This window comes from Pseudophryne corroboree, chromosome 2 (assembly GCF_028390025.1).
Source record: "Pseudophryne corroboree isolate aPseCor3 chromosome 2, aPseCor3.hap2, whole genome shotgun sequence".
Lineage (NCBI taxonomy): Eukaryota > Metazoa > Chordata > Amphibia > Anura > Myobatrachidae > Pseudophryne > Pseudophryne corroboree.
This window is the reverse complement of record NC_086445.1, coordinates 580392989-580453936: the sequence shown is the minus strand read 5'-3', so window position 1 is coordinate 580453936 and position 60948 is coordinate 580392989. Positions and strand designations below refer to the sequence as shown.

The 60948-nt window shown below is 44.1% G+C and overlaps 1 protein-coding gene across 6 annotated transcripts; it reads right to left on the bottom strand.

The window, feature by feature from the left end:
- Nucleotides 1-836: 836 nt before the first annotated feature.
- Nucleotides 837-28126, bottom strand: LOC135036815 (uncharacterized). Of its 6 annotated transcripts, none has more exons than XR_010231498.1 (4): nt 27163-27385; nt 17020-17719; nt 13631-14168; nt 837-1688 (listed from the first exon to the last, which is right to left on the bottom strand). XR_010231498.1 is itself a non-coding variant. In XM_063954489.1 (4 exons), exons 3-4 carry the CDS (start codon nt 13957-13959, stop codon nt 923-925), a joined length of 933 nt encoding a protein of 310 aa, XP_063810559.1. In that variant the 5' UTR covers nt 13960-14168; nt 17020-17719; nt 27163-27345; the 3' UTR covers nt 837-922. The 6 variants fall into 6 exon arrangements, 5 of the variants coding, with proteins under 5 accessions (XP_063810559.1, XP_063810554.1, XP_063810560.1 ...); XM_063954489.1 differs by having other exon boundaries at nt 13793-14168; nt 27163-27345; XM_063954484.1 differs by lacking the exons at nt 13631-14168; nt 27163-27385 and adding an exon at nt 27999-28126.
- Nucleotides 28127-60948: the final 32822 nt, after the last annotated feature.

The window sequence follows — 60948 nt, the reverse complement described above, 5'->3', positions numbered from 1 at the left end:
GCTACCTTTTTGGACAGACGGGATAAAGACTTGTCCACAGAGGGGGGTTGACTCCCACATTTTCCTGTCCCCTGAGGGAAATAGATAAGTCAGCAGAATTCTCTTGTAAAGCAAAAACTGTCAGGATTTTCCTAAGCCTTTTAAAAAAAGAGTATTCAGTTCATTAGAGGGAGGGAACGTTACCTCAGGTTTCCTACACTTATACATGCAGACCCTCGTATCAGGAACTTCAGGGTCCTCCTTTATTGCCACAATCATGTACTGAATATTCTTAGCCAGTTTAGGATTCAATCTGGCATCATTATAGTCGACACAGGAATCAGTATCCGTGTCGGTATCTGTGTCTAACTCGGTATCTGTGTCTACTAACTGGGCAAATGAACGCGTCTGTGCCCCCCAAGGGGTTTGTAAGCTGTGGTGGGTCACCAGGGTCCGGTGATCCTGTGGTCAGGGCCCTGGATGCTGTCCTCAGGAAGCCATGGCGGGGCCTGCCTGTAGCTCCTACTGTGCAGACAGACAGCAGCAGCTTGCAATCTGCCTGTTGCAGCCTTGATAGAAGCAATTAAAAATTAAAGTATAAAAAGGGGCTGGAGCACAGGAAACATCCAGCTCACTCAAACCACTAATCTAAAATGGTCTTGGAGGAGTATAGAGGGAGAGGAGCGAGCTAAACTTATTTAAAGAAATTTTAAGTGTCAGGATATATTTATCCACCTGTCTATACCCCAGTGTACTGTATGTACTCCAGTGTCCTCTAGAGGATCAAGGTGAAAAAATATTGCGTGCCTTTGATAAAGCAGGTTTTTAGTAAATGAATAAAAGTGCAAATAAAGTGCTTCCAGAGATTGAATTTATTTTAATGTTGTAACAGTATCATGTTTAACAAATAAAGTTCTTAATTTTTTTTTAAAAATCATTATCTTTATACAATTATATTTAGACGTTCAAGAAAATCACAGGTGTTCTTAAAATGTTCAACTCCGTGGTTAAAATCATTTGTTGTGGGATCAAATTGTAGACAAAGGTTTGTCATCTCATCTACATCCAATATAATGGTATTGTCTGGTACAACAACATTATTATTTGTTTCTATTGTGGCTGTAGAGCCATAGTTATCTATGCCATACTCATCGATGTTTACTTCTGTGTCAAACATTGGATTATGAAGCATTCCAGCTGTCCATAACTGCATTGGGGAATGGTATCTTTCAGTGCTCATAAGGTGATTATTCCATTGTGCAACAAATTCTGTTACTGCATGATTAATTCTTCTCAGATATACATAATGCAAAGCAAAGAGATGGCACTCATTGTTAGTATTTAGTATTCCTCTATGCTCCATCCATAAAAATAAATCTTTAAAGTAGTAGATGACAACTCTGTTTAATTCTGCCCATAAGCGTTCTATCCGTTGATTGTGAACACTCTGGCCAGTTATGAAGCTACCCCTATTAGGTCCTCTTGAGTTAATCATGTAACGTGCTATGTTAATATTTTCAACACCCATGTCTCCTCTTACTCGTAATGGTAATCCAAACCTTGATACACCTTTTTGAAATAATTGCAGTGTTGTTGATGCATTATTGTTTGTAGCAGTTTTAAGATAAATTATATTTCTGCTGAACCCATCTATGCAACCATGGAACACAAATCTCCAAGAGATTAGCTTGTGGTTACTGTCAATATGCCTGAAAGAAAGGAAAAAAAATAATGGTTATTATGATGACCTTGTTTTCAACAAAATCACATATTGCTACTCAAAATTATACAACTGTCTAATTTAAGTTTATGCGTTTCTTAAGAAATGAGGGGCTTTTAATAATTGTGAGCACCTACTAACACAAAGGTGATACTGTAACTAGGTTAAATATTGTGGAACAATTAACCAAAGGATACATCCTTAAGTATATACCGTTAAGAACAATGCTCTCATTCTTATCTAGTTGCAAAACAGCTGCAGCAGGCACATCAGTCTCTTTTTTCAAAATGTGCATACCTCAGAGCTGCAATGCGCATGCACAGTGCATGAATTATGATAACAGTCGCAAACACCATTTAGACAGTGTTCGTGGTGGTAAATTGGAGTGATTGGGTGAACACATGAGTCATGGATGTTCAGAATGCATTTTCTGGTCATGCATAAATGATCAGCTATTAATTACCTTGCTACTGGAGAGATCGCTGCATTCGGGGAGAGAAGCATAGCCTGCATGTCTACAGAGGCACTATATCTTTGTGACGCACCCATATGAAACTATGGTACTGATTTATCAGTATTTGTATGCCAGCTAGGAGGCAGCAGTGGGCAGATCTATGCTCAGATTGCTGTTCACATTGTCAAAGTCAAAAATATTACATAGAGAGACCATATAAACTGCACACATATAAGTCGCTATACTTGCAAATATGCGCAGCGAGCACAGCAATATATGGAAACACACGCATTTGCTCGGACATGGCACAGAGATGGATTCGGCACTTGTTTCATACAGTACATGGTTATAATAATGAACAGCACCAGACATCATGGAGATTTAGAATTGGCTAATGAATTAATGTCATGGATGTGTATCATTCGAACCGAACCAGATAAACACATCATGTTTGGTATTGAAGCAAGCAGAATCAGGTGTGGTTTAGTTTGAGACCTATTGTGTTGTCGTGGGACATTGCAGCGGATAGATATGATTATATGTATAAAAGTTAAGATCAGCTTTGTTGGGAACAATGGATGATCAACTAAGTTTTCAGGGCTGAACCTGATTAGCATATACAAAGAGAACAGTGATTCAATACAAAAGCTAGAGAGACCCCTCCCCCAGGGACTGGTCAAACAGGAAGGTAGTTTTTCAGTGTTGCTTGTTTTGCCTCAGAGAGCAGATGTGATGTGGCTGGACTCAGAACAGAGCTCTCAGAAGCATGGCTGGATCCTCGCCATCGAAACAAAGGCTAAGTATCATAAAATCAATATCTCATGGCTGATTGGCATAGAGTAGTTTTAAATGTGTGGTTTGAGGTGGGGTAGTTGTGGAAAGATGGGTAAGCATAGAGTGGTTGGTTTGGTGAAACAAATGGCTTGGGGATGGTGAGGCTTGCGCAGCCGTGTGATTGTAACTTGTTTGTGTTGGTGCCCTGTGGAATCTGTGATGATTGTTGGGTGTTAGTGTTGGTGCCCTGTGGAATCTGTGATGATTGTTGGGTGTTAGTGTTGGTGCCCTGTGGAATCTGTGATGGTAGCTGGGATCTTGTTAATCATAAATACCACCATGCAGTACTTTTGAATATGTGCTGGTAGCAATGGCAGGCTGATACTTGTGAGTACCTGGTGGTCTGGTCTTGTGATAACTCATATGCTCTGGTTATAGAGATACTGTGTTTGCTTGAAATTGTGAAAGGTGTTTTAGATGGTTTGGAATTGTAAAATCAGAACATATGCATTGTTTTGAGGCTTGGACATTTTGGAATAAAATGGAGTCTTGTGTTTTCTGCTATGTGATTGTGGTGCCATGTGTTTGGACCTGCAAATCTAAAATGGCTGCCGCTGGATGTCTTCCCCTCCCCCTTTCAGGCATGTGGTGTGGTCTTTGGAATCAAGTGGAGGTTTCTCAAAATGGAGTCTAGCTTCCATCCCATGCTGTATTCAGCATTGACTAACTGCGCAGCGATTGTCTCTCACATGTGTAGTTTTATCTGCAACCATGTTGTCTCTTATTTAATGTTATCATGAGCCATTTCTCTCTATCTCTCTCTTCTTCTCTTCCCCTTCCATTTTCCCATAAATAGTAATTGTATTGTATTGTATTTCTTGTGTAGTTATCTGGTTAGGAAGTCTTTGTTATATTGTAGTGTATCATTTGTACTGTTATCCCCTTTTACAAGTATATTAGATATAATACAGTTAATAGGCCTTGGAACCTAAACCAGCATCTGTGTATTTTCTATAGTGATAAGTGTTCATTTGAGCGTCGGTGACGCTCATGCAGCTTTGTAGATAGTCAGGTTACACAAGGTTGCACTTACACCCTGTACTCACATTAAGGTATTCAGTGTATTTCATTGGTATAAGGTTTTAACATAAAGGTATAGTGTTGTAAGCGTCTGCATCGCTGGTGACCTCCTCGTGGTCTCGAGCGTATGCTACGCTACAGCGAATCATTCCCCTAGACATAACCAATAACGTGTCCTGTGATCACTGGGCCGTGAGCGAACGTGACGCTTGAGCGTCTCGCCTACGGCTGAGCGATCGCTACGCAGATAGCGTACCATTACGGTACTTCTTGAGCAAACAGCATACAGTGTTCTTAGCTTCATAAAGGGTTGTTTATACGACAAGGAATTTAGCATTGTCAATTGCGGGCTCGTCCTATACTTCTCATATCTGCACTAGGTAGATCAGCAGACATTATCCCTCCAGCAAAGGGTGGGAGGTTGTCTCACAGTGCTGACGGGATAAGCGTCTGCTTCGCTTAGATAAAGAGTGCTGAAGGAACCCGGTAACCGGAGGTAAGAACAGTACGCTATTGTCTTTGAAAATCTGGTTTTTATTTCAATTTGGTGCCAACTACACACTCAGGCCTAGAATAACTTTAGGAGTTTTGAATGATGACTTTCTTTGTGACAAGAGGCCGCATGGTCTGTCCACCATTTTGTGTGACCCTCATGGAGGTGGAAGGGGGAGGAGCAGCGGCCATTTTGGGAAGGTCAAAAAAAAAAAAAAAAATTTTTTCTGAGCGGCTGGTTTTCAGTTGACTCAGGAAACAATCAGCCATCCACTGTCAAAAAGAAATCATCATTTAATGAGTTTTTTTTTAATGCATTTATTTAATCTATATCATAGTCAATCATAAGTAATAGTGATTGGTACTTATATGTAATATCTATATGCGTGTGCTTACATCAATGTATGTTATTAGATTAAATTTAGAATTGCATTTTCATCTGTGTAAGTTTCACATCTCACCTTCCTGTTTGCCATTTGCATTGATAACGTGCTGAGAAAAAACAAGCACACAGCATAGAAGATACTGTGTGGTGTTTGGTAAGCGTTTATATAGTGAAATATCGCTTATAGTAAGGCGATACAGAAGCCACAAGACAATAGCACACATTTGTTCAGTTTCCAAAATTTAGTTTAAATACCTTACTTTACTGTAACGCCTCTGGGGAGAGCTATCAGACTACGGGAAATGATTTTTCTGATCAGAAAACTATAAGAATGATAGTGGGTTGAAAACGGTATGAGTGTATTGAATCCCGCTTTGTGGACTTTGTGATCTATGTGATAAAACGGTATTGAATTCCGCTTTGTGGACTTTGTGAACTTTGTGATCTATGTGGAACGTGATGAGCACGATCTGAGTGAAAACGTGCAACAGAGTGTGATAAAGTTTTCGTTGTATTACGCTCTGGCTGTTTTGGAGCACAGTAGGGAGACTCCAATGATCCTACCATTTATGGGCAACAAGTGTCTATAAGTGGTACGATTGGACCGCACGGTTGTATGTGTGACCAATAACGCAACGTGATATGAGGTCGTATATCCATGCGTAAATCATGCCCTCATACGTGTTGTAGGGAGCACATGCAAGCGTGATTTGTGTAAAGAAAAAGGAAGGGAATTTTCTCAGGAAAATCTCTAGAGATAGGGCCTGCAACGGCTACACGTGTCTGCTAGAAGGCGGACCGGAGATACCCGGAGCAGAAGAAGTTCAGTGGAAGAGCTTTAAGGATTTCCAACGAAGTTCTGTGTTTGGTGCATTTTAGGAAGTTTTTCTGTGTTAAAAAGGTCCACAATGGCAGCCAAGTGCACAACACAGAGACGGTCGGAGGTCAGGATTCAGACTCCAGAGGCTTGCAGACCCCGAGGGTCTGCTCGGTTAGTAATGTGGGGGAAATATGGTCCCCACACTGAGACCTTTTGTGATGAATGGACACGAATGACTGCGGGGGATAAGGCACCATTTCCCGGGATAGGTAGTTTTGACTTAGAGGTGTTGCATAATTTAAGGCAAAGGATCAGTCTCATAAAATCCTGGAAACAACGAGTTAAACATGATGATTGTTTGCAGTTATGGCAACAGGAAAGTGAAATGCAAAGAAATGTAACTTACATATCTAACTTTCATCTTGAGAGGAGAGACATGGCATTGAAGAGGATTATGGTTGCAGAGAAATGGCACAATGTTGTACGATAAAAATGCACTTAGTAACTGTATTAAGAATGAAAGTGTTAAATGTAATAATGTTTATGAAAATGAAAGTGTAAAAATTACAAATGTTAACCTGTGCAAGTCGCACCCCATGTTAAACTTCCCTCAGGATTACCAACAAGAAAGTGAGCCCAGAACGATGTCGGCACCTCTTAAAGAAGCCATCCTACAAGACATCCAGGTGGACGCGACCAAATTGGTAAAGGCAATAATCAAACCCCCTAACGGAGGGTCAGGTGAGGTCGTGTCCACAGGTACGTACAATGTTTTATATCACGCACAAACAAATGTACCCCATATTGTAAGACCAAAACAAGGTGATGTAATTGAGTTTAGTCCTGTCAGGGTGATCACAGTCCCCAATGGGAAGACTGACGATCAGGGAATCATTCCCGTCAAGGACAGTGCAATGCGCCATCCCTGGTCCCGGACAGAATTGAGATCAATCATGTCTGATTACCCAGATCCTAGGAAAGATCTAACTGTATGATCAAAGATTCACAGAAGGCATATCAACTCCCTAGACAACGACATAATCATGGTATCCAAGGAACCAGGTAGGTACAGGGAAAGCGGTTGAGGGTGATGAGCATCCAAACGTTTGAGGAGGCATCAAATCAACCAAAACCCCAGGCCATTGGCACATGGAGGAACTTAAGGAGTTGTGATCTGTGCAAAAGAGAACTGCAATAACCCACATAAAGTTAGACCCCCTAGACATGAAAATGAGCAAAAGTTATGACACACCAAATTACAAGCAGGGATCATATAGGAAGAATTTTGGGCCACACCCATAATATATAGTTAGGAAAGGTGATTATTAGGAATGGAGGCAAGCCTGAGGTAACGGTTAATAAATTGGGAGGTCATTCACTGAAGACACAGGAATGACCAGGTTAAACGTTGTAAATGTATTTGTGAAAAATGTTTTTTCTTTCTCTCTCTATCCCCATCTCTGACGATTATTGGTAAGAATTCAAACATTGCATATTCGCTTGGTCCTTGCAGAAGTCTACCAAACCCCAGCATGACCTATCCACCACAATGTATTCTGGCCAGATACAGACAGTGGAATAATGCAAGTGCTGGTGGGGAGGGACTGCTCAAGGAAACCATTAGACACGTAGATACGACAGCCTAATAAGTCTGACAATGTTTTTCTAATGCTAACAATGTTTTCTTAATGTTGACAATGTTTAAAAATGTTTTGTTTCTCTTTTCTCATTGGTGGTTATTGTCGAGTTATGTAATGTATATATGCACATGAATTGTTCTCTATCTCTTTTGTTTTTTTGTTGTCTCTCTCTTCCCACTCATGTTTCCATGGTTTAAAGATGGTATGTCACACATCAGTTAGACAAATGGTAATGCAAGATTTTTGCTCCTTACAGAAAGATCGTCGGTTAGGAAGGAATATTGCATCACCAGAATGATCGTTTTTGAAGACTGAGAGACAACACCTTTGAGAGGACAGCAGAACAAGAAGAACAACAAGACGAGAGAACTTATTATCGTAACGAGTTCTCTCCCCCTCAAACTAATTTTTTTGTACCCCATTACAAATTTCTTCTTTTCTCCTCCTGTAAGATGGACTTGCCCCAAGAGACTGTGATATGGATTTTCCCGTTGACCATGATGTTGACCAGAGCAGTCTGTTTCGGTGAGAGTATCAGTGAGGTCGAGAAAGAGTCCAGAAAGGTCCTGATGACTGAGACGGAGGTGTAAATTTCCAATAGCAACACAAGCACCGAGCAAAGGCGAGTACCGGAAACGATCTAACAGCCATGTTATTTGTAAACACTGTTAGCTGAAGAAAACTGTATCTGTAGGCTTTGTAACAATGTCATTGAAGATGGGTTTATAAAGAAATGCCAATCTAGTTTTAATATCCATATGGACCGGCATCCATTGAGTGACTATCACTCTCTAGTGGGTAACGTGTTGAACCAAACAGATTGTTGGGTATGCTCTCAAGTACCTCAGGGTCATAGTAAATCAGGGCTAGTACCATTTCCTTTAACGGTAGGGGAGGTACTTGAGCTAAAGGGTGGGAGACCGGTGGACCGGAGGTTTAACATCTCCAGCCCTCCTAGTTTGAAGCTCCACCAATACCATGTGGATAGGTCCCTCATATGTTTTAACATCTCCAATCCCAGAAAACCGGGAAATTGGGAAGTGTCATGGAGCAACCTTACCATGACCTTTTCACACAGAGCAGATAGAATGCCTACAGATACAGAGCTCGTACGCCACATAGCCAGTAGAGGAAAATCTTTCCGGTATCGATATACCTTAGGGAATAGGATTACTAGAGTTGGAGAGGTATCACCAGGATACTGTGCACATATCGTACAAACCGATACGTGCATTAAGCAGTTGGAAGAATTAGGGTCAGGAGATTTCACCTGGAAGGTTTGTAACATGGTCATGTCCTTCTCCGTCCCTTATGTTCTCCCCGATGATGCATATTTCATATGCGGGAGAAAGGCGTACAAATGGCTTGCCCCAAACTCTGAAGGATTGTGTTATATTGGAAAAGTATTGCCTGAAGTGATGACTGTTACACATGACAAAATGAAGGACATACACCGTGGTGCCCAAGCTCCTTATACTCACACTCATTACGAGCACCGAGTTAAAAGACAACTGTCAGAAAGGTTAGAGCATCCGGCCTCTGATCTTATCCATGAATCCACCGGGATTCAGGTTCTGGTAGCGTTAGATTTCACTCGTACCGCTCGGGGAGTGATGAATTATAGATACATTTCCGCACTCGCCAATTTGTTAGATAATATCACTGAAATGTATGATGACACGTTTAGATACACTGGAAGAGAACTTCAAGCTTATAAAACAGAACTAGTTCAGCATAGGATGGTTCTTAATTATCTTACAGCAGTAACAGGCGGATATTGTGTTACATTGGCAACACAGTACGGCATAAAGTGTTGCACGTATATCACAAATAGCACCGAGGATCCGGTAGAGGTCATAGACCAAAAGATGGACGATATTCTCCAATTGAAGTGGGAATTTCGTCGAAAACACAATCTCACCCTTGCTGCTGTAGGTAATGAGCTGACTGGTTGGGTGTCATGGTTGAACCCGCGAAATTGGTTCTCCGGTTTGGGAGACTGGGCTCAAGGAGTCATAATGGATGTTGGAAAGTTTCTACTATGTATCTTGGGTGTCATTATATCGATTGGATTGATATTTAGATGCGGGCAGGCTTTAATGAGGTGCAAACAAAGTACAAAAGTGATGAGCTTGAGGAGTGAGGAAACTGTAATTAACCTGGATTTGATTTATGACCCAATGATAGAAACCAGAATGTGATGAAAATGCGATTATACGGTCCGTTTCTTTCACCTGTTTTTCTGCTTTTCTCCCAGATACAAAGACCCCCTTGGACGAGGAAGCTGACGAAACGAGATGTATACAGACAACGGATGGACCAAAGAAGAAGATTTGACAACTTTAAATATGGACACTTGATGAACTTTGCCATGGATCCCCAGTTTCCCTAGTATTTTTAAACTCACGCTAGCCCAACATTTTTGTAAATCTGATGGCTCAGACAAAGCTTGTTGCTCATGCCTAAGGAGCAATACAGCGCAAAGAAGACGACTCTCAACAGATACCGAAAACAACTTCGACGACAGATGTACATTTCCCTGACATAGAATATCATTGCATTTTCCATAAGTGTTCTTTATCTTCATCTCTACAACCCTCAGGTAATGACACACATAGACGATAGGGAATACAGGCACAGATATCAGCAACCACATACCTCCCCCATTCATGTATCATCAACTAAAATGTGCGCCCCCATTTTGTTACAACCACAGCCGAAATGAGCTCGGTAAAGTTTGACAGCCCATCCACAGACCCTTAGTACGGGATAAGAAGGAATTCAAATGTATACTTCGCAATACCTCGAAGCTTGATGTACAACACGTACGGCACGATGATACATGACCCCCCAAACATGGATTCATACACACATGCTTCTGCTTTCTCACTAGGTCATACCCTCTTCACATCTTCTCCTCTCTCCTCCCTTACCCAACCATGGAAATGTATTAACCCCTGACATATATTTTTCTCTTTTTGAAATGTTTTAGGAAGTGGCAGTTATTGGTGACTGCCAAAGGGTGGACTGTCAAAGTCAAAAATATTACATAGAGAGACCATATAAACTGCACACATATAAGTCGCTATACTTGCAAATATGCGCAGCGAGCACAGCAATATATGGAAACACACGCATTTGCTCGGACATGGCACAGAGATGGATTCGGCACTTGTTTCATACAGTACATGGTTATAATAATGAACAGCACCAGACATCATGGAGATTTAGAATTGGCTAATGAATTAATGTCATGGATGTGTATCATTCGAACCGAACCAGATAAACACATCATGTTTGGTATTGAAGCAAGCAGAATCAGGTGTGGTTTAGTTTGAGACCTATTGTGTTGTCGTGGGACATTGCAGCGGATAGATATGATTATATGTATAAAAGTTAAGATCAGCTTTGTTGGGAACAATGGATGATCAACTAAGTTTTCAGGGCTGAACCTGATTAGCATATACAAAGAGAACAGTGATTCAATACAAAAGCTAGAGAGACCCCTCCCCCAGGGACTGGTCAAACAGGAAGGTAGTTTTTCAGTGTTGCTTGTTTTGCCTCAGAGAGCAGATGTGATGTGGCTGGACTCAGAACAGAGCTCTCAGAAGCATGGCTGGATCCTCGCCATCGAAACAAAGGCTAAGTATCATAAAATCAATATCTCATGGCTGATTGGCATAGAGTAGTTTTAAATGTGTGGTTTGAGGTGGGGTAGTTGTGGAAAGATGGGTAAGCATAGAGTGGTTGGTTTGGTGAAACAAATGGCTTGGGGATGGTGAGGCTTGCGCAGCCGTGTGATTGTAACTTGTTTGTGTTGGTGCCCTGTGGAATCTGTGATGATTGTTGGGTGTTAGTGTTGGTGCCCTGTGGAATCTGTGATGATTGTTGGGTGTTAGTGTTGGTGCCCTGTGGAATCTGTGATGGTAGCTGGGATCTTGTTAATCATAAATACCACCATGCAGTACTTTTGAATATGTGCTGGTAGCAATGGCAGGCTGATACTTGTGAGTACCTGGTGGTCTGGTCTTGTGATAACTCATATGCTCTGGTTATAGAGATACTGTGTTTGCTTGAAATTGTGAAAGGTGTTTTAGATGGTTTGGAATTGTAAAATCAGAACATATGCATTGTTTTGAGGCTTGGACATTTTGGAATAAAATGGAGTCTTGTGTTTTCTGCTATGTGATTGTGGTGCCATGTGTTTGGACCTGCAAATCTAAAATGGCTGCCGCTGGATGTCTTCCCCTCCCCCTTTCAGGCATGTGGTGTGGTCTTTGGAATCAAGTGGAGGTTTCTCAAAATGGAGTCTAGCTTCCATCCCATGCTGTATTCAGCATTGACTAACTGCGCAGCGATTGTCTCTCACATGTGTAGTTTTATCTGCAACCATGTTGTCTCTTATTTAATGTTATCATGAGCCATTTCTCTCTATCTCTCTCTTCTTCTCTTCCCCTTCCATTTTCCCATAAATAGTAATTGTATTGTATTGTATTTCTTGTGTAGTTATCTGGTTAGGAAGTCTTTGTTATATTGTAGTGTATCATTTGTACTGTTATCCCCTTTTACAAGTATATTAGATATAATACAGTTAATAGGCCTTGGAACCTAAACCAGCATCTGTGTATTTTCTATAGTGATAAGTGTTCATTTGAGCGTCGGTGACGCTCATGCAGCTTTGTAGATAGTCAGGTTACACAAGGTTGCACTTACACCCTGTACTCACATTAAGGTATTCAGTGTATTTCATTGGTATAAGGTTTTAACATAAAGGTATAGTGTTGTAAGCGTCTGCATCGCTGGTGACCTCCTCGTGGTCTCGAGCGTATGCTACGCTACAGCGAATCATTCCCCTAGACATAACCAATAACGTGTCCTGTGATCACTGGGCCGTGAGCGAACGTGACGCTTGAGCGTCTCGCCTACGGCTGAGCGATCGCTACGCAGATAGCGTACCATTACGGTACTTCTTGAGCAAACAGCGTACAGTGTTCTTAGCTTCATAAAGGGTTGTTTATACGACAAGGAATTTAGCATTGTCAACATTTGCAAGTACAGGTTGAGTATCCCATATCCATATATTCCGAAATACGGAATATTCCGAAATACGGACTTTTTTTGAGTGAGAGTGAGATAGTGAAATCTTTGTTTTTTGATGACTCAATGTACACAAACTTTAATACACAAAGTTATTAATAATATTGTATTAAATGACCTTCAGGCTGTGTATACAAGGTGTATATGAAACATATGTGAATTGTGTGTATGTAGACACACTTTGTTTAATGCACAAAGTTATAAAAAATATTGGCAAAAATGACCTTCAGGCTGTGTGTATAAGGTGTATATGTAACATAAATGCATTCTGTGCTTAGATTTAGGTCCCATCACCATGATATCTCATTATGGTATGCAATTATTCCAACATACGGAAAAATCCAATATCCAAAATACCTCTGGTCCCAAGCATTTTGGATAAGGGATACTCAACCTGTATATGCATATATTGGAAAAAGCTAAAGGATAGAAACAGCAATCACATCTGAATGAGGTACAATGTGTCAACTATACCAGATTTGGAGAGGTTTTTTTTTCTACCATCTGAAGTTATTATCAATAGCAAACCCTGACAGACTACAGTTAATATACAAACCAACTAATGCTTTATTTGTCGAGTACAAAAGAAAAGTTTACATTACATGGGTGGGATATATAATATATTTTTAGTTTAGTAATCCCTTTTTATATCAATAAAATAATACTAGTAGTAGAATTACTATTCACACCATTACATTGTGTACAGTAGACCAAAAAAATAAAATGATAAAAAAAAAAATAGGTTCTGGTTTATTGGATTATTAAGCCTAAATGAAAGTGCACACAGCTGATTACAATGGATTATATACAATATCCTGGCCATCAGGATGCCGGCAGTAAATATCCTGACACTGGCATCCCGACGGGCTCAGCAAGTATGCTACCCCCCTATACCTCCTGCAGCCTAACACTATCCTCCCCCATAGTGCCTTACCCTAAACCCCAGCAGCTTAAACCTAACCCTCCTCCCTTAATTCCTAACCCTAACCTCCCACCTTCCGCAGCCTAACACTCCTCTCCCACAGACTAACCCTAACCTCACCCCCTAGTTCCTAACCTTACCTCCACACAGCCTAAACCTAACCCTACCCCTTAGTGCCTAACCCTTACCACCTCAACCCGCAACCTAACACTAACCTCCCCCAGTAAGTGCCTAAACACTCCCCCTTACCCTCGGCTACATACTCACCTCCTCTGGCATCCAGAGATTTGGATCCTGATGGGATTCCGGCGCTGGTGTCCTGATCCTGTTCAGGATTTAGGTGTTGGTGTCCCTAGCGGGTATAATATTCTGTGATCCTGACGGGAAGGATCGAGCCCTGGGAGCGCGATTGCAACAACATGTTCTTACCACAAATGATTTGGACCTGGTACACTATAAACTCTACGCTGAATAGCCCGTCTTTTACGAACAGCTCGGCCAACAGGATCCAGAAGTTGCAGCCTCCTTCTAATTTTCCACCTCTGTACTCTGTGCTCGGCTTCTGAGACTACCTTGAATATAACTTTCTCCAGCATTTGGTGTGGAATTTAGAAAACTCAAGATATGCTGATCAAGTTCATCATCACATATATCACTGAATCTGTTGTCAGAAGATGTAGGCAAGTTTAGTTCTTGTCGTCTTCTGTACAAAGTTGAAACACTGATGTTTAAGCAAGTTGCTATTCGAATCCACGAAAAGCCTAGTTCCCACAAATATTGTATCTGTTCTCTAGAAACAATGAACCTTAAAAAAAAAAAAAAACATTAATAAATACTGTTGTGAGATCTTGAAGAATTTGTGAATGTGTTTCACAGGCCGAAACCCTCACATTTTTTTTTTTAAAGTAGTCATTCACTTTTTGAAAATGTATCATATCATTATCTACCTATCAGCTTTAATAAACACTTGTCTGTTTCATAACACCCTTGAGTGAATGACTCAGACTCTGTACATTTGCATAAACATCTCTTGTGCGATTTTGCACAGAACTTGCTCATAAAACAATATTCACATTTGTAACATTTTGACATTTACATCTGGAGAGGCAATTACGGTGTTAAAAAGGGTACTTGGACACGAGCAGTAAGGGCTTATTCTTGTACTAGTGTTTCCGAATCTTGAATATAAGGCATATATGGCCAAAAATCGGCATAATTTACAGATGGTATGTGTCAGGTTCAAGTTTCAGATAATGATCACTTGTACCGGTGAATGCCCACATTAACCAGCAGTTATTTCCTTTGTCACATATTCCAAAAAAAAGTTTTGTAATAGACACAATTTTGTTATAATTGCACAAGAGATGTGCACATAACCTATCTTTAGTATATGTATCGAAATATGCATTCATTTACCTATGCCTTTTTAAAGACTAGATAAATATCTTAAAGGGTCTACTACGGTAAGCGAACACTCTGGATACCGGCGCCAGGATCCTGGCAACAGGGTGAGCACAAAAGAGTCCCTTGCAGGCTCACTGCGCTCGCCGTGCTATTTATATCAAATGCCTCCCATCTTAAGACCGCTTCTGTTAACACTTTAAAAAGCTTTTTATCTTCAGAAACAAAATAAAATTATGTAAAGGTTGGAGTGCACCTGGCACAGTAGATGACTGCCCCCCTGTCATATTTGAAAAAGGAAAGGCACGTGTTAAAAATGGGGTGTGGTCTTGTGTGAAAAGGGCATGGCCCCACAAGAGCACAACCAATTCAAATTATGCCAGACAGTAGAATTGCCCCTTAAGGGCCCTACACACTGGTCGATACCAGTGAAAGATATGAACGATCTAGTTCATTAATTAACGAAATACCACTCATATTTTTCAGTGTGGAGGCACCAACAATGAACGATGTGCGGCCCCGCGCTCGTTCATCGTTAGTGCTCTGTCGCTTGTGCATGCAGGCCAATATGGACGCTCGTCTATATTTGCATGCACTGCTATAGAGCCGGGTGACGGGGGGAGTGAAGAAAATTCACTCCACCCGTCACCTCTCCCCCACCCACCTCCAGGTCGCCCGTCTGCCGTATTGGCGGCGGGTCGACCAGTCTGTAGCGCCCTTTACTCACATTACAATACATAGTTGTGTCCTTTAGTCACAATACACCACACACTAGAGACCCTTATTAACATTATGCTTCACAATAGTTCCCCTTGCACACATTATGCCAGAGTAGTGGCCCTTACACAGTGGGCGCACTAGCTAGTGCCAGAGATGTCACATCCTTTACATCATAGTTAATTTTGACAAGTATTTTCAATTTAGTTTTTGTCTTAGTCATTTACTTAAAAAATGAATAAATTTAAAGTAAAATCACATTTTAGTATTGGTTTTTGTTTCGTTTTAGTCAAGATTTAATCAGTACATCTTTGTTTTCATTTTAGTCCTGAAATTAACGGTCAACAAATGTGCATTTTTATACAGGTTGAGTATCCCATATCCAAATATTCCGAAATACGGAATATTCCGAAATACGGACTTTTTTGAGTGAGAGTAAGATAGTGAAACCTTTGTTTTATGATGGCTCAATGTGCACAAACTTTGTTTAATACACAGTCATTAAAAATATTGTATTAAATGACCTTCAGGCTGTGTGTATAAGGTGTATATGAAACCTAAATTAATTGTGTGAATGTACACACACTTTGTTTAATGCACAAAGCTATAAAAAATATTGGCTAAAATTACCTTCAGGCTGTGTGTATAAGGTGTATATGTAACATAAATGCATTCTGTACTTAGACTTGGGTCCCACCACCATGATCTCTCATTGTGGTATGTAATTATTACAAAATACGGAAAAATCCGATATCCAAAATACCTCTGGTCCCAAGCATTTTGGATAAGGGAGACTCAACCTGTAATACAAGATTCTAAATGCCAAAAACCTAACTTTTTAGAAAAATAACCATAACTTGTAACACATCATAACATATGGGAATGTTTACAATATATGTAGCTACAATCACACACTTTTATGCAGGTGCAAGAGACTACTGCAAATGTAATTGTGTTATTGTGAAAATGACACAGAAAAAACAGAAAAATGGACTAAACTTAACACTTATTCAAATAACAATAGACCTTGCCTGAAAAGCATACAATCCATGGTTGCATTGCCAATCACTTATGAATAGAAAATAGTCGAGGTGTCATCACAAAATAGATAATAATTAATCATATTATTCTGTTAAAACAAAGCTAAAAGTTGATATTTGGCAAATTTATGACCTGGAGCAGAATGTGAAAACATACTGACAGAACTTCATAAAATACAGTAAAATAACTCGCCAGGAACACAGAGTATGGAAGGGTCCCACCCATTGGCACCTGTTCAGTATAATCCTGACAGTAAAAATTCCAATGGATCACGGTCACTATTATTACCCTAGCACTATCTCACCGCTCCCACAGCCTAACCCTAACTGTCCATTTCAGCTACCTAACTATAACCATCCCCTTCTGCAGCCTAATGCTGGGTACACACTGGCAGTGGGCTGGTAGCACAAACTTAAAGTGATATTTTCAGCTTGATATTTCTTATTATAGAGCATTTTTACAATCAAGAAGAATACGTTGATGAAAATGAAACTTACCTTGGCCTACCTACACCGACACTTAGAAGGGGAGCAGAATATCCAGGTGTTTGATTACAGTCAAATAAATGATTGATCCTGGTTTGGATATCCTCAATTAACAAAACTGTATGCTGAGATATGTCTTCTAGCATTGGAAGTAAAGTACTGTTTCCGCTAATAAAATGGTGACATGCAATGAGCATTGCAATTAAAACTTCTAAATGGCTTTCAAGTTTTCTATGTAGATGTTCCAAAAAATTTATATCCACTGAAAAAATAGCCCTTTCTGCAATAGTACAGCTTGACTTTAGTGAAAGAAAATATTCTTGAATATCTTCCACTGCCTCGATTAATATGAAATTAACACATAAACAGAGGAAAATACAAAAAGAGTAACTCATGGTTAATGGTTGCAATTGAATATATATTTAGTTGATATATAGTTAAAAAAAAAAATAATAATATTGGAATTATCTTGTCCTTCAAATTATTTGGAGATTTGCAAAACTGTATCAGAAGTCTCTCAAATTCCCTCGCTGGGCCACCATAATCTACAGCTCCTTCTGCATTCCCAAAGGAATCAGTCAAGTCAGTCAAGAGGACAGAAACGAGATTGTTTTCAGCCGTAATCCACGACACGCTCCTTCACAGACTAGTCCGTGTTTAACTTAGAACTGCTTTCAGTATAAATCTGTACTGCCAGATTTCACAGAACACCCTTTAAAGTCAAAAACAAAAATAAATCAAAATTTAGTTTCAAATAACTTTTAAAAATAAGGGCAAGTACAAATATTTATATATTTAGCATTCATGATTACCAATCCAAGCACTCACACACAGATTTTGATTTAATTGATGTCAAATAATATCCACACACATGCACATACAGATGCATGAGCACACATTGCGTCAAATATGAAGCTGGGCACCTCTGCATATACACTATATGGACACTGTATCCCAATACATATGGAGCAGGTACTTAATTTCCAAATAGAACAGCTCCCACTCTTCTTGGAAGGCTTTCCACAAGATTTTGGAGCGTTTCGATGGGAATTTGGGCCTATTCATTCTGTAGAGCATTTATGAGGTCAGGCACTGATGTTGGACGAGAAGGCCTGGCTCACAAGCTCCGGTCCAGTTCATCCCAAAGGTGCTCGATGGGGTTGCGGTCAGGGCTCTGTGCGGCCAGTCATGTTCTTCCACACAGAACTCATCAAACCGTGTCTTTGTACCCCAGTGCATAACGCAAGGACTATAGTCATCTTGGAATAGTAAAGGGCCTTCCCCAAACTGTTGCCACTAAGTTGGAAGCATAGCCCTGTCCAAACTGTCTTGGTATGCTAAAGCATTAAGATTGACCTTCACTGGAGAAAAGGAGCCTAGTCCAAACCCTGAAAAACAGCCCCATAGCATTATCCCTCCTCCACCTTCACAGTTTACACAACGTAGTCAGGCAGGTACCATTCTCCCGGCATCTGCCAAACCCAGACTCGCACTCCTGACTGCCAAACAGAGAAGCGTGATTCACCATCACTCCACAGAACACATTTCCACTGCTCACCATTCATGTATTGTGGGAAGACCAATATTGCTATATTGTTGCTCCCAGGAGGGGAGTCATTACAAATTTTTGAATGAAACAGACGCCCCTTGATAAACTACAACTTATGCCAACTGTCTCGGATGGTAAAGACTAATCCTGAAATTGGGAGAACTCTACACCAAAGCATAATTTTATGCAGAAAAATCTACTAACCCTCTCCCACTACTTACCTAAACATAAGCCTTTCCCCCACAACCTAACCCTAAGACATCCCCTACTGACTAAACTTTACCCCTCCTTCCCCTCCGATAGCCTATTCCCAAGCCTCCCCAGCATAATTACGTTTGGTATGCCAACAGACAGGTTTCAGGCATTGTGAGAGGAGTCAGGATTCCGGCATGGGTCTTCTCACCAGTATCGGGTGATAAAGCTGATTATTTACCTTATAACATTCACTATATGTGGGTAAGAGACTCAGTACGCAATTGGCGTATGGGGTACCGTAAGGGTACGCACTTAGCGTAGCAGACGCTTAGCCGTGGTCGAGACGCACGAGCGGCACGCTCACTCACAGCTTTACGCTTGGTATCGAACACGCTATAGGCGGCCGACTACCGTAATGCTATGCTACTAGCGTAGCGGACGCTGTGACCGCGAGGGGAACACGAGCGGCGCAGACGCTCACGGGATGACACTCAGTAAACCTTGTATGCAACACACTGAAAGATTGAGTTTATACTGTAAACCTTACTACTGAAATACTGTAGCGATATAATGCTGCTTAACCTTGTTAATATAAAAGCTGCTTGAGCGATTGAGACGCTCCGAATACCCTCAGCAATGTAATAAACACACAATTCCTTGCTAAGGCTCCTAAACCTTTACTAACGAGATTTAGTTATATCAAAAGGGGAAACACAGTTAACATTTCATACACTACAGGCTAACATTAATATCTAACAGAATAACTACACATGAATATACAATAGCGGCACAATCGCAAACACAAATACATAGACTAAAGGGCCCTACTCATTTGGCGATTCGCCGCCGAGGTGCCCGACGGCCGATACGGCCGACGAGCAACCCGGCGGCGGGGGGGCAGTGACGGGGGGAGTGAAGTTTCTTCACTCCCCCCGTCACCCGGCTGCATTGAAGTGCAGGCTAATATGGACGAGATCGTCCATATTGGCCTGCATGCACAGCCGACGGGAGATCAGCGATGAACGAGCGCGGGGACGCGCATCGTTCATCGCTGTAGTCTCCACACTGAAAGATATGAACGAGTTCTCGTTCATTTATGAACGAGATCGTTCATATCTTTCATTATATCGGCCAGTGTGTAGGGCCTATAAGAATGAATGGCTAACATTACATGGGTAACAAAGTGGCCACAGAGAAACATACCATACGGGGAACACTCGCCAGCGCAACCGGATCCAGTCCTCCAATTATCAGAGATAAATGTTGATGAGAGAGAGTACTGGCCGGTCTGGGGACAGTGGCCTTTATATACACAACATACAGTACACTACAAAGGGCCCTACAATCGCATTGTTCATTGACACAAGAATGTCTCTCTGCACTGTAACAAAAGGTCATAGGTGGATTTGAACAGGTGGGCTGTGACTATTACAAACAGCTCAGGTGGGAGGGAATCTCAGGATTCCCGCCGCATGCATGAACCGCAAATATAGTAAATGTCCAGAAACTACTAATAGACATAACTATACGCAGGAGCGATTAATCTTTACCTAACCAACACCGGATTGTTACTAATAAAATACTCTTCGGTTAGGTACCAGACACCACTGTTCAACCTTTGTATCATGAAAAGAAGGATTCCCAAGTCCATGAACCAGTCATATTAAACAAACTTACAGTTATTATTAAGGGGAACATTACCTATAAAACATACTATTTAGATTTATTATGTAACGATTGAGTCGCCCGCTAGACGCACAAACTCTACCGTAAATGCACATACCACACGCTCGAGTGCATGGCCGTGGAGGTGCCATCACGCAACTGCGAATATGCGCACGCACGGGAGAGAATGTGCATGTGCAGCGGGCAAGCGCATGGGGTGAATATATGGCAACGTGTAGCATGATATTTTTCCGACTGACACGCGATTCCAGGCGCCGGCATCCCAAAAGCCAGGAAGCCAACTACATCCCGTATTAAGGATTACATGCAGGGTCAGGGACACAGAAAGAAGCCTGTATGTGCTTTGAGAGCTGCTGGGTATTGTACGCATGTGTGGTCTTGCTGAACACACATTCACAATTGATCATACATGCACAGCACCCATTTTAGTGGGTTGAGTTGCTGGTGGCCGGGATACCGGCTGTCAGGATCCCGGCACAAGGTTATATTCAGCCACTATGGGGTTCGTGACCCCCAGGAGAGGGAATAGTCCTTGCTTGACAGTATTCCAGCATCGGCATACTGACCGCCAGGATCCCAACAGCCGGCATATTGACTACATTGCATCCTCATACGGACTACCCTTTTCCGCTAGGATCCGGCGTTCAACCGCCATGCCGTCAAACGCAGCCACGGTAAGTCTTGGAACAGACAGGGTCCCTGTTGCAACAGGTCTTGTCTTAGAGGAAGCGGCCACGGATCTTCTGTGAGCATTTCCTGCAGATCCGGATACCAGGTCCTTCGTGGCCAATGAAGATTGTTCTCACTCCTCTTTCTTACCATTCTCAACACCTTGGGTATGAGGGGGAAGAGGAGGAAATACATAGTCCGACTGGAAAAACTACTGCCTGATGGTCTCTTGACCTGGCGCAATACCTCTGTAGCTTTTTGTTGAGGCGAGACGCCATCATGTCTATCTGGGGTAGTACCCACCGACTCGCAATCTGTGCGAAAACTTCCCGATGAAGTCCCAACTCTCCTGGATGTAGGTCGTGTCTGCTGAGGAAGTCTGCTTCCAAGTTGTCCACTCCCGGAATAAACACTGCTGAAAGTACGCTTACATGATTCTCCACCCAGCGAAGAATTCTGGTGGCTTCCGCCATTGCCACTCTGCTCCTTGTGCCGCCTGCCTTGGCGGTTTACATGAGCTACTGCGGTCACGTTGTCTGACTGGATCAGAACTGGCTTGTCGCAAAGTAAGGTCTCCGCTTGACGTAGGGCGTTGTATATGGCCCTTAGTTCCAGAATGTTGATGTGAAGACAAGTCTCTTGACTTGACCAAAGACCTTGGAAATTTCTTCCCTGTGCGACTGCTCCCCAACCTCGGAGGCTCGCATCCGTGGTCACCAGGATCCAGTCCTGAATGCCGAATCTGCGGCCCTCTAGAAGGTGAACACTCTGCAGCCACCACATAAGAGATACTTTGGCTCTGGGGGACAGGGTGATCAACTGATGAATTTGTAGATGTGACCAGGACCATTTGTCCAGTAGGTCCCATTGGAAGGTCCTCGCATGGAACCTGCCAAAGGGGATGGCCTCGTATGATGCCACCATCTTTCCCAGGACTCGAGTGCATTGATGCACTGATACCTGTTTTGGTTTCAATAGGTTCTTGACCAGAGTCATGAGTTCCTGGGCCTTTTCTATTGGAAGATAAACCTTTTTCTGGTCTGTATACAGAATCATGCCCAAGAAAGTCAGATGAGTCGTAGGAACCAACTGCGACTTCGGGATATTGAGAATCCAGCAGTGTTGATTCAGCACCTTCAGTGAAAGTGATACGCTGTTCAGTAACTGCTCTCTTGATCTCGCTTTTATGAGGAGATCGTCCAAGTACGGGATAATTGGGGTCAGGGACTCAGGTTCGACAGCAAAAAGGTCGACATACCTTAGGTCGGCACCAATTAGTCGACACACCTTAGGTCGACATGGACAAAAGGTCGACATGGACAAAGGGTCTACATGAGTATTTTATGTTTTTTTGGTGTCGTCTTCTTCGTAGAATGACCGGGAACACCAATTAGTGTACCGCGTCTCCTCGCATGGATCACTTCACTCGCCATGCTTCGGGCATGGTACCTTCGCTCCGCTACCGCGTCACTCAGCACAGATACCCGGGATTGAAAAAATGGCCCGGGATTGGCTTCCCTAGGCGTCAGCTATCGGCGAAGACTCACATTTCTTTCTATCTTCCTCTGGGAAGGGAAAAGCAACCAAGACCCTCTTAGGGATATGGAATTTTTTTTCAGGATTTTCCAAGGCTTTTTCAAAGATAGCATTTCATTTCTTAGATGCTGGGAAGGGGAGAGGGGCCTTTTTACTGTCCGGGAAAAAGGGCTCCTCAACGTGCTCAGGATTTGTGTCAGAAATGTGCAACACATCCTGTACGGCTTCAATCATCAACTGCACCCCCTTTGCAAGTGATGCCGCCCCCCTCGAAAAACATCCCCGTCACCGTCCGCAGTGTCAGAATCGGTGTCCGTGTCATCCTACATAATCTTGGCAAGTGCACGTTTGTGAGAATGTACTTGCAGGGACCCTGAGGAAGCAGTATCTGACCATACAACCATAGAGTATTGCTGTACCCGAGTGGCCTGCTCAGATCTAGCAACCCTTTCAGAAATCTGAGATATAGTCCCCCTAAGAGAGGCTAACCACTCTGGTTCTCTAGCTGGGATCTGCGCTACAACAGTGCAATCCTGGTTACATGGGATGGGATCTTCCTGAGAAGATAAATCCTCTGCAGCAAATGAAACAGAGTCTCTAGACATGTTTGCTAATACACACCAATCACACCACATACACACAGAGTACTGGGCAGACAGAGTTTCCCCACAAGAATGGCAGAGAGACACAGAGATTGGAGACAACCCATACACAGCGCTATTACAGGTATAAGGAGACCCTAAACCTGAGCTGACTGTCCCTTAATAGGCAACACAGTCTTTCACAGCCTCCCCTCCCTTCTACAATACCCTGGTACCGTACAGATAGCTGGAGTTGCACTTGAGGGAATGATCTTCCACTTGCATCCAATTGCAGGCAGGAAAATGGCGCTGAAACGCTGCTGGGTCCGCTCTGAGGATGGCGCCATCTTCCCGCTCTTCAAGATTATACTGGCCTGAGGATTTTAGGTGCTGGCTGAAATCCGCAGACCCCGACAGGCAGAATTGGTCAGTGTAGTGTCAGGCGCTGGCTCAGGGCGCCCCTCACAGCGCCGCACTGAAGTACTGCTGAGCCGTCCGGGAGCGCAGTTAATACTGCGCTCCTACCCTGAAGCCGCCATCTTCACACCGACTCCCTGCTATTTAGGGGGGACGGTGACTCACTCGTCACACTTCAGCTCTGCAAGGGGGTGGCGGCCTGCTGCTGGGGTGAGCGTTCCCCTGCGACGGGGAGCAATCTATCCCCTCTGGAGCTCAATGTCCAGTCAGCGGAGACAGTGGCTCAGACCCCGCAGGGCAGACACTGCTCCCCCCCTTAGTCCCCTCCTGCAGGCAGGCTGTTGCCAACAGCCTTCTGTAGAAAAAAAAAAACCTCTATAAAATCACTTTACTAGAAAAGCTCTGTATAGCTTCCCTAGCTGTGACCGGCTCCTCCGGGCACATTTTCAAAACTGAGTCTGGTAGGAGGGGCATAGAGGGAGGAGCCAGCACACACTATTAAACTCTTAAAGTGCCAATGGCTCCTGGTGGACCAGTTTATACCCCATGGTACTAATATGGACCCAAGCATCCTGTAGGACGTAAGAGAAAATATAAAAACATTTCATACATCAGGCCTAGGCTCCAACTGGTGGATTTCTCAAGTCAGGTCTCCCTTTAGTCTCAGGACACATGCAGAACACAAATCCTGCTGGCCTGGGAACCAAATGTTGGGACAAACATTTGACGGACACTTTATAGCTTGTACTGTCCAGGACTGGACACTTTATAGCTTGTACTGTCCAGGACTGCGCTGGCTGGATCACCCTCTCCCACTGCCCATGTCAGTTGCTGCCAGTTTAGTCTTGCAAATGCCTGAGCTCTCACTAGCCCATGGCTCACAGTGAACATGATCGGTGATGGTGGCTCCAGCTGCAAGATTCCCTTTAAACAGAATACACCAACCACTGGTGTCTCCCTAATGTTTCCACAGCTCCAGCTGTCCTAGATAATCCCAAGGTTAGGGCTCTTGCTGTGAACCGCAATAAGGGCTGTAGAGAGCCACACCAGGCAGCGGTAATGGAATAAGTGCATGGATCCACATTTGCTTTAAAAAAAAAAAAAAAAAACTGCAGCGCTGTGAAACAGTTAAGACCTACACAGGGGGGTGCCTATCAAATCCAGGGGGGCATGGGGGGGGGCAACTGATTCCCACCTTTTTGCGTCGGGAAGTGGGTTCCTCTTTGGCCGGCAATCCTCTTTCCAGTGATATTTAGGAAGATTGGGCATGTGCGCTTTCAATGTGCAGTGCCATCTTCCGACAGGCCGGGACAGAGTACATGCACTCCTGTGCATGACATGGGCACACACTAATCTCTGCTGGGTATGAGACTGAATCTGCTAATTTGTCACACCCCCCCCCCCCCCCCACCCATCCCCGCTCCTGTGCTGTTGACATTGACAGCATTTCAAGCAGCAACAGCATACATACAGTAAGTCAGTGGCACTGCATAGCGTCTGGTGGCACCAGGGACGTTTCTAGGGGCCTGCCCTCAACCGCTGCAGTAGACGCGTTTGAGCACCCGCCCTCCCTCCCTCCTGGCTTCCGGTATCAGTTTCCTCTCCTCACACAGGTAGGTACTCCGATAACCCCCCTGCGTGCACCACTGCATGTTACATTCCAAATCAAATATCCTCCTCTCCCATACTATCCCTCAGTATATGCAGATCCCCATATTAAGTTACAGTATGGTACACACAGCCTCCCCTCTACCACACTACTCCTCAGTACACACATCCCCCCTCTCCCACATCATTCCTCAGTATACACACACAGCCCACCCCCTCCCTATTCCTCTGCACACACAAAGCCCCACGTCTCCTCTGCACACACACAGCCTCGCCCCTCCCTATTCCTCTGTACACACACAGCCCCCCCTCCCTATTCCTCTGTACACACACAGCCCCCCCCCCATTCCTCTGTACACACACAGCCCCCCCCATTCCTCTGTACACACACACAGCCCGCCTCCCTATTCCTCTGTACACACACAGCCCCCCTCCCTATTCCTCTGTACACACACAGCCCTCCCTCCCTATCCCTCTGTACACACACAGCCCTCCCTCCCTATCCCTCTGTACACACACAGCCCTCCCTCCCTATCCCTCTGTACACACACAGCCCTCCCTCCCTATCCCTCTGTACACACACAGCCCTCCATCCCTATCCCTCTGTACACACACAGCCCTCCCTCCCTATCCCTCTGTACACACACAGCCCTCCCTCCCTATCCCTCTGTACACACACAGCCCTCCCTCCCTATTCCTCTGTACACACACAGCCCTCCCTCCCTATTCCTCTGTACACACACAGCCCTCCCTCCCTATTCCTCTGTACACACACAGCCCTCCCTCCCTATTCCTCTGTACACACACACACACAGCCCTCCCTCCCTATTCCTCTGTACACACACACACACACACACACACACACACACACACACACACAGCCCTCCCTCCCTATTCCTCTGTACACACACACACACACAGCCCTCCCTCCCTATTCCTCTGTACACACACACACACACAGCCCTCCCTCCCTATTCCTCTGTACACACACACACAGCCCTCCCTCCCTCCCTATTCCTCTGTACACACACACACAGCCCTCCCTCCCTATTCCTCTGTACACACACACACAGCCCTCCCTCCCTATTCCTCTGTACACACACACACAGCCCTCCCTCCCTATTCCTCTGTACACACACACACAGCCCTCCCTCCCTATTCCTCTGTACACACACACAGCCTCCCTCCCTATTCCTCTGTACACACACACACAGCCCCCCTCCCTATTCCTCTGCACACACACAGCCCCCCCACTATTCCTCTGCACACACACACACAGCACCCCCACTATTCCTCTGCACACACAGCCCCCCTCCCTATTACTCTGCACACACACACACAGCCCCCCTCCCTATTCCTCTGCACACACACACACAGCCCTCCCTCCCTATTCCTCTGCACACACACACACAGCCCTCCCTCCCTATTCCTCTGTACACACACACACAGCCCTCCCTCCCTATTCCTCTGTACACACACAGCCACCCCTCCCTATTCCTCTGTACACACACAGCCCCCCTCCCATTCCTCTGTACACACACAGCCCCCCTCCCTATTCCTCTATACACATACAGCCCCCCCCCCATTTCTCTGTACACACACACAGCACCCCTCCCTATTCCTCTATACACACACAGCCCACCCCCCCCCGTTTCTCTGTACACACACACAGCACCCCTCCCTATTCCTCTATACACACACACAGCCCACCATACCTAATCCTCTGTACACACACAGCCCCCCCCCATTCCTCTGTACACACAGCCCCCCCCATTCCTCTGTACACACACAGCCCCCCCCCATTCCTCTGTACACACACAGCCCCCCCCCCCCCTATTCCTCTGTACACACACAGCCCCCCCCCCCTCCCTCCCTCGTTATTCCAATCCTCAGTACACTTCCTCCCTATTGTACCTGGCTTTCCTGTTTGTTTCTTACAGAGGGAGCCAGCACACACCACGTGGAGCCAGCCAGTGACTCAGGCGATGGGCACTTGAGCAGGCAGAGGAGGACAGGGCTTTTACCTCACAGCAGCTCACTCTATGATCGGCTGGCTCAGTCTGGGGCCAGACACTGAATGTTAAGCAGAGCCAGCACGAGTGTTCTGCCTTAGTTCAGGGGCGGGACACAGACAGCTGCACCACAACTTATCCTGCCTTCCACATGAGCAAGGTCTAAACGCTGCCAGACACTCTCAGGAGGATCACTAGTCACCACTCACCTCACTTGCAGCTGCTGCGCTTTGTGTATGCTGTTGCAACATCACATGGCGCGCAGAAATCGTTATCGCGCCAAGACACTGGGGCAGGTTAACCACTTCCTCTACCAGACCATAGCCTGATCTACAATGAGGGGGCGTGGCAAGGGGCGGAGCTTCCAACGGCCGCTATTACTGCAGACCGCTATGCTATCCCACTGCTGAAACTAAGGCAGCTTCTGTACCTCGGCTGATGGCCAGTCTGCCCTGCGGATGTCTCCCCAACCCATGAGTGCTGGCACTGGAAGCTTGTCACTCATGCATACAGCTTCCCCCTCCCCTATACTCAGTGTCTGTCCTCCTGTGAGTGCTGCACATTACATTTTCCCACACTCTGCCCTGCAAACCACAACTATTAGCTGAGCTGATCTGCAAATGCTTAGCTGCTCATTGTGTGTCATGTGTCTGCACCCCTGGTCTCCCCCTCAGCCCCTCTTCGGGTAGTGTTTGTCACCAGACATTCCCCCCTGCACACACCCCAATGGTACAGTACCTAGAAAGGGGTCAGGCAGCCTGAGGCAGGAGATGAGCTGCTCTGCAATGTGCCTCAGTAACACTTCTCTGCTGCTGACAATGCCACCTAGAGAGAGATCCACTTCACAGCTCTTCCACACTATACTGATCCTCCTCCCAGCCAGCACCACTGCTTATATAGGAGAGCTGTGATTGGCTGGCTGCATCATGTGCTTTTCTCAGTGTATGTCATATCCCCACATCTCACCATAGTCCATAGCCATCTCAGTGTATGTCATATCCCCATCTCACCATATGTCATATCCATCTCACCATATGTTATATCCATCTCACCATATGTCATATCCATCTCACCATATGTCATATCCATCTCACCATATGTCATATCCATCTCACCATATGTCATATCCATCTCACCATATGTTATATCCATCTCACCATATGTCATATCCATCTCACCATATGTTATATCCATCTCAGCATAATCCATAGCCATCTCACCATATGTCATAGCCATCTCACCATATGTCATATCCATCTCACCATATGTCATATCCATCTCACCATATGTCATATCCATCTCACCATATGTTATATCCATCTCACCATATGTCATATCCATCTCAGCACAATCCATAGCCATCTCACCATATGTCATATCCATCTCACCATATGTCCTATCCATCTCACCATATGTCATATCCATCTCACCATATGTTATATCCATCTCAGCACAATCCATAGCCATCTCACCATGTCATATCCATTTCACCATATGTCATATCCATCTCACCATATGTCATATCCATCTCACTATATGTCATATCCATCTCACCATATGTCATATCCATCTCACCATATGTTATATCCATCTCACCATATGTCATATCCATCTCACCATATGTCATATCCATCTCACCATATGTCATATCCATCTCACCATATGTTATATCCATCTCAGCATAATCCATAGCCATCTCACCATATGTCATATCCATCTCAGCATATGTCATAGCCATCTCACCATATGTTATATCCATCTCACCATATGTCATATCCATCTCACCATATGTTATATCCATCTCACCATATGTCATATCCATCTCACCATATGTCATATCCATCTCACCATATGTCATATCCATCTCACCATATGTTATATCCATTTCAGCATAATCCATATCCATCTCAGCATATGTCATATCCATCTCAGCATAATCCATAGCCATCTCACCATATGTCATATCCATCTCACCATATGTCATATCCATTTCAGCATAATCCATAGCCATCTCACCATATGTCATATCCATTTCAGCATAATCCATAGCCATCTCACCATATGTCATATCCATCTCACCATATGTCATATCCATCTCACCATATGTCATATCCATCTCACCATACATCATATCCATCTCACCATATGTCATATCCATCTCACCATATGTCATATCCATTTCAGCATAATCCATATCCATCTCAGCATATGTCATATCCATCTCACCATACATCATATTCATCTCAACAGATGTCATATCCATCTCAGCATATGTCATATCCATCTCAGCATATGTCATATCCATCTCAGCATATGTCATATCCACCTCACCATATGTCATATCCATCTCGGCATACGTCATATCCATCTCGGCATATGTCATATCCATCTCACCATATGTCATATCCATCTCAGCATAGTCCATATCCATCTTGTCATATGTCATATCCATCTCAGCATATGTCATATCCCATATCTATCTCAGCATACGTCATATCCATCTCAGCATACGTCATATCCATCTTGGCATACGTCATATCCATCTCGGCATATGTCATATCCATCTCAGCACATATCATATCCATCTCGGCATATGTCATATCCATCTTGGCATATGTCATATCCATCTCGGCATATGTCATATCCATCTCAGAATACGTCATATCCATCTCAGCACACATCATATCCATCTCGGCATATGTCATATCCATCTCAGTACACGTCATATCCATCTCAGCATACATCATATCCATCTCAGCATACGGCATATCCATCTCAGCATACGGCATATCCATCTCAGCATACATCATATCCATAAAGCAAAAATTAGCTATATGTTATATCCAGAAAGCTGTAATTTTGACTTGAACGGCCCCTCATACATCTAGGAGTGGCACTGCAGTGTCAGACAGGATGGCACTTCAAAAAAATAGTCCCCAAACAGCTCATGAGGCAAAGAAAAAAAGGGGCGCAATGAGGTAGCTGTGTGACTAAGCTAAGCGACCCAAGTGGCCGACACAAACACCTGGCCCATCTAGGAGTGGCACTGCAGTGTCAGACAGGATGGCACTTCAAAAAAATAGTCCCCAAACAGCACATGATGCAAAGAAAAAAAGAGGTGCACTGTGGTCGCTGGATGGCTAAGCTAAGCGACACAAGTGGCCGACACAAACACCTGGCCCATCTAGGAGTGGCACTGCAGTGTCAGGCAGGATGGCACTTCAAAAAAATAGTCCGCAAACAGCACATAATGCAAAGAAAAATGAAAGAAAAAAGAGGTGCTAGATGGAATTTTCCTTGGGCCCTCCCACCCACCCTTATGTTTTATAAACAGGACATGCACAATTTTACAAACCCATCATTTATGCGACAGGGTCTGCCACACAACTGTGACTGAAATGACTGGTTGGTTTGGGCCCCCACCAAATAAGAAGCAATCAATCTCTCCTTGCACAAACTGGCTCTACAGAGGCAAGATGTCCACCTCCTCCTCATCGTCCGATTCCTCACCCCTTTCACTGTGTACATCCCCCTCCTCACAGATTATTAATTCATCCCCACTGGAATCCACCAGCTCAGGTCCCTGTGTACTTTCTGGTGGCAATTGCTGGTGAATGTCTAAACGGAGGAATTGATTATAATTCATTTTGATGAACATCATCTTCTCCACATTTTCTGGAAGTAACCTCGTACGCCGATTGCTGACAAGGTGAGCGGCTGCACTAAACACTCTTTCGGAGTACACACTTGAAGGTGGGCAACTTAGGTAAAATAAAGCCAGTTTCTGCAAGGGCCTCCAAATTGCCTCTTTTTCCTGCCAGTATACGTACGGACTGTCTGACGTGCCTACTTGGATGCGGTCACTCATATAATCCTCCACCATTCTTTCAATGGTGAGAGAATCATATGCAGTGACAGTAGATGACATGTCAGTAATTGTTTGCAGGTCCTTCAGTCCGGACCAGATGTCAGCACTCGCTCCAGACTGCCCTGCATCACCACCAGCGGGTGGGCTCGGAATTCTTAGCCTTTTTCTCGCACCCCCAGTTGCGGGAGAATGTGAAGGAGGAGCTGTTGACGGGTCACGTTCCGCTTGACTTGACAATTTTCTCACCAGCAGGTCTTTGAACCTCTGCAGACTTGTTTCTGCCAGAAAGAGAGATACAACGTAGGTTTTAAATCTAGGATCGAGCACAGTGGCCAAAATGTAGTGCTCTGATTTCAACAGATTGACCACCCGTGAATCCTGGTTAAACGAATTAAGGGCTCCATCCACAAGTCCCACATGCCTAGCGGAATCGCTCTGTTTTAGCTCCTCCTTCAATGTCTCCAGCTTCTTCTACAAAAGCCTGATGAGGGGAATGACCTGACTCAGGCTGGCAGTGTCTGAACTGACTTCACGTGTGGCAAGTTCAAAGGGTTGCAGAACCTTGCACAACGTTGTAATCATTCTCCACTGTGCTTGAGTCAGGTGCATTCCCCCTCCTTTGCCTATATCGTAGGCAGATGTAAATGCTTGAATGGCCTTTTGCTGCTCCTCCATCCTCTGAAGCATATAGAGGGTTGAATTCCACCTCGTTACCACCTCTTGCTTCAGATGATGGCAGGGCAGGATCAGGACTGTTTGCTGGTGCTCCAGTCTTCGGAACACGGTGGCTGAATGCCGAAAGTGGCCCGCAATTCTTCGGGCCACCGACAGCATCTCTTGCACGCCCCTGTCGTTTTTTTAATAATTCTGCCCCACCAAATTCAATGTATGTACAAAACATGGGACGTGCTGGAATTTGCCCAGATGTAATGCACGCACAATATTGCTGGCGTTGTCCGATGTCACAAATCCCCAGGAGAGTCCATTTGGGGTAAACCATTCTGCGATGATGTTCCTCAGTTTCCGTAAAAGGTTGTCAGCTGTGTGCCTCTTCTGGAAAGCGGTGATACAAAGCGTAGCCTGCCTAGGAACGAGTTGGCGTTTGCGAGATGCTGCTACTGCTGCCGCCGCTGCTGTTCTTGCTGCGGGAGGCAATACATCTACCCAGTGGGCTGTCACAGTCATATAGTCCTGAGTCTGCCCTGCTCCACTTGTCCACATGTCCGTGGTTAAGTGGACATTGGGTACAACTGCATTTTTTAGGACACTGGTGACTCTTTTTCTGAGGTCTGTGTACATTTTCGGTATCACCTGCCTAGAGAAATGGAGCCTAGATGGTATTTGGTACCGGGGACACAGTACCTCAATCAAGTCTGTAGTTGCCTGTGAATTAACGGTGTATAACGGAAACACGTTTTTCACCGCCCAGGCTACCAAAGCCTGAGTTATCCGCTTTGCAGCAGGATGACTGCTGTGATATTTCATCTTCCTCGCAAAGGACTGTTGGACAGTCAATTGCTTACTGGAAGTAGTACAAGTTGTCTTCAGACTTCCCCTCTGGGATTACGATCGACTCCCAGCAGCAACAACAGCAGCGCCAGCAGCAGTAGGCGTTACACTCAAGGATGCATCAGAGGAATCCCAGGCAGGAGAGGACTCGTCAGACTTGACAGTGACATGGCCTGCAGGACTATTGGCTTTTCTGTGTAAGGAGGAAATTGACACTGAGGGAGTTGGTGGTGTGGTTTGCAGGAGCTTGGTTACAAGAGGAAGGGATTTAGTGGTCAGTGGACTGCTTCCGCTGTCATCCAAAGTTTTTGAACTTATCTTTGACTTATGATGAATGCGCTGCAGGTGACATATAAGGGAGGATGTTCCGAGGTGGTTAACGTCCTTACCCCTACTTATTACAGCTTGACAAAGGCAACACACGGCTTGACACCTGTTGTCCGCATTTGTTTTAAAATAATTCCACACCGAAGAGGTGATTTTTTTTGTAATTTCACCAGGCATGTCAATGGCCATATTCGTCCCACGGACAACAGGTGTCTCCCCGGGTGCCTGACTTAAACAAACCACCTCACCATCAGAAGCCTCCTTCTCAATTTCCTTCTCAGCGCCAGCAACACCCATATCCTCATCCTGGTGTACTTCAACAGTGACATCTTCAATTTGACTATCAGGAACTGGACTGCGGGTGCTCCTTCCAGCACTTGCAGGGGGCGTGCAAATGGTGGAAGGTGCCACCTCTTCCCGTCCAGTGTTGGGAAGATCAGGCATCGCAGCCGACACAATTGGACTCTCCTTGGGGATTTGTGATTTAGAAGAACGCACAGTTCTTTGCAGTGCTTTTGCCAGCTTAAGTCTTTTCATTTTTCTAGCGAGAGGATGAGTGCTTCCATCCTCATGTGAAGCTGAACCACTAGCCATGAACATAGGCCAGGGCCTCAGCCGTTCCTTGCCACTCCGTGTCGTAAATGGCATATTGGCAAGTTTACGCTTCTCCTCAGACGCTTTTAATTTTGATTTTTTGGTCATTTTACTGAACTTTTGTGTTTTGGATTTTACATGCTCTCTACTATGACATTGGGCATCTGCCTTGGCAGATAACGTTGATGGCATTTCATTGTCTCGACCATGACTAGTGGCAGCAGCTTCAGCACGAGGTGGAAGTGGATCTTGATCTTTCCCTATTTTACCCTCCACATTTTTGTTCTCCATTTTTTAATGTGTGGAATTTTATGCCAGTATCAATAGCAATGGCCTACTACTATATATACTGCGCAAAACTGAAATGCACCACAGGTATGGATGGATAGCATACTTGACAACACAGAGGTAGGTAGAGCAGTGGCCTACTGTACCGTACTGCTATATATTATATACTGGTGGTCAGCAAACTGTGCAAAACTGAAATGCACCACAGGTATGGATGGATAGTATACTTGACGACACAGAGGTAGGTAGAGCAGTGGCCTACTGTACCGTACTGCTATATATTATATACTGGTGGTCAGCAAACTGTGCAAAACTGAAATGCACCACAGGTATGGATGGATAGTATACTTGACGACACAGAGGTAGGTAGAGCAGTGGCCTACTGTACCGTACTGCTATATATTATATACCGGTGGTCAGCAAACTGTGCAAAACTGAAATGCACCACAGGTATGGATGGATAGTATACTTGACGACACAGAGGTAGGTAGAGCAGTGGCCTACTGTACCGTACTGCTATATATTATATACTGGTGGTCAGCAAACTGTGCAAAACTGAAATGCACCACAGATATGGATGGATTGTATACTTGACGACACAGAGGTAGGAAGAGCAGTGGCCTACTGTACCGTACTGCTATATATTATATACTGGTGGTCAGCAAACTGTGCAAAACTGAAATGCACCACAGGTATGGATGGATAGTATACTTGACGACACAGAGGTAGGTAGAGCAGTGGCCTACTGTACCGTACTGCTATATATTATATACTGGTGGTCAGCAAACTGTGCAAAACTGAAATGCACCACAGGTATGGATGGATAGTATACTTGACGACACATAGGTAGGTAGAGCAGTGGCCTACTGTACCGTACTGCTATATATTATATACCGGTGGTCAGCAAACTGTGCAAAACTGAAATGCACCACAGGTATGGATAAATAGTATACTTTACGACACAGAGGTAGGTAGAGCAGTGGCCTACTGTACCGTACTGCTATATATTATATACTGGTGGTCAGCAAACTGTGCAAAACTGAAATGCACCACAGGTATGGATGGATAGTATACTTGACGACACAGACATAGGTAGTGCAGTGGCCTACTGTACTGTACTGCTATATATTATATACTGGTGGTCAGCAAACTGTGCAAAACTGAAATGCACCACAGGTATGGATGGATTGTATACTTGACGACACAGAGGTAGGAAGAGCAGTGGCCTACTGTACCGTACTGCTATATATTATATACTGGTGGTCAGCAAACTGTGCAAAACTGAAATGCACCACTGGTATGGATGGATAGTATACTTGACGACACAGAGGTAGGTAGAGCAGTGGCCTACTGTACCGTACTGCTATATATTATATACTGGTGGTCAGCAAACTGTGCAAAACTGAAATGCACCACAGGTATGGATGGATAGTATACTTGACGACACAGAGGTAGGTAGAGCAGTGGCCTACTGTACCGTACTGCTATATATTATATACTGGTGGTCAGCAAACTGTGCAAAACTGAAATGCACCACAGGTATGGATGAATAGTATACTTGACGACACAGAGGTAGGTAGAGCAGTGGCCTACTTTACCGTACTGCTATATATTATATACTGGTGGTCAGCAAACTGTGCAAAACTGAAATGCACCACAGGTATGGATGGATAGTATACTTGACGACACAGAGGTAGGTAGAGCAGTGGCCTACTGTACCGTACTGCTATATATTATATACTGGTGGTCAGCAAACTGTGCAAAACTGAAATGCACCACAGGTATGGATGGATAGTATACTTGACGACACAGACGTAGGTAGTGCAGTGGCCTACTGTACCGTACTGCTATATATTATATACTGGTGGTCAGCAAACTGTGCAAAACTGAAATGCACCACAGGTATGGATGGATAGTATACTTGACGACACAGAGGTAGGTAGAGCAGTGGCCTACTGTACCGTACTGCTATATATTATATACTGGTGGTCAGCAAACTGTGCAAAACTGAAATGCACCACAGGTATGGATGGTTAGTATACTTGACAACACAGCGGTAGGTAGAGCAGTGGCCTGTTGTACCGTACTGCTATATATTATATACTGGTGGTCAGCAAACTGTGCAAAACTGAAATGCACCACAGGTATGGATGAATAGTATACTTGACGACACAGAGGTAGGTAGAGCAGTGGCCTTCTGTACCATACTCCTTTATATTATATACTGGTGGTAAGCAAAATGATGCACTGTACTTCTTCTATATACTACAATGCAGCACAGATATGGAGCGTTTTTCAGGCAGAGAACGTATAATACTGGTGGTCACTGGTCAGCAAAACTCTGCACTGTACTCCTCCTTGCTGGTCCCCAGTCCCCACAATAAAGCAGTGTGAGCACAGATATATGCAGCACACTGAGCACAGATATGGAGCGTTTTTCAGGCAGAGAACGTATAATACTGGTGGTCACTGGTCAGCAAAACTCTGCACTGTACTCCTCCTATATAATACAGCTGCTCCCCAGTCCCCACAATAAAGCAGTGTGAGCACAGATATATGCAGCACACTGAGAACAGATATGGAGCGTTTTTCAGGCAGAGAACATATAATACTGGTGGTCACTGGTCAGCAAAACTCTGCACTGTACTCCTCCTATAATACTGCTGGTACCCAGAATAAAGATATTTGCAGCCCCCTGAAAGTTCTGAAACAAAGTGAGAGGACGCCAGCCACGTCCTCTCACTATCATTTCCAATGCACGAGTGAAAAATGGCGGCGACGTGCGGCTCCTTATATAGAATCCGAATCTCGCGAGAATCCGACAGTGGGATGATGACGTTCGGGCGCGCTCGGGTTAACCGAGCAATACTGGAGTATCCGAGTATGCCTCGGACCCGTGTAAAATAGGTGAAGTTCGGGGGGGTTCGGATTCCGAGGAACCGAACCCGCTCATCACTAATAAAAACTAGCTTGAAATACATCTAGAATGGCTGCCATTATACAAAATGGCTGATAGCTGCTTTAACATAATGCTGTCTCTGTCAGTCCCTCTTTTTTATAATAATCTGACATTACAGTATATCTGGCATTACAATTTCTCTGCCTAATGAGTCTAAGCAGACAGTCTAGCTATGATTGTGCTAAAGTCTATATCCCCACAAGATGGTGCTTCCACTCTGTCTGACGGAGGGTTGATGACCGTTCACTCATATCCATCAAGGTAGACTGTTCATGGCTCTTTCTTGCCAGACTTTTCTGTAAATCCTTAAACTTGGAAGTATCAAAACCTTTCTTTACTTATTTCTTGCAAACTGAAAAACAGCAAAGCAGTATCTTAAAACACAGATATATTATAATTCCTAAGCCAACAATTTTTAACAAAAACATAAAAATTTCAACAATCCATCCTTTGTTTCCACTAAACCACTTAGTAGGATTTAGCCATGATAACCATTCCCCAGTCACCCTCTAGAGTGTCAGGGATATTGGTTTTTATTGGCATATGCTTGTTTTTCGTTTTCTATTTCTTGGACATTGAACCACTTCTTGTGCATTATCTGTTTCATTAGTGATAAATGTACAACACATTCTACCTGTCTGGGCATATAATGTCATGCAATAAGAACTGAAGTTCCCAATATAATGACCCATAGTGGCCTGTCTAGCTTAGGCCCAATTGGCCTCTGCATGTTTGTGTATTTCATTGTTCAAACTTAACTTGGGCAAGTTTGCAGTGGGACCCAAGTCTCTCTCTCTCTCCTCTTAATTTTCACAGAAGTGGGCGTGGTCAGAAACACTTGATATGGACCATCAAATCTGGGCTCAAGTGACTTTCCCATGTGCCTTTTCAGATACACCCAATCTCCTGGTTAAAGCTTGTAGGGATTCAGATCTGCTCCTGAATCTGGGAGAGAGGAAAAAACTAGAGAATAGAGAGGTGTCAGTTTCTTCAGTAAGACTTTTTTAACATATGCAGTCAAATTACCATATTTATGCTGTAACTCTTGTGGATAATAACATCCTATCTTAGGTATGCTATCAAACAATATTTCATAAGGTGAATAACCTGGGGTGTAATTGAGTATGGTTCTACTATTAACCAGTACTAAAAAGAAACACTTTAGCATCCCTTTCTGGTTTCTGTGACACACTCACTAATCTGATACTGTAACTTCTGGTACTCCTTATCTGCAAATATCTTCTGAACTTAATTTTCTAGCTATTGATCTTGCTGTAGCTTTTGCCATTGTCCAATAACTGAAAATGTCTGTGACTACCAATACATCTTTGGCAGTTAGCTATAGTCAATTTGCAGTCTTCTAAATGGAAAATAACTTTTGGGGATTTGCTCCAAGGGTTGTCTTGACCTTCTGTCCTGGATTGGACATTTCCACATATCCAGCAGGCTTGTACAAACTTGGTTGCATCTGGATAACATTCTGGAGCTATCCATCTTTCATTAACTAAATTTCCCATTTGATCCTTTCCCAGGTGTGTGAGTCCATGGCTGACTTAATACATACGTGGATATAAGCTTCTGGGTAAGCATAACTTCTCTTCTAATTTCCATAAGCCAGTTTCTTCTTCTTGTCTGGCTCCTCTTCTCTGCCATGCTGCTTTTTCTTCAGGACCTGCTTGTTCCTGAAATTTCTTCAAATCCTGTAGATCAGGCATTTGAGGCTTTGTTTCTTCTGTTTCTTCTGTCTGTGTAGTGTAGATTGCTACCTTCACTGGTTGTTTGGTTGCTTTCTTTATCCACAGGCTACTCTTTCATTCTCTCCTGCTTTGTTTTGAAGTTCAATCAGTGTAGCATAATCAGGCATTTGGTCTGGTGCTGTAATGGTTACTTTACTGGATAGGCTTGCCTTTTCTGCTGGGGGCATTTTGCTGCCCTCTTGGCTTCGGCATCTTGCCAGATTGTTGCCTCTTGTTTCAGGAGTGTCATTTCTTGCGTGTGCCTGGATCTTCATCACTGCAACTTTTTTGTGGCCCTTGCAGAGCTCTGAACCGGTGTCTGATCAGTGAAGTATGTTGTATGTCTTCGCCATTTGCCGTCTTGAAGTCTCTGCTTTTTTCATATCTGGCCCACAATCCTGTGCTGGGATTGTAAGGATCCTGAGTCCACAACTTCATGTTCAGTGGTTACTGCATATCCTGTATAAGGAATCCCATCCTCATAGTATCTTGAACCATCCACATATAGCTCATGGTGAGCATTGAGTAGGGCTGTATCTGTAACGTGGCAAAAGTTGAGTTTCTTGTTCCATTAAAGCCACACAATCATGAGAGAGAGAAAAATTTTGATTATTAGAATTATTCTCTTCCTCTTCTGGACCATCCCTCTGTTCCTGCATCTATGATGCTCTGTCTCTATCTTCTTCTTCTTCTGGACCACCTTCCTGGTCCTCATCATCCTCTTCTTGCTGATCCATCAATAGTTTCCTGCATCTTGAAACATCTCCACTGTACTCTTGCTAAGAGATTTGTTCCACTTGCTCTAGTATGTCTTTTGTCCACTGCTGGCCTGTCTGCAATTTTCTTTCTCTACCGCCTGCTGCATCTCGGGCAGCCATTTGTTCCATAAGGAAATATTTTCAAGAGCCTACTGCTGTTCTAATAATTTGCTCTAAATCTATCCAGCAAGGTCTGTATATACCACATACCTGTGACAATTGCTTAAAAAAATTCAACAGGATTTTTCCTTATATCTGGTAATTAATTTACAATTCTTAAAATTTCAGACTGAAACCATGGTGTGTAATGTTCCTGATCAATATGTCTGGGGTTGAAGATGTCGGATTAATTTTCCCCTGCATTAAAACTTAATTACAGAACAAGGGCCCTCATTCCGAGTTGTTCGCTCGCTAGCTTCTTTTAGCAGCATTGCATACGCTAGGCCGCCGCCCTCTGGGAGTGTATCTTAGCTTAGCAGAATTGCGAACGAAAGATTAGCAGAACTGCTACTAAATAATTCTTTGCAGTTTCTGAGTAGCTCCAGACCTACTCACAGATTGCGATCAGCTCAGTCCGTTTAGTTCCTGGTTTGACGTCACAAACACGCCCTGCGTTCAGCCAGCCACTCCCCCATTTCTCCAGACACTCCCGCGTTTTTCCCTGGCACGCCTGCGTTTTTTAGCACACTCCCGAAAACGCTCAGTTACCACCCAGAAACTCCCCTTTCCTGTCAATCATTTACCGATCAGCAGAGCGACTGAAAAGTGCAGCAGAATCCACAGCAAATCTGCTAAGTTTTTAGTTAAATAACTAAGCGCATGCGCACTGCGTGCCTTGCGCATGCGTAATTAGCAACAAATCGCAGCATAGCGAAAATCGGCAACGAGCGAACAACTCGGAATGACCCCCAAAGTACAGTAGTAATGAGTAACTATACAACTGTCTCCAAATACCTAACAGCTGAGAACTTTTTTCTCAAACCAAAACTAAAATACACATTGCTTATATGTAAAATGACCTATGGGAATATAGAGATGAGCGCCTGAAATTTTTCGGGTTTTGTGTTTTGGTTTTGGGTTCGGTTCCGCGGCCGTGTTTTGGGTTCGAACGCGTTTTGGCAAAACCTCACCGAATTTTTTTTGTCGGATTCGGGTGTGTTTTGGATTCGGGTGTTTTTTTCCAAAAACACTAAAAAACAGCTTAAATCATAGAATTTGGGGGTCATTTTGATCCCAAAGTATTATTAACCTCAAAAACCATAATTTACACTCATTTTCAGTCTATTCTGAATACCTCACACCTCACAATATTATTTTTAGTCCTAAAATTTGCACCGAGGTCGCTGTGTGAGTAAGATAAGCGACCCTAGTGGCCGACACAAACACCGGGCCCATCTAGGAGTGGCACTGCAGTGTCACGCAGGATGTCCCTTCCAAAAAACCCTCCCCAAACAGCACATGACGCAAAGAAAAAAAGAGGCGCAATGAGGTAGCTGTGTGAGTAAGATTAGCGACCCTAGTGGCCGACACAAACACCGGGCCCATCTAGGAGTGGCACTGCAGTGTCACGCAGGATGGCCCTTCCAAAAAACCCTCCCCAAACAGCACATGACGCAAAGAAAAAAAGAGGCGCAATGAGGTAGCTGTGTGAGTAAGATTAGCGACCCTAGTGGCCGACACAAACACCGGGCCCATCTAGGAGTGGCACTGCAGTGTCACGCAGGATGGCCCTTCCAAAAAACCCTCCCCAAACAGCACATGACGCAAAGAAAAAAAGAGGCGCAATGAGGTAGCTGACTGTGTGAGTAAGATTAGCGACCCTAGTGGCCGACACAAACACCGGGCCCATCTAGGAGTGGCACTGCAGTGTCACGCAGGATGTCCCTTCCAAAAAACCCTCCCCAAACAGCACATGACGCAAAGAAAAAAAGAGGCGCAATGAGGTAGCTGTGTGAGTAAGATTAGCGACCCTAGTGGCCGACACAAACACCGGGCCCATCTAGGAGTGGCACTGCAGTGTCACGCAGGATGGCCCTTCCAAAAAACCCTCCCCAAACAGCACATGACGCAAAGAAAAAAAGAGGCGCAATGAGGTAGCTGTGTGAGTAAGATTAGCGACCCTAGTGGCCGACACAAACACCGGGCACATCTAGGAGTGGCACTGCAGTGTCACGCAGGATGTCCCTTCCAAAAAACCCTCCCCAAACAGCACATGACGCAAAGAAAAAAAGAGGCGCAATGAGGTAGCTGACTGTGTGAGTAAGATTAGCGACCCTAGTGGCCGACACAAACACCGGGCCCATCTAGGAGTGGCACTGCAGTGTCACGCAGGATGTCCCTTCCAAAAAACCCTCCCCAAACAGCACATGACGCAAAGAAAAAAAGAGGCGCAATGAGGTAGCTGACTGTGTGAGTAAGATTAGCGACCCTAGTGGCCGACACAAACACCGGGCCCATCTAGGAGTGGCACTGCAGTGTCACGCAGGATGTCCCTTCCAAAAAACCCTCCCCAAACAGCACATGACGCAAAGAAAAAAAGAGGCGCAATGAGGTAGCTGACTGTGTGAGTAAGATTAGCGACCCTAGTGGCCGACACAAACACCGGGCCCATCTAGGAGTGGCACTGCAGTGTCACGCAGGATGTCCCTTCCAAAAAACCCTCCCCAATCAGCACATGATGCAAAGAAAAAGAAAAGAAAAAAGAGGTGCAAGATGGAATTGTCCTTGGGCCCTCCCACCCACCCTTATGTTGTATAAACAAAACAGGACATGCACACTTTAACCAACCCATCATTTCAGTGACAGGGTCTGCCACACGACTGTGACTGATATGACGGGTTGGTTTGGACCCCCCCCAAAAAAGAAGCAATTAATCTCTCCTTGCACAAACTGGCTCTACAGAGGCAAGATGTCCACCTCATCTTCACCCTCCGATATATCACCGTGTACATCCCCCTCCTCACAGATTATCAATTCGTCCCCACTGGAATCCACCATCTCAGCTCCCTGTGTACTTTGTGGAGGCAATTGCTGCTGGTCAATGTCTCCGCGGAGGAATTGATTATAATTCATTTTAATGAACATCATCTTCTCCACATTTTCTGGATGTAACCTCGTACGCCGATTGCTGACAAGGTGAGCGGCGGCACTAAACACTCTTTCGGAGTACACACTTGTGGGAGGGCAACTTAGGTAGAATAAAGCCAGTTTGTGCAAGGGCCTCCAAATTGCCTCTTTTTCCTGCCAGTATAAGTACGGACTGTGTGACGTGCCTACTTGGATGCGGTCACTCATATAATCCTCCACCATTCTATCAATGTTGAGAGAATCATATGCAGTGACAGTAGACGACATGTCCGTAATCGTTGTCAGGTCCTTCAGTCCGGACCAGATGTCAGCATCAGCAGTCGCTCCAGACTGCCCTGCATCACCGCCAGCGGGTGGGCTCGGAATTCTGAGCCTTTTCCTCGCACCCCCAGTTGCGGGAGAATGTGAAGGAGGAGATGTTGACAGGTCGCGTTCCGCTTGACTTGACAATTTTGTCACCAGCAGGTCTTTCAACCCCAGCAGACCTGTGTCTGCCGGAAAGAGAGATCCAAGGTAGGCTTTAAATCTAGGATCGAGCACGGTGGCCAAAATGTAGTGCTCTGATTTCAACAGATTGACCACCCGTGAATCCTTGTTAAGCGAATTAAGGGCTGCATCCACAAGTCCCACATGCCTAGCGGAATCGCTCCCTTTTAGCTCCTTCTTCAATGCCTCCAGCTTCTTCTGCAAAAGCCTGATGAGGGGAATGACCTGACTCAGGCTGGCAGTGTCTGAACTTACTTCACGTGTGGCAAGTTCAAAGGGCATCAGAACCTTGCACAACGTTGAAATCATTCTCCACTGCACTTGAGACAGGTGCATTCCACCTACTATATCGTGCTCAATTGTATAGGCTTGAATGGCCTTTTGCTGCTCCTCCAACCTCTGAAGCATATAGAGGGTTGAATTCCACCTCGTTACCACTTCTTGCTTCAGATGATGGCAGGGCAGGTTCAGTAGTTTTTGGTGGTGCTCCAGTCTTCTGTACGTGGTGCCTGTACGCCGAAAGTGTCCCGCAATTTTTCTGGCCACCGACAGCATCTCTTGCACGCCCCTGTCGTTTTTTACAAAATTCTGCACCACCAAATTCAAGGTATGTGCAAAACATGGGACGTGCTGGAATTTGCCCATATTTAATGCACACACAATATTGCTGGCGTTGTCCGATGCCACAAATCCACAGGAGAGTCCAATTGGGGTAAGCCATTCCGCGATGATCTTCCTCAGTTGCCGTAAGAGGTTTTCAGCTGTGTGCGTATTCTGGAAAGCGGTGATACAAAGCGTAGCCTGCCTAGGAAAGAGTTGGCGTTTGCGAGATGCTGCTACTGGTGCCGCCGCTGCTGTTCTTGCGGCGGGAGTCCATACATCTACCCAGTGGGCTGTCACAGTCATATAGTCCTGACCCTGCCCTGCTCCACTTGTCCACATGTCCGTGGTTAAGTGGACATTGGGTACAACTGCATTTTTTAGGACACTGGTGAGTCTTTTTCTGACGTCCGTGTACATTCTCGGTATCGCCTGCCTAGAGAAGTGGAACCTAGATGGTATTTGGTAACGGGGGCACACTGCCTCAATAAATTGTCTAGTTCCCTGTGAACTAACGGCGGATACCGGACGCACGTCTAACACCAACATAGTTGTCAAGGACTCAGTTATCCGCTTTGCAGTAGGATGACTGCTGTGATATTTCATCTTCCTCGCAAAGGACTGTTGAACAGTCAATTGCATACTGGAAGTAGTACAAGTGGGCTTACGACTTCCCCTCTGGGATGACCATCGACTCCCAGCGGCAACAACAGCAGCGCCAGCAGCAGTAGGCGTTACACGCAAGGATGCATCGGAGGAATCCCAGGCAGGAGAGGACTCGTCAGAATTGCCAGTGACATGGCCTGCAGGACTATTGGCATTCCTGGGGAAGGAGGAAATTGACACTGAGGGAGTTGGTGGGGTGGTTTGCGTGAGCTTGGTTACAAGAGGAAGGGATTTACTGGTCAGTGGACTGCTTCCGCTGTCACCCAAAGTTTTTGAACCTGTCACTGACTTATTATGAATGCGCTGCAGGTGACGTATAAGGGAGGATGTTCCGAGGTGGTTAACGTCCTTACCCCTACTTATTACAGCTTGACAAAGGGAACACACGGCTTGACACCTGTTGTCCGCATTTCTGGTGAAATACCTCCACACCGAAGAGCTGATTTTTTTGGTATTTTCACCTGGCATGTCAACGGCCATATTCCTCCCACGGACAACAGGTGTCTCCCCGGGTGCCTGACTTAAACAAACCACCTCACCATCAGAATCCTCCTGGTCAATTTCCTCCCCAGCGCCAGCAACACCCATATCCTCCTCATCCTGGTGTACTTCAACACTGACATCTTCAATCTGACTATCAGGAACTGGACTGCGGGTGCTCCTTCCAGAACTTGCAGGGGGCGTGCAAATGGTGGAAGGCGCATGCTCTTCACGTCCAGTGTTGGGAAGGTCAGGCATCGCAACCGACACAATTGGACTCTCCTTGTGGATTTGGGATTTCAAAGAACGCACAGTTCTTTGCGGTGCTTTTGCCAGCTTGAGTCTTTTCAGTTTTCTAGCGAGAGGCTGAGTGCTTCCATCCTCATGTGAAGCTGAACCACTAGCCATGAACATAGGCCAGGGCCTCAGCCGTTCCTTGCCACTCCGTGTGGTAAATGGCATATTGGCAAGTTTACGCTTCTCCTCCGACAATTTTATTTTAGGTTTTGGAGTCCTTTTTTTACTGATATTTGGTGTTTTGGTTTTGACATGCTCTGTACTATGCCATTGGGCATCGGCCTTGGCAGACGACGTTGCTGGCATTTCATCGTCTCGGCCATGACTAGTGGCAGCAGCTTCAGCACGAGGTGGAAGTGGATCTTGATCTTTCCCTAATTTTGGAACCTCAACATTTTTGTTCTCCATATTTTAATAGGCACAACTAAAAGGCACCTCAGGTAAACAATGGAGATGGATGGATTGGATACTAGTATACAATTATGGACGGGCTGCCGAGTGCCGACACAGAGGTAGCCACAGCCGTGAACTACCGCACTGTACTGTGTCTGCTGCTAATATATAGACTGGTTGATAAAGAGATAGTATACTCGTAACTAGTATGTATGTATAAAGAAAGAAAAAAAACCACGGTTAGGTGGTATATACAATTATGGACGGGCTGCCGAGTGCCGACACAGAGGTAGCCACAGCCGTGAACTACCGCACTGTACTGTGTCTGCTGCTAATATATAGACTGGTTGATAAAGAGATAGTATACTCGTAACTAGTATGTATGTATAAAGAAAGAAAAAAAAACCACGGTTAGGTGGTATATACAATTATGGACGGGCTGCCGAGTGCCGACACAGAGGTAGCCACAGCCGTGAACTACTGTACTGTGTCTGCTGCTAATATATAGACTGGTTGATAAAGAGATAGTATACTCGTAACTAGTATGTATGTATAAAGAAAGAAAAAAAAACCACGGTTAGGTGGTATATACAATTATGGACGGGCTGCCGAGTGCCGACACAGAGGTAGCCACAGCCGTGAACTACCGCACTGTACTGTGTCTGCTGCTAATATATAGACTGGTTGATAAAGAGATAGTATACTCGTAACTAGTATGTATGTATAAAGAAAGAAAAAAAAACCACGGTTAGGTGGTATATACAATTATGGACGGGCTGCCGAGTGCCGACACAGAGGTAGCCACAGCCGTGAACTACCGCACTGTACTGTGTCTGCTGCTAATATATAGACTGGTTGATAAAGAGATAGTATACTCGTAACTAGTATGTATGTATAAAGAAAGAAAAAAAAACCACGGTTAGGTGGTATATACAATTATGGACGGGCTGCCGAGTGCCGACACAGAGGTAGCCACAGCCGTGAACTACCGCACTGTACTGTGTCTGCTGCTAATATATAGACTGGTTGATAAAGAGATAGTATACTCGTAACTAGTATGTATGTATAAAGAAAGAAAAAAAAACCACGGTTAGGTGGTATATACAATTATGGACGGGCTGCCGAGTGCCGACACAGAGGTAGCCACAGCCGTGAACTACCGCACTGTACTGTGTCTGCTGCTAATATATAGACTGGTTGATAAAGAGATAGTATACTCGTAACTAGTATGTATGTATAAAGAAAGAAAAAAAAACCACGGTTAGGTCACTGGTATATACAATTATGGACGGGCTGCCGAGTGCCGACACAGAGGTAGCCACAGCCGTGAACTACCGCACTGTACTGTGTCTGCTGCTAATATAGACTGGTTGATAAAGAGATAGTATACTACTAATATTATATACTGGTGGTCAGGTCACTGGTCACTAGTCACACTGGCAGTGGCACTCCTGCAGCAAAAGTGTGCACTGTTTAATTTTAATATAATATTATGTACTCCTGGCTCCTGCTATAACCTATAACTGGCACTGCAGTAGTGCTCCCCAGTCTCCCCCACAATTATAAGCTGTGTGAGCTGAGCAGTCAGACAGATATATAATATATATAGATGATGCAGCACACTGGCCTGAGCCTGAGCAGTGCACACAGATATGGTATGTGACTGACTGAGTCACTGTGTGTATCGCTTTTTTCAGGCAGAGAACGGATATATTAAATAAACTGCACTGTGTGTCTGGTGGTCACTCACTATATAATATATTATGTACTCCTGGCTCCTGCTATAACCTATAACTGGCACTGCAGTAGTGCTCCCCAGTCTCCCCCACAATTATAAGCTGTGTGAGCTGAGCAGTCAGACAGATATATATAATATTATATATAGATAATAGATGATGCAGCACACTGGCCTGAGCCTGAGCAGTGCACACAGATATGGTATGTGACTGAGTCACTGTGTGCTGTGTATCGCTTTTTTCAGGCAGAGAACGGATTATATTATGTACTCCTGGCTCCTGCTATAACCTATAACTGGCACTGCAGTAGTGCTCCCCAGTCTCCCCCACAATTATAAGCTGTGTGAGCTGAGCAGTCAGACAGATATATATAATATTATATATAGCTAATAGATGATGCAGCACACTGGCCTGAGCCTGAGCAGTGCACACAGATATGGTATGTGACTGAGTCACTGTGTGCTGTGTATCGCTTTTTTCAGGCAGAGAACGGATTATAAATAAAAGTGGTGGTCACTGGTCACTATCAGCAAAACTCTGCACTGTACACTACTGAGTACTCCTAATGCTCCCCAAAATTAGTAAATCAAGTGTCTCTCTAATCTATTCTAATTCTAAACGGAGAGGACGCCAGCCACGTCCTCTCCCTATCAATCTCAATGCACGTGTGAAAATGGCGGCGACGCGCGGCTCCTTATATAGAATCCGAGTCTCGCGATAGAATCCGAGCCTCGCGAGAATCCGACAGCGTCATGATGACGTTCGGGCGCGCTCGGGTTAACCGAGCAAGGCGGGAAGATCCGAGTCGCTCGGACCCGTGAAAAAAAACATGAAGTTCTGGCGGGTTCGGATTCAGAGAAACCGAACCCGCTCATATATATCTACATAAGTATGCGTGACTACCCATTAATATATTTTGCAGTCATATACATTTTACATCCATATGTGTGTACATATTACAGTATGCTTTTTCACACAGAAGAATTATTTATACATACTGTTTCTTTAACTGTTTTCTGAGCCACATTAAAACCTTTCAGCTTATAAATGAGAGGGCAGCAAAACTGCAATTCCCACTACATGTACACATTGCTGTTTCCCTGTAATCTACAGTGGTGTGCATGTAATATAAAAATTATAACAGAAGGTTAGACATTTCTCTCTAAGAAATCAATGCATGTGCAAAGTCTGTTTTCTTCTAGGGGCATTATGTTGCCAAGACCTATGGCATTATTATTTCTCATATATACAGGTGATGTATTGAACCTCAATTTCTTGAGACAGTTTGCCAAATTTTTACAGTGTCAGAAAAACCCTTTTTATTAATCCAGTGTTATTTGCTTCAAATCTTCTCCATTGGTCAGGATCCAGCGTCCCTTCCTCTGGGAAGTTTGCCCTTTTAAAAATCGCACCAATACCATTAAGTGCCTTTTTCCCCTCCCTATCACTGACAATCCCCAGGCTTGGCCTCTCCCTGGTTGTCCTACCATGTGAACCCACCGCGTGAATGATCAGTTCACCGTGCGATATCTTTATGGGCTGCAACCGTTGCTTGCACTGTGTAGTACTCAAAAACTAAAGTCAGTTTATCTTTATATGGGATATACCTTTATGGGAAAGTTAATTAAACCAACAATAAAAGGGTTGAATGAAGCAAACTATTTGGATCTTAATCTCTGACAAAACAAAACTTTGATATTGCTGACTGGACTTTGCCTAGTCCACAAAGACTTCTTCAACCACTGACTTATACATCTCTTATATCTGTCTCTAATTGCATATATATATATGTCGTCCTGGAGGCGATTCAGAATAAACCCCTCTACCCTTGTGGCCAAAGAGTTTCTCAAATCCGTCTGTGGACAGATGACTGGTGTTGTGGCATTGCCTGTTCCTCCTTGTGATAGTGGAAAATCAATCACCAATACTCCCCAAGTGAGCCCTGTATTATAGACTACTTCTTCTGGACTGCTGAGGTGTGTCCCTATGGTTATTGTTAAATTACTCCGGGAATCTGTACCTTGTCCTTCATAAATTCCTCCCCATATCATGTATTCTGTTGCCCCTTGTATTTTTGGAATACCCCCCCCCCCCCCACTATTCTTGGAATACGGTCCCCTTGAGTTTGAAAAATTATGTGTCCTGTACACCCTGGAAAATCATACCTGAGCCCCCTTTCTATTGACTCCAGCATGCACTTAGGGCAATGATACCTGAACTCCCTTTCTATTGAGTCCATCTTACCCTTAAGTCTGAATTAATATACTATATATATTATATGTGTGCATGAAAAATCTAGACAGTGGTTCCCTATAAAACTGAAATCACTTTGTGGCAATATCCCCTTAAATTCACATATTCTGGTTCAGGTTTAAGATTATACCATAATAATAATAATAATGAACATTTACAATACTGACATGTCATTTGAGAAAGAGAAAAACATTTTTTTTGTTTTTTTGTAAATGTAAAAACTGAAACTGAAACTTATGTACTGTACGTACTTTATCAGAGAACACAGAAAAACAAAAAATTGTGCACTTTTTAAACAGACAAACGGGTTCTATATCACGTATACTACCTGCACATAGATGAACAGACTGGTAGATAGTATACAAACACTGAAAGAGTAATCAAGTTGAAAATCAATCATTAAATTACTCACCCAGGGTTTTGTCAGTGGTTGTGTACGAGCATCAGCCACGTTCTCATCTGGTGGCAGGAGCGTTAGTGATCCCGGGTCACGAGCCCCCATGTAACTGTTGGAGATAGATTCCTTATACTGTATCAACGTCCTTCGGTCGCCTGTTTAATACCCTTGAACATCAGTCAATGGTTCTGTACTTAGCGGCCGGCTGGAGACCAGAAATAATGAGACAACACACAGGAGATATGTAGAAACTCAGCAAGTCATTTCTGATCTGACTCGTGGCTTTAGGAGCCTTTATTTATACACAAATGAACAAAGGAATAAAGGTATGGCAGTGTGTTAGCCAATCAAAGTACACCGTGTGCAAAGATAAACAATGATTTAATGAAACCAATTATAGCATTCCGGTATATATATTCTTATCACTGTTTGCTCATTAATTTAATGAGAAGGCCTTTCTCTTATCGCCATCTGTACATTAATCTTGAAAGCCTTCTTTCCATTGTCACCTGGACATTCCAAAACATACTCCTTTAATGTACTCATCATGCAATTAAAGTTTTATCTTAGCCTGGGCGATAACTAAATGTCCTTGTGACTGCAGCTGGAGAAATCATATTGCTCTTAACAAAATAGGTTCTCACAGAAATATCTATGTAATTAATTCAAGGAAATTACATATACTAGCTGGCTATGTTCCTTGATTATTGCAATTAACATTGTAATCAATACCAAATTATGAGACATAGAAACACATCCTACATATTGGGTTGAAACTTATTTTATAGCATTATGCATGCTTTTAGTTATTAAATACAAAGCTTACAACAGTTATAAAGATGATTTTATATTTAAAACTAATCAAATTCCTTTAAAATACTTTAAGGTCATTTTTCTGGGCATCTTGCCAATATCTGGGAATCTTGCCAAAAAACTCCTATAATCTGCAGGTGTGAATTCTTTTAGGCTTATTAGCCTAAAGAGCTAATAGGGAGTGGCTGCCCTTTTAGATTATAATTTTTAACAAGTTACTGATTCTTTATCAATAAGTTTTGTTTATGCAAGTACAAAAATTCACTTAATAAACTTTTAAAGGGGTAGGTAGGATTAATAACCCATATATGCATCTGAGCTGATCCTTGACCATTATAAATATGTTGGAGTGCATATTTCTTATACAGGTTGCTAGGGCTAAGGGTCTCATGCATATATCATATAAATGTCAGCATTACTTATAAACCTATAAAAAATAGCTTGAAATACATCTAGAATGGCTGCCATTATACAAAATGGCTGATAGCTGCTTTAGTATAATGCTGTCTCTGTCAACTGTAACTAGGAATCAAAGAAACTGTATCCGGAGACTGAACAAGTGTATACAGCAGAGGAAATAGAAATCATAAAAGTTGCATAAGAAGACAAGACCAAGAAATATACATCACAGGAACAAGGATGCTACAATGGGAGGAAACATTGCCACTAGCACAGATGGAGTGTCAGGACAGAGTTTAAATATCAGACAGAGCCAATCAGCACTGCAAGGTAACCACATCTGCATAGCAGCTCAACTTAAACTTAAAACAAACTCTCACATGCAGGGTAATAGCATAGCAGAAACTGACAATCTCACACTTACAGGCAGCACACCTGCTTTACAGCTCAGTTTTATTGAAAGCACACACATAGGAAAGTCAGTGACTAACACTGACAACATAGCAAAATCCTAACACTCATTTGGCATGAAGTACATGGTCCCGAAACAATCCAGATTAATCCAGAACATTACATTAAAAATACTATTTTCAACACCAGGAACATGTCTGGCTCAAAATCAAATGCTAAATAAAGACATCACAGAAAAATCTGCTGCCAAGGAAGTACCAAGTTGGTGGTTGATACTGTAGCATGATCCACACCAAGATTGTCTCACCAGAATACAACATTCCTAATGCGCAAGCGCTCACCCCACAGCTCAACGGATACCATTATGGTACAAAGCTAAAGAAGGAGAATATTTCTTGTCAATCCTTTCTCAATCCATTTATCTGGCTACAGAGCTGGCCACCAACCACAACCCAAATAAGCCTTAAAGCTAGAAGAGCTTGCTAGGACAGTAAACAATTTAACCTCCCTGTTAGACTACACAGATAGAGGCCAAATGCAAATTCTGTTAAACTGCAACAAAAAAGCATGCCCACTTAATCTCACATGGTCTTAATGGTGTGGTCTGCATGCACCAAAAATTGTACGCTCCAGTTTTCTAACAAATATTCTATCCAAATAGATTGGTCACCTTCTGATGAAAGCCAACAATATCCTTTCAAGGTATCAATTTCAATAAACAGGTATGACAAAACATAAGTTGACTTCTCAGTCAAAACCACAACACTGCGGCGAAGCTTAGTGCAATGAGAGGAATCCGGAGGAACCACTAGCCAAAAGTTGTATAGATAGTGAACAACACCATGCTCTTCCATACTATCCAAAATACACCAGTGCAAGAACGTGCTGAATCTGTCAAAATATGCACAAAACACTGTGAAATCCATATTGAGACATCTATCCAGATAAAACGAACCAGCTGAAAATCCATAACCCTGAACTAATCTTGACTCTACATCAAAGTTACTTCTGAGAGTCCTGATTTCAAAAGACAGCACAATAGACAAGGCAACATTAAATGACTTGACAGCTAACCCTACAGAGATCTTCCAGATTTGCATACCATATATACTCGAGTATAAGCCGACTTTTTCAGCACTTTTTTTTGTGCTGAAAAAGCCACCTCGGCTTATACTCGAGTCAGCGTTAGGAGGGACACGGAGAGCGCAGCGTGCGGCTCTCCTGTGTCCCTCCTGCATCTCCGGCGGGAGTGGCATGTGTGTGTTAAAGGAAGTGCACAAACTGGCACTTCCTTTAACACACGCCACTGCCGCCGGAGATGCAGGAGGGACACAGGAGAGCCGTGCGCTGCGCTCTCCGTGTCCCTCCTTCAGAAGACAGCGTGGGAGCGATGGAGGGTAAGTATCTAGCACTGTGGGGCAAATCTGGCACATCTGGCACTGTGCGGCATATCTGGCACATCTGGCACGGTGGGGCATATCTGGCACTGTGGGGCATATCTGGCACATCTGGCACTGTGGGGCATATCTGGCACTGTGGGGCACATCTGGCACTGTGGGGCATATCTGGCACATCTGGCACTGTGGGGCATATCTGGCACTGTGGGGCATATCTGGCACATCTGGCACTGTGGGGCATATCTGGCACTGTGGGGCATATCTGGCACTATGAGGTCTGTGTACGGGTAGAGCTGCATTTCCCACCCTAGGCTTATACTCGAGTCAATAAGTTTTCCCAGGTTTTTGTGGTAAAATTAGGTGCCTCGGCTTTTATTCGGGTCGACTTATACTCGAGTATATACGGTAATTATCCAAAGAGACCTCAGAGTAAAGGGGCCTACACACGGTGCAATATTTCTTATGATATGGACTATATAGTCCATATTGAAAGAAAACATAGTGCATATTGCACCATCTGTATGCACCGTGCAATGCCGATGCGCGTTCCCGCGGGATCGGCATCACAAGCAAATATAGTGGCCGCAGGCAGGGCCGACACTGACTAGATCGGAGGCTCATGCCTCTGGCCACAATATATTCAGTTTCAGCCGCCGCATGGGTTGCACCATGTATACACGGCATTAGACAAATGTTGAATTCATCTTTGCTTTCCTGTATTCTTGGGACAACCTTACTGGGGACAGAATCAAATTAACCAATGGTCGCACCAAAAAAGGCCCAATCAGCCAGCTTAATTTTATTCTTCTTCATAATTTTGTCCTTATGAATCTTGGGAATTATATAGCAGAGCACAAATTCCTAGGCAACCCAGCATTGACCTCTCCCACAATCTGTAAAACCCAAAGGCAACCACTCCATATATTATTACAAAGATGATTGTAAATCTAACAATTTCAACATATTAACAGGAGTAAAGATCTAAACTAGCAGCCTACTAACCACAATCCTTGATGAGATGTGCTGCTCCAAGCCAAACACATTAGTGACAAAATCAAAATTTTGACCCTGATCATTATTATATATGATGTACTTCCCTGAGGCATTACCTGAATAAGGGAGCCAGTTTAGCAGCTTACTGCTGAGATTGGGTGACCTCTAGCGAAACATTAATGTCCATAAATGCCAACTCGTACTACTGAACTTCCTCATCATTCTCCCTCCATACAAATCATTTTACAGAGCAAACAGATTGTGTATCAGAGGGAGAAAGCAAGTTGTATTCATATGCTCATCAGGGCACATCTGTAAATAGCCAGCTGCAAAGACATACAGATGTGTCCACTTACATCTTTGCTATTTTGGCACAACATACAACACACGACTAAGCTGTTTTTCACTAGTGAGTGGATGGATTTTAAAATTTTTGATTGCCATAATAGACTAAAAGTAACATATGGGGGTAATTCAGAGTTGATCGTAGATGTGATAAAGTTAGCATATCTACGATCAGTTACTCTGACATGTGGGGGGATGCCCAGCATGGGGCTTGTTGCTGCTAATAAATCATTAACAGACATCAGACTGTTGAGTGCCGCCTGCTTCACTTCATGCACTGCACATTGGGACCCATGTCCCACGAGGAGGGCACCGCAGCACAGTACAACCTTTGGCTTTGAGTGCCGGGCACCATATGGACAGCTATATATATATATATATATATATATATATACACACACATATATATATATATATATACTCACACACACACACACACACACACACACACATATATATATATATATATATATATATATATATAAATGCAATAAAGCTGGCACTCAATCTCTTATAGCTGTAGTCGCCCAGTTGCCTTCCTGAAGATGCCTTGCAGCGTATTACAAATAGCATATAGAAGGCGGCACTCCTGGGACTTCTTAGCAGCAGTTAAAGGTAGGTGACGGACACCATGAAGAGCGGTTAACGTTTCAGTTTATTTTCAAAACTTTCATCAGAACAATGAGCAAAAGAAACAATTCTTACCGTTATAGAGAAACACCCCGTGCATCTAGCGTAGTTCATCTCGTGCAGGACGCCCGGCCGGTGATGTCACAATCCTGTGACGTGTGCCTCACAGCGCCGCGCCCGGTCAGGCTGTAACCATGACAACAGTGTAAACTAGTGAAAAAGAACCATAACCAAGAGTTAAAGAATGGCCTAGAGCATAAACACAATGTACACTGGTATAAATGATGAGCCAACACTGTGCAACTGATCCGATGCCCATGGTAAAGAAACTGTATGTGAATCAATATAGAACATACATACCACTCGCACCAGAAAAGTAATGCACAGAATCGGCTCAACAGAAAAAATGGCAGAGGCTCAGTAAATACAATAAAGTAACGCAATAACAGTGGTCAGAAACCACAAATAGCTGCCCAAAACAATAAAGACAAATGTTAATCAGTATATGTCACCCTATTACAGGAAACAATTCAGATTCAGCTGCTTATTCAAGCCCATAGGGGTAATGGTGTTCAATTTATGAATCCAAGTGGATTCTAATTGGAGCAGCTTACGCCCCTGTCCCCTCCCCAGATATTCAGGGGGACCTGATCAATAATTTTATAGCATAAAGTCGCTAAACTATGATTTTGAAGTTTAAAATGTCTGGCCACCGGCTGCTCCGAGTCTGTGCCCTCCAAGGCTTGACGTATTGATAGTCTATGGTTGGCCATTCTTTCTTTAAAATTACAGATAGCCTTGCCTATATAGAAAAGGCCACAGGGACAACGTATGTAGTAGACCACGTACTGACTGGAACATGTCAGCACGTATCTAATAGGGATACACTTACCAGACTGAGGATGTGTAAAGGAGGGACCAGTTTCTAAATAGCTGCATGTAATGCAGCCTGTACATCGGTAGCAACCAGGTTTTTTAGTTAGAAAATGGGTCTTTGTAGTAGAGATGAGCGGGTTCGGTTCCTCGGAATCCGAACCCGCCCGAACTTCATGTTTTTTTACACGGGTCCGAGCGACTCGGATCTTCCCGCCTTGCTCGGTTAACCCGAGCGCGCCCGAACGTCATCATCCCGCTGTCGGATTCTCACGAGGCTCGGATTCTATCGCGAGACTCGGATTCTATATAAGGAGCCGCGCGTCGCCGCCATTTTCACACGTGCATTGAGATTGATAGGGAGAGGACGTGGCTGGCGTCCTCTCCGTTTATAGAGAGTGAGACTAGAGTAGAGAGAGACACACTAGTAATTTTGGGGAGCATTAGGAGGAGTACTTTAGGAGGAGTACTACTACTTGCTGAAGTGATAGATAGATAGTGTGACTGTATAATGTATATCTGACTTGTGGGGGAGACACTGACAGTGGGGAGCAGTTAGAGTCTGAGAGCAGGACTCAGGAGTACATATAACGTACAGTGCACACTTTTGCTGCCAGAGTGCCACACTGCCATTGTGACCACACTGACCACCAGTATAATATATATTGTGATTGTCTGCTTAGGAGTACTACTTGCAAGTTGCTGATAGTGTGACCAGTGACCTGACCACCAGTTTATAATAATCACCACCAGTTTAATATATATAATATATATATAATTGTATATAATATATATATAATATTGTATACCACCTACCCGTGGTTTTTTTTTTCTTTCTTCTTGATACATACTACTATAGTAGCTTACTGTAGCAGTCTGCGGTGCTGCTGAGCTGACAGTGTCCAGCAGGTCCGTCATCAGTCATTACATAATAAATATATATTATATACCTGTCCGGCTGCAGTACTAGTGATATTATATATATATATATATTGATTTCATCTCATTATCATCCAGTCTATATTAGCAGCAGACACAGTACGGTAGTCCACGGCTGTAGCTACCTCTGTGTCGGCAGTCGCTGGTCCATCCATAATTGTATACCACCTACCCGTGGTTTTTTTTTTTCTTTCTTCTTGATACATACTACTATAGTAGCTTACTGTAGCAGTCTGCGGTGCTGCTGAGCTGACAGTGTCCAGCAGGTCCATCATCAGTCATTAGTACATAATAAATATATATTATATACCTGTCCGGCTGCAGTACTAGTGTGATATTATATATATATATATATTGATTTCATCTCATTATCATCCAGTCTATATTAGCAGCAGACACAGTACGGTAGTCCACGGCTGTAGCTACCTCTGTGTCGGCAGTCGCTGGTCCATCCATAATTGTATACCACCTACCCGTGGTTTTTTTTTCTTTCTTCTTTATACATACTACTATAGTAGCTTACTGTAGCAGTCTGCGGTGCTGCTGAGCTGACAGTGTCCAGCAGGTCCGTCATCAGTCATTAGTACATAATAAATATATATTATATACCTGTCCGGCTGCAGTACTAGTGTGATATTATATATATATATATATTGATTTCATCTCATTATCATCCAGTCTATATTAGCAGCAGACACAGTACGGTAGTCCACGGCTGTAGCTACCTCTGTGTCGGCAGTCGCTGGTCCATCCATAATTGTATACCACCTACCCGTGGTTTTTTTTTTTCTTTCTTCTTGATACATACTACTATAGTAGCTTACTGTAGCAGTCTGCGGTGCTGCTGAGCTGACAGTGTCCAGCAGGTCCGTCATCAGTCATTAGTACATAATAAATATATATTATATACCTGTCCGGCTGCAGTACTAGTGTGATATTATATATATATATATATATTGATTTCATCTCATTATCATCCAGTCTATATTAGCAGCAGACACAGTACGGTAGTCCACGGCTGTAGCTACCTCTGTGTCGGCAGTCGCTGGTCCATCCATAATTGTATACCACCTACCCGTGGTTTTTTTTCTTCTTCTTGATACATACTACTATAGTAGCTTACTGTAGCAGTCTGCGGTGCTGCTGAGCTGACAGTGTCCAGCAGGTCCGTCATCAGTCATTAGTACATAATAAATATATATTATATACCTGTCCGGCTGCAGTACTAGTGTGATATTATATATATATATATATTGATTTCATCTCATTATCATCCAGTCTATATTAGCAGCAGACACAGTACGGTAGTCCACGGCTGTAGCTACCTCTGTGTCGGCAGTCGCTGGTCCATCCATAATTGTATACCACCTACCCGTGGTTTTTTTTTTTTTCTTCTTGATACATACTACTATAGTAGCTTACTGTAGCAGTCTGCGGTGCTGCTGAGCTGACAGTGTCCAGCAGGTCCGTCATCAGTCATTAGTACATAATAAATATATATTATATACCTGTCCGGCTGCATTACTAGTGATATTATATATATATATATTGATTTCATCTCATTATCATCCAGTCTATATTAGCAGCAGACACAGTACGGTAGTCCACGGCTGTAGCTACCTCTGTGTCGGCAGTCGCTGGTCCATCCATAATTGTATACCACCTACCCGTGTTTTTTTTTTTTCTTCTTGATACATACTACTATAGTAGCTTACTGTAGCAGTCTGCGGTGCTGCTGAGCTGACAGTGTCCAGCAGGTCCGTCATCAGTCATTAGTACATAATAAATATATATTATATACCTGTCCGGCTGCAGTACTAGTGATATTATATATATATATATATATATTGATTTCATCTCATTATCATCCAGTCTATATTAGCAGCAGACACAGTACGGTAGTCCACGGCTGTAGCTACCTCTGTGTCTTTTAGTTGTGCCTATTAAAATATGGAGAACAAATATGTTGAGGTTCCAAAATTAGGGAAAGATCAAGATCCACTTCCACCTCGTGCTGAAGCTGCTGCCACTAGTCATGGCCGAGACGATGAAATGCCAGCAACGTCGTCTGCCAAGGCCGATGCCCAATGTCATAGTACAGAGCATGTAAAATCCAAAACACCAAATATCAGTAAAAAAAGGACTCCAAAATCTAAAATAAAATTGTCGGAGGAGAAGCGTAAACTTGCCAATATGCCATTTACCACACGGAGTGGCAAGGAACGGCTGAGGCCCTGGCCTATGTTCATGGCTAGTGGTTCAGCTTCACATGAGGATGGAAGCACTCAGCCTCTCGCTAGAAAACTGAAAAGACTCAAGCTGGCAAAAGCACCGCAGAGAACTGTGCGTTCTTCCAAATCCCAAATCCACAAGGAGAGTCCAATTGTGTCGGTTGCGATGCCTGACCTTCCCAACACTGGACGTGAAGAGCATGCGCCTTCCACCATTTGCACGCCCCCTGCAAGTGCTGGAAGGAGCACCCGCAGTCCAGTTCCTGATAGTCAGATTGAAGATGTCAGTGTTGAAGTACACCAGGATGAGGAGGATATGGGTGTTGCTGGCGCTGGGGAGGAAATTGACAAGGAGGATTCTGATGGTGAGGTGGTTTGTTTAAGTCAGGCACCCGGGGAGACACCTGTTGTCCGTGGGAGGAATAGGGCCGTTGACATGCCTGGTGAAAATACCAAAAAAATCAGCTCTTCGGTGTGGAAGTATTTCACCAGAAATGCGGACAACATTTGTCAAGCCATGTGTTGCCTTTGTCAAGCTGTAATAAGTAGGGGTAAGGACGTTAACCACCTCGGAACATCCTCCCTTATACGTCACCTGCAGCGCATTCATAATAAGTCAGTGACAAGTTCAAAAACTTTGGGCGACAGCAGAAGCAGTCCACTGACCAGTAAATCCCTTCCTCTTGTAACCAAGCTCACGCAAACCACCCCACCAACTCCCTCAGTGTCAATTTCCTCCTTCCCCAGGAATGCCAATAGTCCTGCAGGCCATGTCACTGGCAATTCTGACGAGTCCTCTCCTGCCTGGGATTCCTCCGATGCATCCTTGCGTGTAACGCCTACTGCTGCTGGCGCTGCTGTTGTTGCTGCTGGGAGTCGATGGTCATCCCAGAGGGGAAGTCGTACTCGTAAGACCACTTTTACTACTTCCACCAAGCAATTGACTGTCCAACAGTCCTTTGCGAGGAAGATGAAATATCACAGCAGTCATCCTGCTGCAAAGCGGATAACTGAGGCCTTGGCATCCTGGGTGGTGAGAAACGTGGTTCCGGTATCCATCATTACTGCAGAGCCAACTAGAGACTTGTTGGAGGTACTGTGTCCCCGGTACCAAATACCATCTAGGTTTCATTTCTCTAGGCAGGCGATACCGAAAATGTACACAGACCTCAGAAAAAGAGTCACCAGTGTCCTAAAAAATGCAGCTGTACCCAATGTCCACTTAACCACGGACATGTGGACAAGTGGAGCAGGGCAGGGTCAGGACTATATGACTGTGACAGCCCACTGGGTAGATGTATGGACTCCCGCCGCAAGAACAGCAGCGGTGGCACCAGTAGCAGCATCTCGCAAACGCCAACTCTTTCCTAGGCAGGCTACGCTTTGTATCACCGCTTTCCAGAATACGCACACAGCTGAAAACCTCTTACGGCAACTGAGGAAGATCATCGCGGAATGGCTTACCCCAATTGGACTCTCCTGTGGATTTGTGGCATCGGACAACGCCAGCAATATTGTGTGTGCATTAAATATGGGCAAATTCCAGCACGTCCCATGTTTTGCACATACCTTGAATTTGGTGGTGCAGAATTTTTTTAAAAACGAGAGGGGCGTGCAAGAGATGCTGTCGGTGGCCAGAAGAATTGCGGGACACTTTCGGCGTACAGGCACCACGTACAGAAAACTGGAGCACCACCAAAAACGCCTGAACCTGCCCTGCCATCATCTGAAGCAAGAAGTGGTAACGAGGTGGAATTCAACCCTCTATATGCTTCAGAGGTTGGAGGAGCAGCAAAAGGCCATTCAAGCCTATACAATTGAGCACGATATAGGAGGTGGAATGTACCTGTCTCAAGCGCAGTGGAGAATGATTTCAACGTTGTGCAAGGTTCTGCAACCTTTTGAACTTGCCACACGTGAAGTCAGTTCAGACACTGTCAGCCTGAGTCAGGTCATTCCCCTCATCAGGCTTTTGCAGAAGAAGCTGGAGGCATTGAAGGAGGAGCTAAAAGGGAGCGATTCCGCTAGGCATGTGGGACTTGTGGATGCAGCCCTTAATTCGCTTAACAAGGATTCACGGGTGGTCAATCTGTTGAAATCAGAGCACTACATTTTGGCCACCGTGCTCGATCCTAGATTTAAAACCTACCTTGGATCTCTCTTTCCGGCAGACACAAGTCTGCTGGGGTTCAAAGACCTGCTGGTGACAAAATTGTCAAGTCA

Excerpts from the sequence above, each read along its gene's own strand:
- LOC135036815 (XM_063954484.1), bottom strand. The coding sequence starts at position 17,402 with ATGAGTTACTCTTTTTGTATTTTCCTCTGTTTATGTGTTAATTTCATA. Across the intron at positions 1,689-17,019 it reads GTCGGTGTAGGTAGGCCAAG|GCATATTGACAGTAACCACA; the intron begins GTAAGTTTCATT and ends CCTTTCTTTCAG.